The sequence below is a fragment of the Bidens hawaiensis genome, unplaced genomic scaffold (assembly GCF_021521415.1).
Source record: "Bidens hawaiensis isolate Kalapana, Puna unplaced genomic scaffold, B.hawaiensis_p1.1 tig00028738_1, whole genome shotgun sequence".
Lineage (NCBI taxonomy): Eukaryota > Viridiplantae > Streptophyta > Magnoliopsida > Asterales > Asteraceae > Bidens > Bidens hawaiensis.
The window spans coordinates 203,915-272,058 of NW_027505129.1; the positions used below are offsets into that span (position 1 = coordinate 203,915).

At 35.5% G+C, this 68,144-nt stretch overlaps 3 protein-coding genes across 3 annotated transcripts; all 3 read right to left on the reverse strand.

The window, feature by feature from the left end:
• Positions 1-17,861: 17,861 nt before the first annotated feature.
• LOC143610918 (shikimate O-hydroxycinnamoyltransferase-like) lies at positions 17,862-19,224 on the reverse strand. The gene is made up of 2 exons (XM_077085266.1): positions 18,817-19,224; positions 17,862-18,746 (listed from the first exon to the last, which is right to left on the reverse strand). Exons 1-2 carry the CDS (start codon positions 19,222-19,224, stop codon positions 17,862-17,864), a joined length of 1,293 nt encoding a protein of 430 aa, XP_076941381.1.
• Positions 19,225-40,520: 21,296 nt separating this feature from the next.
• On the reverse strand, positions 40,521-41,748 carry LOC143610921 (shikimate O-hydroxycinnamoyltransferase-like). The gene is made up of 2 exons (XM_077085268.1): positions 41,491-41,748; positions 40,521-41,415 (listed from the first exon to the last, which is right to left on the reverse strand). Exons 1-2 carry the CDS (start codon positions 41,731-41,733, stop codon positions 40,546-40,548), a joined length of 1,113 nt encoding a protein of 370 aa, XP_076941383.1. The 5' UTR covers positions 41,734-41,748; the 3' UTR covers positions 40,521-40,545.
• Positions 41,749-44,664: 2,916 nt separating this feature from the next.
• Positions 44,665-46,027, reverse strand: LOC143610919 (shikimate O-hydroxycinnamoyltransferase-like). Its single transcript, XM_077085267.1, has 2 exons — positions 45,620-46,027; positions 44,665-45,549 (listed from the first exon to the last, which is right to left on the reverse strand). The coding sequence occupies exons 1-2, from the start codon at positions 46,025-46,027 to the stop codon at positions 44,665-44,667; spliced, it is 1,293 nt and encodes a 430-aa protein (XP_076941382.1).
• Between the last annotated feature and the right edge of the window lie 22,117 nt (positions 46,028-68,144).

Here is a 68,144-nt window from a genome sequence, read left to right on the forward strand (position 1 = left end):
GAAATTTCTAAAATAATATTTAATATATTATTTGCGTCAGGTGAAATAATTGAGTTAGTGAAATAATAATAATAATAATAATAATAATAATAATAATAATAATAATAATAATAAAATATGAAAGGATAAGTAGGCTTTTTATATGGAATTACTTATTGACTAAAAAGGAAAGATGGGCCTTAGGTCAATGGACATAAGGGAGTATAAATGCCCACTTAAACCCTAATCCTTTCCATTTTTCATCCATCTTATTCTCTACACGCTCAAAACACACACACACACACCTACATCTTGCGGCCAAGAGAGAGAGAGAGAGGAGAGAGAGAGGTTCAAGAGCAAACCGAACTATGATTCTTGATATATCTTTTATATGCAAGCTAAATACAATATTCAAGGTTCATAACCAAGCTAATCGAGACCAAACGAACACATAAAGGTATGTTCTTTATATCAAAGTTTACGTTTTTATGAACGGTTGGTCTTGAAACTTAAAACTAGAGTAGATCGGGTATAAACGAACCATAAAGTAGCAAACTTGATGTTAAAATGGATGGCAAACCTACGGTTAAGGACAGCTCATTAAAGAAACCCTAGATCTAGTTTTGAACATTTTAAGCTTAAAGGTCCAAACTTTATGAACTTTCGGGTCAAGTTTTGGCAAAAAAAAATGTAAACGGGAACGTTTATGGATTAGTACCGGGCCAGAACGAGGTGTTAGGGTTAAAATGAGTGGATAAAACAATGATACTGGGCCAAGCCGTGACCTAATACTTAAATTAAGCACAGCTCGTTCGCTTACAATCATGAAAATCCCTTACAATGTGAAACTCGCTTACACTCTTAAAAGCCGCTTACAATATGTTCGATTACTTTGGACTCGCATACAAGTTATACTCGCTTACATTGTGTGAAATCGATTACATGGGTTAAACCTGAATACAAACCCATGACTCGCATACATTATGTTCGATTACAATACAAGATTTAGAGTACAATGCTTCTAGTCGATAACAATCTTAAAAAAATCGATTACATTGATTAATTCGTTTACAAATGAATAGATCGATTTCATTGTCTAATGGACAAATCGATTACACATTAAAGTCGCTTACATTAAGGCCAAACGAATGCATATGAAACTCGCATACAGTCACATGACTCGCTTACAATTATAAGAGTCAATTAAATGGCCCATTTGATTATCTTAAGCATAACTCGAATACAATCATGAAAGTCGATTACATTGTGGATCGATTACATAGCCAGTCTATTACAATCAAGAAACCCGATTACATGTAACACTCGAACACCATAGTATGTTCGATCACATTAGCCGGGGTCGAATACATGTAAAACCGATCACAGTGGGACGAGTACACTCACTTAGTTCGGATACAAGTGGGTTATTCGGTTACTCATTAAACTTACATGCGCCAAGGGTTACTCGAACATGGTATGTGGCTAGCATGCGAAGGGGTGATCAAACATAAGGAAAGGAGTGTATAAATTCTAAGTAAATGTGATCTAATACAAAGAAAGGAAAGAAAAGAAATATTAAAGTAATTGAAAATAATCTAAGTAAAAGTAATCTAATACAAGGCCATTAGATTAGACCAGACTTAGCCATTTTTTGCTAAAATACAATTAGGACAAATATTGATATGTATAACTTATATACAGTTAGCAGAGCTAAGTTAAGGAAGGGATTAACGATAAACGGAGAACGAAACAGGATCAAGGTGAGTTTCTAGCCCCATTCCTTGTTATGCTTTCGGGGCTGTGTGCATACTCGATGTGATTAGTTAATACACTTACCTTAAGTGTTAAGTGTATGCCTTATATGATATATGAGATAGATAGGAATGATTGCTTGTCGGTACGTGAACGATCTTCGGATATTGCGCGTACTGTCAGGTTATAAATAAAGATATGAGTGTTATATGTATTGTATGGATGATGTATGAACGTTATGAATGAATGCTTGTCGGGGTGTGAACGATCTTCGAATATTGCACGTATCGAAAAGGAGTATGATTGTTAAATGAATGATGTGAAGAACGCCTAGAGTGTTCTTATGCTACGATGTAATTATTGTATATGCAAAGTAAGTGTATGTAGGTACATGAATGGTAAATGAGTTCTAAGTCTGACGTGGTAAGTTAGATGGAAAATTCCTCTAACTTATGTTGGACATAGACTTGGCGTGTGATAGCGTAGTTAAGGACTATGGGACTTATACATACTTCGGATAGGAGCCAGCATAGGAAAGGACTGCGGACCTTATACGTGCTGTAATTGTGTTGTGGTAGCATAGGGGAGGAATGCGGACCTCGTACGTGCTATGAACTAGGTTACAACATAGGGAAGGAATGTGGACCTTGTACGTGTTGTGATTGTAGGATGGTATAGGGAATGACTGCGGACCTTTTACGTGTTCACGACATTGAGTATAGGTATAGATGGTGGACTATACACATACTCTTGGTGGACTAAGATATGTATTAGTATGTATGTATGTATGTATGACAGAAAGGTAACTGGTTAAGTATTTATATGTATCTTCGAATATGTAAGTATGTATGATATGTGTACGTATTTTATGTTGCATGATTAACTAGAACTCACTCAGCGTAGCTGACTTTTAGTATGCACGCAGGTGAGTAGACTGAGGTAGCTAGCTTGAGCGGGCACATGGTAGACGAATAATAAACTGGCATCCGAAGACTCAAGATGTTTTAATGTTATTAACGTTTATTTTGAAAGATAAGAATGTTGTTAAGACATGTTGATGAAGCATTATATAATATTTAATGAAAGGTTATATTAATCGAAAGTTTTAATTAACTCTGATTTGTAAGAAATGTGTTTATGAGTAAATCCGACGCAAAAGTAGGGCTACCGGTAACGGGGCCTTACATGAAATTTCACGAATGTTACAATAACATTGAGCTTTAACAACCTATAAAAGTTGTTTTAAATATGTTAATCTTTTATCAGGTTTTACCAACAACACTCGTGTTTTACCAACACTGACTTTACAGACTGAATAAAAGTCCTTTCAATTATTTTAACTTCTTCCAATAATTGGTGACCTGCGGAGTGAGCTACTTTTGCTTCAATAATGTATGGCTATTGCTAAAATTGTCTTCGGTTTGAGAAAATGCCAACCTGTACACATCATGGAGGCATCATTATTCTTTAATAATGGATTAAGTGAGGGAATTGAGGACATTATAGTTTGTGGAGGTCCTTTCTTCAGAGACATCCAGTGGTAACTTACTTCCTTACCCATTAAGAATCGGGGTTTGGGGTTGTATTCGACAATAGAGGCTTCCTTCTATACCTTTGTGGCATCGAGAGCTCAATCGTGGGTGCTTTAGAATCACATCTTGCGAGACAGTGGTATGTGTGGGATGGATTCTAATTATTCTTGTGCTTTGGTTTGTCTTGGTGATATGATTCCAACCATCTATTTTAGCAGTTTTCCTAACAAAGAGCTGCCCCTCCTAATGCCCAACATGCATTGGCGAGTGCTCTTTTTAGTAAAATTGTTCACGACATGAAGTCACACTTTGACATGACAAGTATACAAAAATCCATTTTTAAGTGTCTACAAGCACCACATGCTCAAGATTTTCTATTTGTTATCTCTATTGTAACACCCCGGCTTTAAGCGGAATACGCCCAGGTGCAACATACAGATCACTCACAAGCTTGTAACATTATTAGTAATGACAATATATTTATTTTATTCCATAATTTTGTAAGTACATAAATAGTTCGATATTGAGGCAAATAACATTACATCGAAAAGAAACAATTATAATTCATTTAAATAAATCCTTAGGTTGGTCTAGTTTTCTTGTCCTTACACTTATCGTGTCAACCTGCAGTACGTTTAAATAATAACATTTGTCAACAAGGTATGTTGGTGAGCTTTCATAACTTTTTGCGTATGTATGTATATAAAAGTGCGCGATTAAATGATCTTCATGTAATAAATATTCCGAAATAAAGGAAATGATATCAAATAGTGTCGTCCTCCCGTTCCTTTAGCCGAAGCCATAGTAATAAGGGAAATAAGAACCACCATATGAGACAACCGAAGTCGTAACGTTAGACGACACATGTACATCCCGTTGGACCCTCCCACAATTTGTTGCGTTTCCATGACTTCCATCATAAAAATAGTAAACGTGTTTCACATAATTCACATATAATCATAAACAAGATGTGAGAAGAATATTAACACAAACAATAATGTGAATCGGTTTGTAAACAAGCATATAGCTAACGAGATAAAATTCGTGACATGCTACACTCCAAAAGTGTTGTAAAGCGTTAAAAAATGGGTTATGAAAAACTCACTTCTTAATGTAAGCAAGTTAAAGTGACCAAAACATTTAAGTGAGCTAAACCAGACAAGTTGGTTTCGATGAGCGGTCCTAGAAAATAAATTTTAGATTCAAAATAATAGACAAGAAATAAAATATCAAAGATGGAGATGGTTTTGTTCAAAGTTTGGAGGTTTAGAGTTTATAGCAAAAATATATATTTTCCTCTATGATTGGTTTAGTTATATTTTTTTTGTGTAAAAAAAAACCCAAGTTAGTAAAATTTATTAAGAATTTGGGTTGCGATATTTGTTAATCAATTTATATGAGTTCGGTCGTTCAAGAAAGTTACACGGGCCTAAAAATATGAAAACAATTTGAGTAGTTCGTTTTTAGTCGGACCCGAACCCTGTTCTTATTTCGGGTTCATTTCTGCCATGATATTAATGTTATTCTTTAGTTAGAATTTTTAGTAGTTTATGTTTCAAAAGTTATATGTTGAAAAATAACCACCTATGAATTTCTTGACTGACCCGTTGAAGGGACGATCATCTCTTCATCCGACTGATATTATGGTGGTTGGATAGATAGGAGACAAACATGTGTGTGTGGATTTAACATGGGTTACCCACTAGTAAGCTTAGGAAGTGGTGGTCTCACAGTCGGTCAAGCTATTTTGAAAGTTGTTTCATTCAATGTGGCTAAACATGAAAAGACGTGTCTTGACAACCAACATGTATTTATTCCTTTTTTATTTAACACTTTCGTTTTCATTGTGCCTGAAGATGCATAGTAATGTTATGACTCCAAGATTAGCCAAAATAGTTTTTAAAAGATTGGGTTTTGCAATTCAAAAAGAGGCAGCGGCACAACTTCTTGCCTTCTTGCCTTATGTTTCTATGTAATCACTACTTTTCAGTTTAAAATAAATTGTTTACTTAATTAGATTTGACGAATTCGTTTTTTGGCTTCAACTATGGCACTTTAACGAACATAACGGATACTGACTGAGTTCGTCTCGAATCGTTATCGCAACACTCGGGGTTTACTAACATCCGTGGTTCTTCAAACAGAATAATCGTAATTTCAAAAATGTAATTTTTTTATATAATTAGATATACGAATGGCGCTGCAACCTTTTTTTTAATATGTGCTGGCAAACTTATTTTTAAGTTTAGTTCCGATATCTTAACGAACGTAACCAATACCGACTGAATACACATTGATTTGTCGCTGCAACGCGCCGATTTAACCGATTAAATTCGGCACGCCACGCGCACCGAGAAATCGCTACTATATACATATGACTAAAACTGAAATGTAGGTGCCACATAATTTTTATTATTACTATTTTATAAGTTTTTTATGGAAAAATATGCATCTTTTTTGTAATCATTTTTAATGTTAATATCGTAACAAACATAACGGATATTGATCGAACTCGCGTTGACTCACCAATGTAACTCTTAGGTTTTACCAACACCCGGATTTTACCAAACTCACCTATTAGAATATCCGTAATGGGGCGAAAAATGCCCAAAAATTGGGTATTTTCTGTCTGAATACCCCCCCCCCCCCCGACCGGGCGATAGGGGGAGGGGCGATTTTTGTCGCCGGATCTTTTGAAGAATATTATTATTATATTGTGTTGTGTGTGTGTGTGTGTGTATATATATGGGAGTGTTACCCTAAAAATAAGTAGTTTCCTAGGAAGATTAGGAATAAAACAAAGCCATTGGATCATGTTACTCAATGGTTGAGAATTGAAATTACCAATAACCGACATAGTTTCTTAGAATTACTCTTTCATCACTATAACCGGCGTAGTTTTCTAGAGTTGTTCTTTCACCATAATTTGTAATGACAAATGTCAAAAATTTGTTGGTTCTTACAATTCTTATGAAACTCCTTATTCTTATTTGAACCGTTATATATATATATATATATATATAGGGAGAGGATCATGAGAGAACTCCATTTTATATAGAGAACTAGAGAACTAATAATAAAGTATTTTTAATTTAATTAAAAAAAAAATTTTAAAATTTTTTTTTTCTTTCATCCTTCTTATATGTTGTTATTCTTCAACACAAAAAAATATAAAAACAAAAAAATAATAAAATAAAAAAAATTAACGAGTAATGCATATATGCAATACACCGACTTTTTTTATAATGCATATGTGCATTAGTGTGCATTTTGATATTTGAAATAGTGTTTAATAGCATATATATATATAGTTGTTTGTATTGTATATTCGCAATAGTGTTATATTATATACAAAAATAAAAAAAAATCGATATAGTGCATATGTGCATTAGTGTTGTATTACATATATGCGATAATGTGTTTTGCATACAATTATTAGTGTCGTATTTGCATATATTCAATAGTGTGTATTGGATAATGCAATTATGCTGTATTATATGCAATAAAACACTATTGTATATATGAAATAGGCATTAGTGCACATATGCACACAGTACTACACCGACAAGTTTTTTTTTTTAGTATCAATATCATCTTATTAGAAGGAGGAAAGAAAAAAAATCACAAAATATTTTTTTTTAAATAGTTAAAAATAATTCTTTAGAAGTTCTCTAGTTCTCTCTTTAAGAGCAGTTCTCTCTAGATCTCACCCCTATATATATATATATATATACACACACACACACATTGGGCTACAACACCATTACACCCACAAAACAAAAACTCACTCTTTGCTGACCGGTAGAAAACACTCTATTTTGTAGCTCCTCCACTACACATACCCTTAGTGGGTCTACAGCAAAGGCCCAGGCTATTCCAATGGACGCTATTGTTGTACTCCAATCAGATTTACCAGTGAAGCCTACAAACCCACACATGACACAAAATAAGGATAGTTCTTTGCTTGCTTTTGATTTGGATAATTCTTTTAACTATAGAGGAAAATTGCTTCACGGGAGTATGATTAAGGATAGTGAAACACGATTAGTTTTTCAACCTCCAAAGTTAGATGAGAATAGGGAACCGGTGATCAAATTAATGGTCATTTTATGTCAAAAAAATATTTAAACTCATGGCGGATACTTTGTGGGTGCAAACTTGTCATTTTTTTGTTGTAAAAAAACCTCATAACACAAAATATGTATTAAAATCAATAAATAGAAATCGAGGGGGTTTTGTTTTTTTTTTAAATTTCATACGGAAGAAGGGTAAATGCAAGTGCTAGAAAATAACCCATGGGTTGTTGAATATGTTCCTTTGGTGCTACAAATATATGAACCGAACACACTCGTGGCCAAACCAAATCCAAAATCTATTCCTGTTTGAGTTGCAATTAAGACATGCCTCTGGCCTGTGGAACGAGTGAAACATTAGCCAAATTGCTAGCTGTGTAGAACCCCCAACTCCCCCTCCTCCTTTTTCCCTATGCTTGACCAAACTACTTATGATCTTGCACGGTTTTATTTCTAGATTTCATCGATTATATATGTTATTAAGTTAGTTGATCATTGATTAGGTTGATATATTTGTGTTAATGAAATCCCCATTTTGCAATAAAGGAGAGGGAAATACATGAGAATTTCATCTTTAGAAGGCCTATCAGTTATCAAATGTACTTTTTTGTTTAAGATGACGATTAGTTTGATAACTCAGTCACTTGTTCTCACGTATAAATGTCATAAGACTTAACTGCATCTAATTTAAAACAAAAGAGAAATTAAAAAAAATCCCAAAACTATTAAAGTAAGCACCAATTATTCTTTGGGTTCCTTCTATACCTTTGTGGTTGTATTCGACAATAGAGACTTCTTTCTATACCTTTGTGGCCTCGAGAGCTCAATCGTGGGTGCTTTATGATCACATCTTGCGAGACAGTGGTATGTGTGGGATGGATTCTAATTGTTCTTGTGCTTTGGTTTGGCTTGGTGATATGATTCCAACAATCTATTTTAGCAGTTTTCCTAACAAAGAAACTGCCCCTCCTAATGCCCGACATGCATTAGTGCTCCTTTTAGTAAAATTGTTCCCGACATGAAGTCACTTTGAAATGACAAGTACACAAAAATCCATTTTTGAGTGTTTACAAGCACCACATGCTCAAGATTTTCTTTTTGTTATCCTTATTGTAACACCCGCCTTTAAGCGGAATACGCCCGGGTGCAACATACAAATCACTCACAAGCTCGTAACACTATTGGTAATGACAATATATATATTTTATTCCATAATTTTGTAAGTACACAAATAGTTTGATATTGAGACAAATAACATTACATCGAAAAGAAACAATTTTAATTCATTTAAATAAATCCTAAGGTCGGTCTATTTTTCTTGTCCTTATACTTCATCGTGTCAACCTGCAGTACGTTTAAATAATAACATTTGTCAACAAGATATGTAGGTGAGCTTTCATAAGTTTTTACGTATGTATATATATAAAAGTGTGCGATTAAATGATCTTCACGTAATAAATATTCTGACATAAAGGAAATGATATCAAATAGTGTCGTTCTCCCGTTCTTTTAGTCAAAGCGGTTGGACCCTCCCACTACGTATTGCGTTTCCGTAACTTCCATCATAAAAATAGTAAACGTGTTGCACATAATTCACGTATAATCATAAACAAGATGTGAGAATAATATTAACACAAATGATAATGTGATTCGGCTTGTAAACACGCGCATAACTAAGTAGATAAAATCCGTGACATGCTACACTCCAAAAGTGTTGTCAAGCGTTAAAAAATGGGTTATGAAAACTCACGTCTTAAAGTAAGCAAGTGAAAGCAACCATAACGTTTTAGTGAGCTAAACCGGACAAGTTGGTTTCGATGAGCGGTCCTAGAAAATAAATTTTAGATTCAAAATAACATACACGAAATAAAATATCAAAGATGGCGATGGTTTTGTTCAAAGTTTGGAGGTTTAGAGTTTATAGCAAAAATATATAGTTTCCTCTTTGATTGGTTTAGTTATATTTTTTATGTAAAAAAACCCAAGTTATTAAAATTTATTAAGAATTTGGGTTGCGATATTTGTTAATCACTTTATATGAGTTCGATCGTTCAAGAAAGTTAAACGGGCCTAAAAGTAAGAAAACAGTTTAAGTGAGTGGTTCATTTTTAGTCGGACCCGAACCCTGTTCTTATTTCGGGTTCGTTTCCGCCATGATATTAATGTTATTGTTTGGTTAGAATTTTTAATAGTTTAGGTTTCAAAAGTTATATGTAGAAAAATAACCACCTATGAATTTTTTGACTGGCCCGTTGAATGGAAGATCATCTCTTCATCCGGCTAATATTATGGTGGTTGGATTGTTAGGTGACAAACATGTGTGTGTGGATTTAACATGGGTTACCCACTAGTAGGCTTAGGAAATAGTGGTCTCACAGTCGGTCAAGCTGTTTCATTCAATGTGGCTAAACATGAGAAGACGTGTCTTGACTACCAACATGTATTTATTCCTTTTTTATTTGACACTTTCGGTTTCGTTGCGCCTGAATATGCATAGTAATGTTATGACTCCAAGATTAACGAATGTATTTTTTAAAAGATTGGGTTTTGCAATTCAAAAAGAGGTAGCGGCACAACTTCTTGCTCTCTTGCCTTCTGTTTCGATGTAATCACTACTTTTCAGTTTAAAATAAATTGTTTACTTAATTAGATTTGACGAATTCGTTTTTTGGCTTCAACTATGGCACTTTAATGAACGTAACGGATACTGACTGAGTTCGTCTCGAATCGCTATCGCAACACTCGGGGTTTACTAACATCCGGGGTTCTTCAAACTGAACAAACGTCATTTTAAAAATGTTATTTTTTATATAATAAGATATACGAATGGCGCTGCTACGTTTTTTTTTAATATGCGTTGGCAAACTTATTTTTAAGTTTAGTTTCGATATGTTAATGAACGTAAACAATACCGACTGAATACATAGTGTCTCGTCGCTGCAACGCGCCGGTTTAACCGATCAAATTCGGCACACAACACGCACCGAGAAATCGCTACTATATACATATGATTAAAACTGAAATGTAGGTGCCACATAATTTTTATTATTACTATTTTATAGGTATTTTATGGCAAAATATGTATCTTTTTTGTAATCATTTTTCACGTTGCTAAGGTACACCTTCTATAGCATGTTAGATAGGGACAAAGTTGTCCATTAGAAAATATAAATGAAAAAAGTTACAACATTGTCCCTCTCATCTTTACTCAACTTTTGTAAATTTAAAAAATTATTACAACTTTAAACCTTCATCTTTACCTATGTATTCTTTTTTATTTTAATTGTAACCAACTTCCCACCAACGATTTTTCAACGGCCATAACTTTTTCATACGTTAATACATTTTTATAAAAATTACACCATAAAACGAGCATTTTATTGTCTTTAATTTGGATATGGTATATATTTTTTTCAATTAAAAAAATTAACATGTTACATATAGGCGTTCACAATTCAGTTTAACGGTTTCTAAGTTAAATAGTGAGCTAAACCGTTGGTTTGATTTTTTTTCATTGAAAACGAAAACTAAAGCGTCGAAAAATTAAACTGAATCGTTACTAATGGTTTGGTTTCACGCATTGAGTTTCAATAATAAGTTTACAGTCCTGTCCGGTTTTATATGGCCTATTTTCGGTATAAACCGTAAACCGAACTGTTTTCTATGGTTTGAACATTCAGAAACCAACTAATCAAAAGTGGCGATTGGTTTAAACGTTTTCAAGATTTCAAACGAACTTTGAACATCCGTAATTGTTACATGATTACTAGGATTATGGTTTCCCGCAGCATCGCGTCGTCTAGTATATATATATATATATATATATATAGGGGAGGGTTATCCTAAAAATAAGTAGTTTTCTAGGAAGACTAAGAAAAAATCATATTCATTGGATCATGTTAATCAATGGTTGAGAATTAAAATTACCAATAACGGACATAGTTTCCTAGAATTACTCTTTCGTTATTATAAATTATTTAAGAACTTGAAGGAACCCTTGAAAACTAACGTTTTTTATAAAAAAATTTTATGTTAACGTTCTTTGAGAGTAGTTTTATCATTTTCTATATCTATATCTACGATTACAATTTTGAAAGTTAGTTTTTATACATATTCATGTTTTGTTTTACACCTATGTAAATTTGTTAGTATATAAATTTTACACATATGTAAACTTGTGATTAATATAGGTAATCAAAATTTTATGTATAAAATATGATAATACTATTCTTAAACAATGTTAATATATAAAAAAAATTAAAAAAATATTTGGTTGTTTACAGTTCCTAAGAATTCTTAACTTTATTAGAGTTCTTAAATGATACCAACCCTATATATATATATATATATATATAGGGAGAGGATCATGAGAGAACTCCTTTTTTATGGAGAGAACTAGAGAACTAATAATGAAATATTTTTAATTTAATTAAAAAATATATTTTAAATTTTTTTTTTTCATCTTTCTTATATGTTGTTATTCTTCACCACAAAAAAATATAAAAATGAAAAAACAAATAAAAAAAATTAACGAGTAATGCATACATGCAATACACCGACTTTTTTTATAATGCATATGTGCAATAGTGTGCATTTTGATATTTTAAATAGTGTTGAATAGCATATATATATAGTTGTTTGTATTGTATATTTGCAATAGTGTTATATTATATACAAAAATTAAAAAAAATCGATATAGTGCATACGTGCATTAGTGTTGTATTACATATATGCGATAATGTGTTTTGCATCAATTATTAGTGTTGTATTTGCATATATTCAATAGTGTATATTGGATAATGCAATTGTGTTGTATTAAATGCAATAAAACACTATTGTATATATGCAATAGGCATTAGTGCACATATTCACTACAGTACTACACCGACAAGTTTTTTTTTAGAAACAATATCATCTTATTAGAAGGAGGAAAGAAAAAAAAATCACAAAATATTTTTTAAAAATAGTTAAAAATAATTCTTTACTAGTTCTCTAGTTCTCTCTTTAAAAGGAGTTCTCTCTAGATCCCACCCCTATATATATATATATATATAGGGCTACAACACCATTACACTCATGATGGATACTTTGTGGGTGCAAACTGACATTTTTTGTCGTAAAAAAACCTCGTAGCCCAAAATATGGATTAAAAATCGATAAATAGAAATCGAGGGGGTTTTTGTTTTTTAAAATTTCATACGGAAGAAGGGTTAATGCAAGTGCTAGAAAAGAAACCATGGGTTGTTGAATATGTTCCTCTGGTCCTACAAATATGGGAACCGAACACACTCCTGGCCAAACCAAATCCAAAATCTGTTCCGGTTTGGGTTTCAATTAAAGACATGCCTCTGGCCTATGGAATGAGTGAAACATTAGCCAGATTGCTAGCTATGTAGAACCCCCAACACCCCTCCTTTTCCCCTATGCTTGACCAAACTTCTTATGATCTTGCACGGTTTTATTACTAGATTTCATCGATTATATATGTTATTAAGTTAGTTGATCATTGATTAGGTTGATATATTTGTGTTAATGAAATCCCCATTTTGCAATAAAGGAGATGGAAATACATGAGAATTTCATCTTTAGGAGGCTTCTCAGTTTTAAGTGTACTTTTTTGTTTAAGATGACGATTAGTTTGATAACTCAGTCACTTGTTCTCACGTATAAATGTCATAAGACTTAACTGCATCTAATTTAAAACAAAAGAGAAATTAAAAAAAATCCCAATACTATTAAAAGTAAAATGGCTTGACATGTTGCAAACACACAGAAAGCATACACACACATGCATAGCTGCATATGAAAATAGACATTAATTTCAGATTGCATACAATAAGTTATCGTCGGCCACACCACCCGTCGGCCATCCATCCCCGATCACCGGAACATTCCCACAGATCTCCACATTTAACAAAGTCCACTTCTTCCGTTAAACCGTCGTACCACCTTCAAGGTCTCCGACCACCCCAGTCCTCCGGTCACCACTACCATCCAACCCTCGTCTGTCACCACCACTCCAGCGTTCGTCACTCACCACGGCTCCACCTTCTCCAGTCTTCCATCTCGATAGGATTCTTGTTGGTAAGCTTCCTGATCTGTCGTTATCTTGCAGTTACAGTGACCTAAATTGATAGACTTAAATTGACTTGGGACGAGAGGATTATGCATGATTTGATAGACCTAAACCTCTCCGAGGACATGGTTAAGGATAGGAATTCTTGGAGAAGTAGAATTAAAGTTAAGGTTTTTTAGGGAGAAAGAAATAGCTTAGGGCTCCTATTTTCCTTTATTTGTCAGACACCATAATGTTATTTTCTTCAAATATACATAGTATTTAGTATTATTATTATTACTATTATTAATATTCTTATATAACTGTTGAACTTTGATTTCCTTTGTACTGCTTCATACATATGTACTTTAGAGCTGAGGGTCTCTCTGGAAACCACCTCTCTATCCCTTTGGACAGAGGTACGGTGTGCCTACATCCCACCCTCCTAAGACCCTATGATAGAGATCGATTCGAGATGATCAATATCTCGATGTACTCGTAGAGTGGATTAGTCTCCAAGAACTAGAGAGAGGGAACAATAACTTTGAAACGATTTTCTTATAACTTTTCTTATCAAGCAATTACAATTTATAGGAAAAGAAAACATATAAAATAGGAAAAGATAAACAATAAGGAAACCTAATTATAATACAATAAGGAAACTAAATAAAAGATAAACTTAAATAATATTTATGATCATATCAATTCCTCGCCCCTTCAAAACGTTCTTGTCCTCAAGAACGGAAAACGTTGTCCATGGTGGTTGCCATTCAAGTCTGACTACCTCAAGCGGGCGGTCTCGACCGCTCGCCATGGTGGTCGCTACTCTCGTCTATCCACAAGATATGTGATCATAATTTTACTAGAATGAATTGGCTTTGTGAAGAAAGTAGATGTTGTAGGACTTGTTGTCAAAAACCTGGACAAATCCTTGGTAGAGATGCCTTCTTTAAGCATCTTAAAGTAAGTTTGTTGAAAACTTATGTAGGGCAGGGAGAAATATGCGTATGGGACACAAATTGGAGGTAGTGATGACCATGTGCTTTTCTTTTTTATAGCAAAAGAAGTCATAGCCATTGGTAACGGCATACTGGTGGTCTTGGGTCCATTGTATGGAATGAAAACAACGGGTTTGGCTAGTGATGTGGGTTTAGGGATTGGAGAGGCATCATAAGCTGTTAAAGGTGATGATGGTGACTGTGTTTTTTTTGGTTTTGGTGCTAGGATTATAGGTGGAATATCTTGTTTTGTGTTGGTTATCGGCGAGGAGGTGTCGGAAATTTTGGCGAAGGCGGCAGTAAGGTTTGCGGTGATTTGGTTCATGGTGGTAGTGAGAGAGTCAAAGTGGAACTTGGATTGGAAGGCGCTTGATTCTTGTTGCATCAATAGTCGATCGAGTTTGTCGATCATGTAAGGCCCCGATCCCGGTGCCCTACTTTGGTGTTAGATTTACTCATAAACACAGTTATAAATATCATAATTAATTAAAATCTTTCGTGGAATAATAAAATTAGTCAACCATTCATTAAAACATACGAAACTCATCCTTTGAAAACATAACTTAAATAATTTATTAAAAACATCATGACAATTCTTCAGATGCCAGCCTCGTCAAAACCTGCCATGTGTTCTCCTCAGGCTAGGTGCTTCAGTCTATTAACATGCGTGCATACTAAATGTCAGCTATGCTGAGTAAGTTCTAGTTAATCACATATCATACAATACATACACTTACCTTCAATTATGCATCCGAAGATGCATAATAATTACTTTACTAATTTACTTCCATTACATAATTTCATGCATACGTTCATACTTTATTACTTTCATACTATATGATTACTGCTCTTTCTATCTCAGATATTATTAGGGTCTGATCCATCTTTCCTTTTTCTATCTCAGATATTATTAGGGTTTGATCCCTTCCTTGTCTATCTCATATATTATTAGGGTTTGATCCCTCTTTCCTTTGTCTATCTTAGATATTATTAGGATCTGATCCCTTTCTTGTCTATCTCAGATATTATTAGGATCTGATCTCTTTTTACTTCTCTATCTCAGATATTATTTGGGTCTGATCCATTTCTTCTCTATCTCGGATATTATTAGGGTCTGATCCCTCTTTCTTCATCTTCATGCATACTATCTTTACATACCCATAACATGCATATACTTTCTTTAATCATTCATCCATATTCATATACATATATCTATCATACACATTCAACTATCATATACATACCTCCCTTGTTAATACGTGCAATATCCGAAGATCGTTCACGTACCGACAAGCTTTCATTCACATCCAAGATATACATATATAACATATAAATCATACATGACATACACTTACCAATGAAGGTAAGGGTATTAACTATCACATCGAGTATGCATACAGCCCCGAAAACATAACAAGGAAAATGGGGCTAGAAACTCACCTGGATCCGGTTACCCTCAGAGCAAATAGTAATCCCTTTCTTTAATTGTGCACGGCTAACTGTTAAATATATATTTGTTAATTAACCTTATAATTAATTAAGTCGGTATTTTAGTTAACCAACGTATTTTTCTAGGTTGGGTTTGTTTGTTTAGTTCATGATGATGAGCTTGTTTTGTTTTAACTTAGGATATGGGCTTAGCATCTTGTGGACTTAGTTAAGTCAGGCCCAACTGTCCATTTAGGCATCTGGGCCCTGGGTTCAAGCCCAAAGCCATACAGAAAACTGAGTGACCGAAAACCCATGGCAGAGAACCCTTGGAACCGAGAACCCACACTGACCGAGAACCCGTATTTGATGCTCCGAGTTCCTATTTTTCTATCTTTCCATTTCTTTCCTAGCTCAGTTAACCGTGAACGGTCCATATCATGACTTTTAACCACCTTTTGCCACTTTCCTTAACCATTTTACACCTAATATTATTACATTATCAAGATCTAACCCATTTTAGGTATAAAGTTTAAACCTTTATCGATCGTAAACCCGTTTTAGTTAGGTCTTTAACCAACAAGTTGATTTAGACCATTTTTATCATCAAGTTCACATTTTTATCACATAATAAAGTTCGGTTTACTTCCCTACCAAGTTTCATGCAAAACCGACTTCGTTTACTCTTCCTTTTCGCAAACCGAACACTACTCGTTTTACCCGAAATGAGCCAACTAACCCGTTTACTATCAATTTCATTACTTTATCAATAATCATGACCCGATCTATCATCCTATCAATTTTCATGTAAATCTGTACACGAAAAGTAAACCTTTTTAACAAAAACGTACCTTTGATGTTTTTGTTCGAATCACTCGAATAGACCAAAACCATATCAAACGAACTCGGATTTAAGTGATTCAAGCGGCCAAGGAACCGTCTCACCCCTATCTACAAACCCATCAGCTCACCTTCGCCGGAAACGGCCGCTACAATCGCCGGAACAGCTGAACAGTCGCCGAAATCTTCATTTTTGAGATGCTACGGTTTTGCTAATAAAAACCGGACTTTCCGACATCTGATCGAAGATCTGTTCAGTGGAAATCTTCATTTGTATGTCATGAACACTCAGTTAAAATTTGAGATCGATTCGACAGTTAGATCTTCAGGAATCTTTGTGTCTTTGTGGTTGGTTTTCTCAAAAACGGGAATTGAAGAAGTGTGTGTTTTTGATGGTGTAGGCTATGGTGTAGAGATGGATGAAAGTGGAAAGGATTAGGGTTTAAAGGGGGTATTTATACTCCCTTAAGCCCATGGACCTTAGGCCCATATTTCCTTTTTGGTCCATAATTAATTACATCTAATTAGCCTACTTATCATTCCATCTTTATTATTTTATTATTTCTCTATTAACTCAAGTAAACTTTCCATCATAAATAAATAATATATTAATTATTTATTCTTCGAAATTTCGGGATGTTACAGATCAGGGTCATGATACTGTCTTCACGCGACGAAGGAGGCATGAGGACGATGAATGAAAGCACCAAATTAATAAAGACCAATTCGAGATGGTCAATCTCTCAATAGACCCGTAGAGTGGGTTAGGCTCCAAGAATTAAGAGAGAAACAAGACTTTGGAATAATTATCTTATTTTTTTCTTCTTCTTTTTCTCAAACTACGATTACAATTTATAGGAAAATCAAAGACATAAAAATAGGAAACGATAAACAATAAGGAAACACAATCAAATTGATAGAGACCGATTCGAGATGATCAATCTCCCAATAGACCCGTAGAGTGGGTTAGGCTCCAAGAATTAAGAGAGAAGCTAGAGAAAGAAACAAGGCTTTGGAATAATTTTTCTTATTTTTTTCTTCTTCTTTTTCTCAAGCTACGATTACAATTTATAGGAAAATCAAAGACATTAAAATAGGAAACGATAAACAATAAGGAAACACAATTAGAGTATAATAAGGAAACAAAATAAAATATAATATAGGATCGTCTCACACTACTTATAGCTTTGATGTTGGTGGAACTTCACTGGGTATGATTGATTGATTGATACAATAAGTTACCGAAAAGCTTCATTTGTTCAACTTCTAGTCCAATGATGATTGACAAGCTTCCATCGTTTGTTGAGCTTGGCAACACATAACATTTACCTCCTGTTGGGATCCCTGTACGGCCCATGAAGATGGGCCGCCCCCATCCAAAGTTCGCATCATGAATCGGGAGCCTAAGCCAACTAACAATAGCAAAATCTGTGTACTTATTGTAAGCATCAAGCTTTTGACAATGATATTTTTCTAGATAATCAACTGCTGATTTTAGATAGTCGCTATTCATCCTCGCTAAAGATTCATGGATTTTGCTTGCAGCATACCACAAAGGTTTGGATTTAATATCACCTACCGTCGCTATAGTAGTGCCATTGAAGATGACACTCCCGAAAAAACCTGGTGGAAGTGGTGGTTGAAAGCGGGCCCGCCCATCAACTGGGTAGCCGAGCTTGGTTTTCACATCGTTCGGCAGCCCACGGGCTTCACACGCACACTTCCAAATTTGGCCTGCGAGAATTTCAAAAGTGCTATAGTTGATCGTGTTGCCATCTTCCTTTGCTTTTGCTTTGAGCATATCGAGTTGGTTTCTTGTTAACTTAAACATTGAGAAGGTGGTTTTGGTTTCATCAAAGGTGACTTGGCGTGGCGTTGGATCCGGGTGGTATTCGATGTGCTCAAACACCGGTCGTGGTGGGTCCTGTGCACGGAGGAGGGTCCGGTCTAGGAAGGGTGGGAGAGTGATGTCTTGGCCACGAGCCATATCGGACCACGTGTTTATTAAGTGCAAACCAGACATCCCATCCACGACAAGATGGTGCGCCCCAACTCCTAGCGAAACTCCACCACATTTGAAGTAAGTTACCTGCTTAATTGAGATAATTATTTAGTTTTAAAGAAGATAATTTATTTTAACATCTGTAATAGACATATACCTGCAAGACCAGAAGAGGAAATGATTCAATACCTAGCGAGTAATCAACCACTGGAACGAGTTTAGCGTACTCCAATGAGGGTGCAAAGTCACCGAAATGATCAAGAACGCCATCAGACTCGGCTTCTAAAAACAAAGCCCCTTGGCCTTGACAGCTGACCACAAGCCGGCCATCTTCGCCTTGTTTAAGCCGCCCTGCCATCGGGTAAAATGGAACTAAAACCCTGCTCAAACTGTCCTTCATGACTTTACTTTCAAAAAAGTTCTGAGCATCGTTGGGCCGATAAAAGTACACCGTTTGTGTGTGATATCTGGAAGAAGTAAGATCGAGGCTAGACAACCAAAGATTTGTCGTCGGTGTCGTCTTCTCGGGCTTCACAATCGTTGATTCTCTTACCACCACCTTCATCTCGATCTAGCTTCACTGAAAAAAAGTAAATAAGAATAATTAAGAATATGCTCATATTTTAAAAGCATTATCATTATCTACGAAGCTTAAAAACCTGCTATATTTTGTACAGGTGATCTTCTAAAACTCACTGCTGCCTTTGATATAACTTATATGGAGGCCAAGTCAATTGAGTAGGTACGTGGGGGTGGCAAATTTTTAGTTTTTTCTTTTATTTTTATTTTTATTTTATATTTATTTCTTTATGTTCATTTATTATAATTTGTTATATTTTTCATTTGTTATAATTTAGATATTATTTTGTGAAACTTTTAATTTAAGTAAATTTAAAAGAAAAAAGAATCATATAACTAAATTCACAATGACATATTGAATTAGGGTTTTATTACGAGGTTTGTTTTACATTTTACGTTTATAATATCTATATAAATTTTGTATTTTAATTTTATTTATTGTAAGGAAATTAATAATACGTATACGGTTTTATGATAAAAGAGTTTCACAAATAAATTAGATGTTATAACTCGTTTAAAAGCTATCTGGGTTTGATGAGACTCATGACCCGCTATTTCATAATCATAAATAGTATCTTTTTTTTAATATGATTATTAATTTTTAGTGTATCCCTGTTTTATAAGATTTTCATATCTAATATTTGATGAGATTAATTTTTAATATAATGAGATGTTATAACCCGTTTAACGGCTATATGGTTTTGGTGAGACCCATACCCGTGAATTCCGGTTAAATGCATGAGTAATCACCACTTTCAAATAAAACAATCAGGTGCTTGAGAGAAAATAGGAAGCTTTCGTGTATATATATATATTTAAGATAAGATAGATATAGAGAGTATTTTGAGAACTCCTACGAGTTGTGAGAGCTGAAAGAAACTCCATTTAACAATTTTTTTGTTATATCTATTATATATAAGGTATTTAAATTACTAGAAACTTTTGTTATATCTATTATATATAAGGTATTTAAATTACTAGAAACTTTTTTTAAACGAGTCGACTATTAAAACGTGTGTGACAAGCAGTTACTTCATGTATTTGCGCTAGAATGTAGCAACTCGTTCCATATGTTTAAATAGTCAACTCGTAGTTATTGTCACTTTCTATTATAGGTTCAAGTTTATTTTTGCGTGATAGTTTTCAGGTTCGTTATTTTAATATATTTTATTTTTAAATGTAAGCAATATAACAACGTTTTATTAAACTATTAAGCTAATAGGATTCAAAATAACTTTTAGAATTAATTATGATGCTATCTGATTCCAAAATATGACCAGACTTGTGACCAAATAAGATGGTCGTTCACTCGTTCTGTGTCCATACTGTTTTTTTTTCCTAATCATGATCATAATCATTATTCATACTCAGTAAAATCCTACAAGTAGTAAAGTTATCAATATGGTTTGGGATAGTGAGATGCAGACAAACCGTATCTATTTCTATACTAAAAGATAAAGAGGTTGTTTCCAGTTAGACCATCAGCTTTAAGCAAAACCCGCATGAAAAGCGTAGTACTAATAATGTATTACTGATATTGTACAAACGATCGATTTGAGGCACGGATTGCGTAATTATCTTAAATATATATTTGTTAAAATAATATATTATTTTAATTTAGTTTGAAATTATTTGTTTATAAAAAATTATACCAGAAGGACGGAGAAGTATCCAAGCATGTGCCTCGTAATAACATAAAAATTAAATTAAGTATCCAAGCATGTGCCTCGTAATAACATAAAAATTAAATTAAAATCAGTAACTTTTATAAACATGATCAAACGAGTATATAATTAAATAAGGAGGTAAGAGTATTCTTATCCCATTCCTTATAATTATGTGAGGGAAGTTAGCAAATTATAGGGTGGGGTGATGAGTGGTTGTGAGTGTAAATTATAGGATAGAGATAGAAATGTAGTGATTTTTTGTAAATTTGGGGAAACATTGTTTTCCCTATTTATTTTTTAATATTTATTGGATTGGTTCTGAGTAGAGGAGAGAGAAAACTGTAATGATGAAGGTATAGAAATATTATTTAATTGAACAAGAGAGAGAAGTGTAGTATTTTTTAGTGTAATTATAGGGATAGAGATGAAGAATAGGTTGAGAATGCTCTAAGATAGGTATGTAGCAGTTTAACAAACTTGATAATACGAGTATATATAATTAGATGAGAAAGTTGCTTATTTTTTTAAGATATTGTTAAGCCAATATAATATTTTGGTAAGATGATCATACAAGATTAGGAATGAGATCGATATCATATCAGTATTGTACCGGTACCAATACAGAAAATATCTATACCGAATTTGAGAAAAATTAGATACTGAATATCATAGCGGTATTGGTACTGGTATTTTAGGAATTTACCGCTTCAATACTGCTTTAGCGTTTTATCTTTTTTTTTCCTATCATTTAACTCATCAGTTTATCACTTTATGGTGTAACCAGTAACGTGCATAAAATCAAACAAATGATGTAACCAATCATTTCAAACTCTAAAATCAACAGCATAAACTAACCCATTAATTGTTTAAATTTATCTTAATTTTAAAATAAATAACTCAAATAATCATACAAACTTACCTTGATAGAATCATTCTTTTGTAATGGCGAATTGATTGTGATGATAAATATTCCATGTAATGGTGATTAAGATGCAATATATATATATATATATATATATATATATATATATATAGGACGGTTACTGTACATTAATCCCTTATCGTATAAAGCGTGCGCGACGACATCAAACATCCGATCTAAAATTTTAAAATGTGTGCCTCTATTCTTCAAAAAGGGTAAGACCGTGAATTAGTCTCCATTAATCTCCCTAAAATCACTCGCAATAATCAGCCTATACTCAAATAATCCCGCCGACGAAGCGTAATACATTCAATCGTAACGAAGATGGATAAAACGAAAACCCTAACTCATCTGCTTCGACGAAGAAACGAAGATCAAAGCATAAACAAGATAAACATCATATTACTGATAAATCAGGTGTTTGTTTATTATTCATGTAATCGTTTAGGTTTTAGAAAGGTTTTAACAGTTGTTTTCGTAATGTGTAATCGTTTTAAGTTTTAATTGGTTATTACGTTATCAATTATTATGTGATTTGAAGCGTTTGACAAGCGTTTGGATGATTACAACATGTGAATCTGTCCAATTAAACTGAATCTAGTCCTGTGCGTTTGATGAGCGTTTACGGTTTATGTGACATTCGTCAAAATCGGGTCCCGTTTGTATTCGTTTGTATTTGTTTATGATCCGTTTATCATGAAAACCGACCCGCTTTGTAAACCGAAACTTATGATATAATCAAAATGATGGTTTTATGTTACAATATTGTTTTACACTTGTTGGGTCTTGAAAACATCATTTACGGGCCTTAAAACACGTTAAAATCACTTAAAACGCCAAACTATCACTTTTGAAACTTTGTAAAGTATCACTAGACCAAAATGTTCCTTATGTTCCCTTATGTCTCCTTGTTGATTTTATTGTCCAACGAATCCGAGTTTTAACCCTTAAATCACTTGTTTAACCAAATTTAACTCGTCCTATAAATACAAGGTCATCTCTAACATAAATCCTTGCTCACAAACTCTTTCCTCACTCAAATTCAAGAATCATTCAAGGTTATATTCATGTTTATGTCGGGTTTGACTTTCAAAGTCAAATTCATGTAGTTTTTACATTTTAACTAACTTACTAACTCTTATTAATACTTGAAGTATATGGCACAACATATATATAATACACACCCCTTGTTACCTTTGGTAGTTGCTTCACTGACTCCGGTTGGTTAAGCTTCGGACTTCGTAAGGCAAGGCTTCATGTAGGACTTTCGTGGTCCTTGATATATATACACTTATATAACTTGTTGCACATATTAATCTTGTTTAACTTATACTCTTTTTAGTTTGTTTGTCATATTTATGAAGTTCCATGGTGGAGGTTTGTAGAGACTAACATCGGTTTAACCGTAAATTGTCCAAACCGTGAACCGAACTTTTGCTTACTAGTTTTGTTAAAGTAGTTGTTTAAACATGTTTAATGTTAGATTTGAGTTTCAAAAATCATTTTACAAGTTCTTTGATATTAAGCATGTGGAATCCATCTATGAACTCGTTGGGAGATGGAAACCGAACCAAACCGAAACTTTTGCTTAAAGACTTGTTGTTAACTTTTTAGTTGTAAAACTCAAAAATTTTTCATTTATAAATTATTATACAAGATCTATGATATTTGGGTATGTAGAAACCATCAAGGAACATATTGTGAGATGGAAAACGAACCAACCCGATTTTTACCCGCTTAAGACACACAAGTGTGTTTTTAGCTATCAAGATTGTATATTTCTTTAAAATTAGTTTACAAACTGATTTTAATTATTTTCTTAAGTACTTGGAATTGTTGGATCCAACTTGATCTCATAACATAGTTTGGACCGACAAAACCGAACACTCTCTTAATGTGCGTTGTTAGTTCTAAAACAATAGAACTACAAACTTGGTTAAGTCTTATTAAGTTTTATTGAGTTATCTCATAACATTCATTATTTTGGAAAGTTGACTTTGGGTTTGACCAATTATCAAGACCCGAACCAACAACCCGAACACTCGTTACAGACCCGTTTTAGTATCTTTGTCCCAAAGGAACTTGTTTTAGCATTTTTCCCACCTTATTACTTATCATAGGTTAAGTAAATAGTAAGGTTAGATACTTTAACCCGATTTCGAGCAAACTTATATTTTTAAAGGGTTATTATAATAAATTCTTAAATAGTTACATTTTAAATCTTGAACTTTAATTATTTACTTTTTGCAACAATTATTTTATTTAAATATCTTCAAGACAACCCTTCTAAATCCAAGTCTTTCTTTTATTTAGGCTTCATACGTTAAACCCGTCGTTCCGGCAAATCTTCAAATTACCAACTTTTCAAGTTTATTACTTGAACGTGAGTAACTTCATACCCCGTTTTCTATCTTTTGTTTTGGGGTAACATTTCATACTTATTCAAATCAAATGCTTTATACTTGAGTCTTGAACCACAAACGTTATTGTATACTTTACTTAAATAAATGCTCGATTTGGTGTTCTATGCTTACATGATTATATGATTATTTGTTTACCGCTTTTGGAATGTTGATTCATAAATCCGTGAACTATCTGGTATTCTCTTTAATGTATTCTTATTAACGACCTCATGAAATCCGAATCTATTTGGTATTCTCTTATAGACGGTGCCGCTAATGTATTCTTATTAGCGACCTCATATTATCCAAATTATTGCTATTTATTTGTTGTTTCGTATACAAGATTGTGGCTTTTCTATTATATACATATATGCTCAAAGACTATGAATTGCTTACCAACCTTTGTGTTGAAAAACTTTATTTTATGAAATGTTCCAGGTTTGCATCTAGGTTGATTTTGGAGTTCGGTGAAGAAAACGTCACAAATACCGTTAGGATATTAGCAAAAATGAACAATATTTGATTTGCTATATTTTGTTGTATTTGACTTATGATTATTGTTATGTGACATTTTCGATGTTGTGAAATGAAATGAGTTTGTTAAATATCGTCGCTTTAAATAGTTTCATGCGCTTATGGGCAACCGTTACACCTCGGCATGTTCCGCCGCCTTTGGTCGGGGTGTGACAGTTTAGGATTTAGGGTTAGGGGTTTAGGGATGATTGCAACATATGAATATACTACCATTCTATGATTATGGCCTTCAACAAAATCATGTACTTCAAAATTTACACCGTCAACAAATTTTAACTATAGATGTGCTCTACAACTACATCTAATTGTCGGCCTCTTCCTCTTTTTATAATATGGCTTGCTTGATTCATTACAATCACCTTTTGAATCATACATTTTGGCTGGCATGTGACCTTCTTTACAACAAGTAAAATAATTGGTCTTTAGTACACCATCATGCAAGTAAGATCCACCTTTACGAACCCCAAATCCAGCTTTTTTTAGCATATGCACTATAAAAATGAAATACTTGATCAATTAACGAAAACATCATTCCTTTAACAGGTCTGTAAGAAGAAGCAACTTCAGGAATGATATCAGCCCCCTGACCTTCAACCAAAACACTTGAATCATCTACACAAACATCAAATCAAACGTGTTAACACCAAAATAACATCATAAAAGTAATTCAAACAAGCTCAAAACACGCTCATATTAAATAATCAAACCATTTTATAATCCTAATATTAGCATGCTCATATTCTATAATATTATTATGAACACGTTCATGATACACTCATAGTGTAAACACCAAAAATCAACCATGTTAAACACTCCTAATATGAACACGCTCGTAACATGCTCGCAAACTAAACTAATCAATTATCATGTGATTCTCATAGAAACTAACAAACACGTTACTGGCACGATTATCAAGCGTCTACTGTTGACTAGTTCAAACAAAGCAAAAAGCTTACATTCACGATCATCTTCCATTTCAAAACCCTAAATCACAAAATCGATTGAAAAACTGGTTCGTGTACTCAAGAGAGCTCGATTTCGTAAATAAGAAATTGTTTCCTAAATAAGAAATTGATTTTGATTAAGCTAAAAATAAGGATCGTAACCGTATATATGCAAAATACCAAATTTAGATTACAAATCAAAAAGACAATCCTACCCTTCTCGCTTAAAATACACGGGATCTTCTCAACCGCTCTCAACTAAATGGAAGGTGTAGATTGACGCTCCAATATGTCGCGTAAAGTTTTGTAGGATAAGCATTTGTGTATTCCATCTTTTCTCATATATATATATATGTGTATATATATGAATGAGATCGTGTAAAAACCACTTGGAAATTGAGAATTTTAAGAACCATTTCCGACCACAAAAAAAACAATTCAAAAAATTTTTAAAAAATTATAAAACCAAAAAAAATGTGAAAATAAAAAAATTAAAAAGACTAGAACGTTTATCTAGCATCCCGGTTTCATAAAAAAACAATTATCGGTTTTGCTAAATTATACATATTCGTATAATACTTATAAACACGTATATACATATACATATATATATATGGTATTGGATCATTTCAGAAGTTTTTTTACAACGAGAAGTGCGAGAAATGAATGTGTAACTCAATTAATCCCTAATTTCACTCCCTTTCTTATGTGTAGGTGTGTTGTGTAGGTGCATATGTATGTGTGTAGGCACGTATGTTTGTATACGTGTATGTATGTTTGTATGTGTGTAGGTACATACGTTTGAATGTGGCTCGGTACATTTATATGTTTGTAGGTAGCTTTGAATGTGTAATTAAGACATAAATACAACCAACCTACATATATGTATGTAACATCGTATGAAAGGGAGTGAAATTAGGGATTAATGGAGTTATACCTTCACTTCTCGTACTTCTCGCTGTAATATCACTTCTCGCAAGATCCATCCCCTATATGTATAGGTATTGGATCATTATATATATATATATGCATGTTATTTTTATGCACATGTACAGTTATAATGCATGATAATGTACATATGTGTCGATAATGTAACCGGAGATTAAATGATAATATACATATATGTATAATTTAAGAAATCCGAGATTTTTATTTATGAAACCGGGATGCTAGAAAAACATTTTTGTTTTTTTTTTTACTTATAAATTTTTTTTTGATAAATTTTTGAAGGGTAGTTTGTGGGTTAAAATGATTCTCAACGTTCTCAATTTCATAAAGTTCTCTTAGGGTACGTGCAAATACTTGTCAATTACGCGTGTCAAGAAATGCTTGTCAAGAACATGTGTCAGAATGCTTGTCATAAATGGGTGATAGATGACACAAATACGTGTCATCTTCATTAACGATAGGGTCTTCCTTGACACGCTTTGGCGTGTTATCTTCCCTTTTATGACACACATTGCATGTCATTGAAAGACTATTTTCTAGAAGTGCTTGGTTTATTTTTTAACGTAGCTTTGTTTGATTTAATATGTGTATATTAGTTTGCTATGTTCATTATATTTCTTATCGTTTAGGCTCTTTCAATTAAGATGTCTAGGTTTCTTTATATTTTTAGAGAACGAACACGAACATGCATATTAAATTTAAAAAAACAAACATGAACACAACTATTTGTCTTACACAAAAGGGGCGGTTAATGCAGACGACTATGCTAGTTGATGCATGAGGGGGAGGTTGACGATGGTGGGTGGTAATCAAAAGTTAACCGGTGATAGAGAGGATAGACCCATGACCCGTGAAAACTATTGGTTCATTATGAAAGGGTTTCACAAATCAATGAGATGTTATAACGTATTTAAGGACTATCCGAGTTTGGTGAAACCTATACCCTCGAATTCGGGTTAAACGTAAGAGAAATCTCAAATCACAAACCAAGAAATTTGTTGGCTTGAGAGGGGTGGGGAGCAACCAAAGAGTGACATAAGATTTTTTTTTTATAAGCAAATATACAGATAGATTTTTGCCAAAACTTCAAAATATAAAACCTTTTATTGTTAATTTATAGGAGTACAGATTATTCTATAAATGTGGACAAAAATAAGGACACAAAAGAAAACCAACAAATATAATGAAAACTTAATAAAAAAATCGTAACTCAAAATTAATAAAAAAAGTGTAAACAAAAAAATGATTCCACCGTTTTCCTCGTTCTAAAAAAAGGACACAATTTTGAGGAAAAAAATATTATTGTTTCGTTTTATTTATCATTCTGTTTTTTGTTAATTTCATTATTGATTATGTATTTTTTTATTGACATTGTGTCTTTTTATTTTCTATTGTGTTATATTACTTAACATTGTGTTATATTTTGTTTGACATTTTAATATATTTTGCGCTTTATTGTGTCACCTTTTATTTATCATTGTGTGTTTTTGTTTATTTTCGTCACTGTGTCTTTTTCCTCGGCTTTGTGTCTTTTCTTCGTTTTCTTGGAACGGGAATGATGGGGGAATCATTTTAGGTTTTTGTTTTTTGTTTCGTTTTTATTTATATTTTGAGTTATGATATGTATAATTATTTTGTTTGAATTTTTTTAAAGGGTTTTTCTTTTATGGTCATAAATCCTTCTTACACTTCTTATTTTTGTCTCTTTTTACCTTTTTATCTTTTCCCATTTATAGGATAGATGTTATAATTGTTAATATGTTTGATGTATTATTTTAATTTCGATCTGATCATATGAGTTGATCGTGTTGTTGATGTGTTTGCAGGATAGAATATGACAAAAACACTTATTCCATGGAACTCTTCATGGATGCCAATTTGGTTTTAAGTATGTGACCATTAACACATTGTTTTTTCATATTTGTAGCAATGAAGATTCAAAAAACAAAGACGATTGCTTACTGCAAAACCAAAGTTGAGTCAGAGTTGATTACCACTGAAAAGGAAGATGGAACTGCTGAATTTGATGTCAAAAGGGTATTCAAACGTAACAGGTATAACTGCTCTAGATGTTTTTTATTTGCCTTGGAAAATCAGTTAATGTTTGGTGATCTGCTGGTATTTGAAAACTAAATTTTTTTAATTCAACTTAAACTTAAAATCCAACGGTCATTTATAAATTAAAATTGAACATAAAGTTTGACTTTTTATTATTAGTATTATTATTTTTATTTTCCGTTATTAAGTTTTTTGCCTTGCCACTTAATAGAATTAAATTGTTTACTCCGTGTAGTATATATGTACCTAAAATAAGATATCTGAAGAAACACGGATCTAATTCCTTTGACGGGTCCTAGATCCAATGAGTCCACAGGGTAGGATACAGATAACAACCACAACGATATGAGCTCAATCTCCCAAAGTCCAGTGACGAAAACCTGCAAAACAGACACCGTGAGCTCGTTTGGGAATGACAAGAGGGGGGTTTCTTCCTGTAACCACCCTCCGGCGTGGGAATAAGTACCGTTCTGATAGAGAGAAAGTACTTAAGTATTTAAAGTAGATAGTTGGGAGTGAGTGAATACCTCAAAGAGAATGTGAAGGTATTTATAGCCGAAGGATGAAGGGATGTGATTGGGCCAGCTGTCCCTTTCTAGAAGATTCTTTCGTAACAACTTGGGACACGTGCCCTTGTGTAATAGGTTAAGCTATACGTCCCATGTGCATGGTTATAACAACCTGGACGCGCGTCTTCCTGTGATAGGATGAGATAATATTGGCTATGTGCACACGGTTATAACAACCTGGCCACGTGTACTCTGTTCATTGGTTGAAGAGTCACGTATTCTCCAAGAAAGGATCCTGGTAATTCTTTTAGAATATAATTAGTTAATTACAATTTTCCTGTAACATTGCCTTCTAGCTATCCAGGCGGAGTAAGAGTACTTCCCTGCGGATGACTTTTGAGGGTGTCTGGATGCTTCCGCGCAAGGTGTATGGTTGTTCTTCCTTTATTAAGTTGTGCGGGTGATCCGTATGTCCCGCGGGTATCTTATGAGGGATATTCCTCTGATCCGCGGGTGGTACTTAAGGGTATTTGGGTCTTTTTGGTACCCTACCTCCATAATATCAATAAGAAAAATACATATAGACCATTCAACTAATAAATAAACTAATACATGTTAGAGGTATATGTTATTTGGGTGTCTTGTGATCAAATATATAAACAATAAAATCAAGGTTGTATGAAAAGCAATCTACTATATCGTTGATTTAAAAATAAACTAATACTTATTAGAGGTATATGTTATTTGCGTGTATCTTGTGATAAAATAAATAAACAATAAAATCAAGGTTGTATGAAAAGCAATCTACTATATCGTTGATTTACAAATAAACTAATACTTATTAGAGGTATATGTTATTTGCGTGTATCTTGTGATAAAATAAATAAACAATAAAATCAAGGTTGTATGAAAAGCAATCTACTATATCGTTGATTTACAAATAAACTAATACATATTAGAGGTATATGTTATTTGCGTGTATCTTGTGATAAAATAAATAAACAATAAAATCAAGGTTGTATGAAAAGCAATCTACTATATCATTGATTTACAAATAAACTAATACATATTAGGGTATATGTTATTTGCGTGTATCCTGTAATAAAATAAATAAACAATAAAATCAAGGTTCTATTGAAAGCAGTCTACGATATCGCTCATTTACAAATCCTTAACAAGATTAAAACATTCCTTAACAAGCCCTAATGAGATAGAAATCGCCGTTTAACATTTTAATTTGCACGCCAAATCAGGATCTTGAAATCGGTATATGTTTTCAAACCCGTGTATGTTTATATTGTTTTCATGCCCCAAAATTATATATTCATACCCCAAATCCCTATTCCATTATGTATTTTTGCAAATTTCATACCCCAAATTCTATTCCAACATGTTATCAAATCTTTATTTCCCCCAAATCCCTATTCTGATTATATAAAAACACTAATAATACCCCAAACATGTATTTTCTGATTGAAGCATAGAATAACAACCGATTAATTATTCGATTAACGCCTCCATATGTTAATTGATTGCACGTTTCAATTACGTTATCCAGTTTTTTTCCTCTTTGCATCCATTTATTGATGACTTTTTAAAACACTTATTGGAATAGGGCGCATGATTCTTTTCATTTCTTTATTAAGCAGCATAAATTAGTTTGTGTTTACTTCAATTACTACATCGATTGGTTCTATTTACTAGATCGTCAAATACTTGAATGATGAAATATATTTCAATATTACTATCATATGCAGATACACGTTTTTTATCGATCAACAGGGCCAAGTTTCTTCAGAGGTGTTCTCCATCCACACATAAATTATCTGGTAAACATCTTTCTTTTTAAATATTATTTATTTTAGACAATTTCTTAATATTAATGAAAAACTTAGATTATTAATACTTATTTACATTTCTTAGTTTTGGTGTTACGAACTAGATATGCACATTTATCTAATCAACATAAAAATCTTTCAAAATAATGTTGTTCTATTTGTTTATCAATTAACAACTTCCAATTGAATGTTGATAGAAGTTTTCCAATTATGAATCCTGAGAAGATTTGATAGAAGAAAGTTCATGGCTTCATTAGTTCTATATTTTTTTGACAATAAAATTCTTGACAAAAAAAGGTTTTGATTTTTATTGAGTGATTCATATTCATATAATCAACGATAGTAATGGGGGGTGTGCTTATGTTTTGTTTTCTTGAATTACTAAGTCAGTATTATATTTGTAAAGTACACGATTATAGAAAATATCTCGAAGTTTGATGTTGATGAATCAGACTAATAAGTTATTTGTTGCAGTGTGAACTAAGTTTTTAATTATATGGAGTTATTTTGCATAAGCGCGATTATGAGTAGCACTTTCAAGTCAATTTCTCAAAGCATCCTACTTTCTTTTGTGGAGTAAATGAGTAATTTTATTTTCCACACATAATACTTAGCTATGTTTATACAAAGAAAAAAGTTGTAATATTATATGATTGGTTTGATGTATATTTGTAAGGGAAAACTGAATTATATTGCCTATGTTGTATCGGAGCATTGACTCATCTGGGTATTGCTTTTGATTAATTCAATTATTGCTTATGAAACTAAGTTGACCATTTGTAATCATCTTGATATTTTTATCGCATTGTATGTTTCATAGTTAACGGGTCACTACAAGTCGAGTATGTTTGATTGAACAAGTGATGTATTTATTTATAAAGTCAAAATAAGTTGAGTATGTTTTGTTTGAACAACTAATGTATCTATAAAGCTAATTAATTTATTTATTATATATGTAAATTGTGGTACGAAAGTAGGATCTACCTCAGGTGTTACAGTGAATTGGTAAATTGTCATTAGGTTTGTTTTAGGCAAATGAAATGCCACTCAAAAAGTACCAATATTACTTTTTTTAACTTATGTTGTTATTGTATATTTGAGTAGGAACATATCAGGTTTCTTAAATATATTTCATGTTTTTATTAACATTATCAACCTTCATAGCTGATGAGAAACCAAAATCTATTATGTATCGGAGATTATTTTAAAAGAAAAGAAAAAAACGAGAACTGGGCAATTAGAATAGTAACAATAGGAACAACGGGTTAAGAAGTCAAAAAGTGATACTTTTGTTTTTAAGAACCCTAAACAATATATGAATTTTAGCATTTTAATTTTCCAACCCGTGTAACACACGGATTTTTAAACTAGTCTTACATATATATAAATGTAACTTCCCTAAATTCTCTCAAGACGCAAGATTGATTTTTATTTGTAAATGAAGGTTTCTCATGCATTTGACTCGAATTCACAAGTATGAGTCTCACCAAACCCAGATAGCCCTTAAACGGCTTATAAAATCTCATTATATTAAAAAGTAATCTTATAAAATATTTGATATGAAAATCCTATAACATATGGATATACTAAAAATTAATATCCTTTTAAAAAGATATTATTCATAGTTAAAAAATAATTTTATAGTAAAAAAAGCGGTTAATGGGTCTCACCAAACCCAGATAGCTTTTAAATCAGGTTATAACATCTCAATTATTTGTGAAAACTTTTCATTATCAAATCTTAAGTATATTAACTTCCTTATAATAAATAAAATTAAATTACTAAACATATATAAATATTGATTGACAAATAATTTAAAACAACCTCGTAACACTGTGGTGGTAAATGCTAGTATGAGTATATAATTAGATGAGGAAGTTGCTTATTTTTCTTATTCTTAAGTTATTTAGAAACTTGATAATACGATCATATAATTAGACAAGGAAATTGTGTAACATCCTACTTTAGATAATAATAAATAAAAAGAAATTCCGTTCACTTAAGGGTGTGTTATTATTTAATTAATTTTAAATAAATATTAAAGTGTGGGCTTGGACAATAAAAGTTGGAGTAAGGGATGGTGATGGGCCTTAGGTCCATGAACTTAAGGGTATATAAACTCCCTAAAACCCTAAAACCCTCATTCCCATCTTCTAGCCTCCATGCACACTAAAAACACACACAAAAACACTCTCATCCATTACGAACCAGATTTAGATCCGAACCAAGAAGGGTTTTTGTTAAATATTTCTTATACAATCAAGGAAAACGTCCTTAGTCACGTGTTGAAGCTGAACCGTAGCTAGAAGAGAGCTAAAAAGGTACGTTTTAGATTAAAGGCCACGTTTTTAAGGTCGGTTTGACCTAAAATTTGATACTAAGACAAATCGGGCGTTTTTATGCAAGAAAAAAATGAACTTTGATGTAAACGATGTGTTTTAGAATGAAACAGGTTAAATGGTTAACATTTGGACCGTGTTATATAAAGAAAACGATGTCATTATAGACCAAAGCTCGTTTCATATGAAAAATGGGAAAAACAATTCGAAAGGGAAGGCTGGAAAGTGATAAGAATGAAACCCTATATGAATCGTGTAAGGCCCCGGTCCCGGTGCCCTACTTTAGTGTTGGATTTACTCATAAACACAATTCTAGATATTATAGTTAATTTAAACTTTTCACGGAATATAAAAGCATCAAACATTCATTACAAAATATTAAAATCATAACTTTTAAATTTCAAATTATCTTAACATAAAGCATCATAACTTTTCTTCACTAGATGCCAGCCAGCTCAGTCCATGCTATGTGACCCCTCAAGCCAGCTCCTTCATTTCATTTGCTTGCGTGCATACTAAAAGTCAGCTACGTTGAGTGAGTTCTAGTTAATCAGGCAACATACATTACATTCATATATATGTATATGTATGTATGTATACGTATCCGTAGATACATATTACATACTTTACCTTCTTCTTTAATTCATACATACATTCATACTTTTATATTTTCATACTTGAATACTTTCATACTTTCTACATACATAATTATCTCTACGTTTTAAAGAGTCTTTCGCCTTATAACCTCATAGATATTATTAGGGTCTGCTCCATACATTCGCAGATATAATAAGGGTCTGCTGCTCCCTACATTCGCAGATATTATTAGGGCCGGTTTCCTACATTCGTGTCACACCCCAACCTACGGCGGAAATGCCGGGTGTGAACTGATTGCTCACAGCTTTTCAAAGGTACTATCATGCAATATTAAATGTGACAATATCTATTAGCTTTAATTAAATAAACATTTACATCAAATTAACCAAAGTACATAAATTAAAATTAAATCAAATAAAAATTTAATATTCTAATTCTTGTGTCTTCTTCTCTAGTATGCAACCTAAGTTTTCTTCAAATACAAGCTTGAGAATCATATCACACGATAACCTGCATATGCATTAAAAATAAAATAGGTTTTGTCAACACAATGTTGAGTGAGTATAACACCAGATTTGAAACACTATATAATAAGTAAAAGTGCAAATTTTTCCTGTGAGATATACAGATAAGTCATAGCACATAATAGTCAAACAACTATAAAGATAGCAAACCATAAATAAAGGGCTCAACCAATCTATATAATTGGACATTGGCTACCAAGCAAGGACTAAACCGTTGCCATAAAAATGGACATCGGTCGCCGAAGTAACTAAATAGCGTTCAAATAAAGCAAGTAAACAATTAGCAAGTTAGGCAGACTGATAAACACACAAGGATAAACAATTGTGTTTGAGTACTATATAATAGAAAATACTTACAAACGCATATGTCCCCAAAACAGTTGAAAATAAGTAAAAGAAGGGGAGTGAAATACTCACTGTCACACCCCGACCAAAGGCGGTGGAACATGCCGAGGTGTAACGATTGCCCATAAGCGCATGACACTATTTAAAGCGACAATATTTAACAAACACATTTCATTTCACAACATCGAAAATGTCACATAACCAAGTATTCATAAGTCAAATACAACAAAATATAGCAAAATATAGCAAATCAAATATTGTTCATTTTTGCTAATATCCTAACGGTATTTGTGTCATTTTCTTCACCGAACTCCATAATCAACCTAGATGCAAATCTGTAACATTTCATAAAATAAAGTTTTCAACACAAAGGTTGGTGAGCAATTCATAAGTTTTAACAATAGATATATAGTATGAAAAGCCACAAAACTAGTATACAAAACCATAAATAATAGCTATAAACTTGGATAAATTGACAATCGCTAATAGAATTACGTTAGCGCCACCTAGCTACAAGGGATTGCCAAGTAGTCTAGGATTTAATAGAATATCGTTAATTGCATTACGTTAACGACACCTTGCTACAAGGGGATGCCAAGTAGTCTAGGATTTATAGATTCCACCAACCGAAAGCGATAAACACATAGGCATATAAATATAGAACACCAAATCGAGCAATTATTCAAGTAAAGTATACAACAACGTTTGTGGTTTAAGACTCAAGTATAAAGCATTTGATTTGAATAAGTCTGAAATGTCACCCCAAAACAAAAGATAGAAAACGGGGTATGAAGTTACTCACATTCAAGTATAAAACTCGATCGGTAAAAGATGAATAACCGGATGGATGAAGTTTAACGAGCAAGGCCTAAATGACAATAAAATCTTGGATTTAGAATGGTTGTCTTGAAGATCTTTAAATAAACTAATTGTTGCAAAAAGTAAACAATTAAAGTTCAAGATTTAAAATGTAACTATTTAAGAATTTATAATAACAATACTTTAAAAATATAAGTTTGCTTGAAACCGGGTTAAAGTATCTAACCTTAATATTTACTTAACCAATGTTAAGTAATAAGGTGGGAAAAATGCTAAAATGCAAGTTTCTTTGGGACAAAGATACTAAAACGGGTCTTTAACGAGTGTTCGGGTTGTCGGTTCGGGTCACAAATGGTCAAACCCAAAGTCAACTTTCCAACATATTAATTTTTATGAGATAACTCATTAAAATATACTAACACTTAACCAAGTATGTAGATCTATTGTTTAGAACTAACAACGCACGTTAAGCGAGTGTTCGGTTTTGTCGGTCCAAACTACGTGATGAGATCAAGTTGGATCCAACAAATCCAAGTACTTAAGAAAATAATTAAAATCAGTTTGTAAACTATTTTTAAAGAAATAAACAAGTCTTGATAGCTAAAAACACACTTGTGTGTCTTAAGCGAGTAAAAGTCGGTATAGTTTGGTTTGGTTCGGTCTCCATCTCACAAATAGTTCATAGATGGTTTCTACATGCCCAAATATCATAGAACTTGTATATTGGTTTATAAATGAAGAAAACTTAAATTTTACAACTAAAAAGTTAACTACAAGTCTTTTAAGCAAAAGTTTCGCTTTAGTTCGGTTTCCATCTCCCAACGAGTTCATAGATGGATTCCATATGCTTAATATCAAAGACCTTGTAAAAATGATTTTTGAAACTCAAATATAGCAATAAACATGTTTAAACAACTATTTTAACAAAACTAGTAAACAAAAGTTCGGTTTCCGGTTTGGACTAGTTTCGGTTAAACCGAGGTTAGTCTTATACAAACCCACACCATGGAACTTGTAAATAAGATGAACAAACTAAAAAGGGTTAGAAGTTAGTCATAAGTGATATGTATAATAATTTATATGTGTGTAAATATATATCAAGAACACGAAGTCCTCCATGAAGCCTTGCCTTATGACATTCGAAACTTAACCAACCGGAGTCGGTGAAGTAACAAATAAAGGAAACAAGGGGTGTGTATTATATATATGTTGTACCACCATATTCAAGTGTTAGTAATATTAGATGAACAAGTTAAAATGAAAGACTATAGTTAGTTGACCTTAAGAAATCAAAGTAACAAAATGTTGAAGATGAATACTTGGATTTGAGAGAGATTTTGGAGAAGATGAACAACCAAAATGGTGTATGGAGCCTTGCTTTTATAATGGTAAGAGTATGGTTCATACAAATAGGGTAAAGATGCATGTGATGGTTGAAATGGTCAAACAAGTTTTTGGTAAATGGCAATAATAGTCCCCAAAGTTTGGTTTAAGTCATTTTAAGGAGTTTTAAAGACCAAAAAGAATGTTTTCAAGACCCAACAAGTGTAAAACAATATTGTAACATAAAATCCATCATTTTGATTATATCATAAGCTTTGGTTTACAAAATGGGTCGGTTTACATGATAAACGAATACAAAAACGAATACAAACGAGACCCGAAATTGACGAATGTCACAGTATCCCCTACTTTAGGAAATTTCGTCCCGAAATTAAGATGACGATCATGATGCGAAAAAGTGTGGATACTTCTCCTTCATTGTGTCTTCTCGTTCCCAAGTGAACTCCGCGCCACGCCGTGATTCCCATCGAACTTTGACTAACCGAATACGACTACGCTTGGTTTTCTTCTCGCTGCGATCCATGATTTCAACGGGTCGTTCAACCATGATCATCGACTCATCGACATGTACTTCGTCGAGAGGTATATGGAGATTACCCTCGGCTAAGCACTTCTTAAGATTTGATACATGAAAAGTCGGATGAACACCGGCAAGTTCTTCCGGTAGTTCGAGTCGATAAGCCACCTTCCCAACACGTTCAAGGATTTTAAAAGGACCAACGAAATGAGGAGCTAGTTTACCCTTCTTTCCAAAACGGACTACCCCCTTCCAAGGAGAAACTTTTAAAAGGACAATATCGTCAACATTAAATTCGATAGGTTTTCACCATATATCGGCGTAATTCTTTTGACGATTTATAGCGGCTAGGAGATTCTTACGGATTTGATTAATGACATCGGTGGCTTCTTGGACCATCTCGGGTCCCGTGATTTGAGCTTCACCGATTTCGTTCCAACTAATCGGGGAACGACATTTACGACCGTAAAGAGCTTGAAAATGAGCCACATCAATGCTAGAGTGGTAGCTATTGTTGTAGGAGAACTCGATGAACGGAAGATGAGAATCCCAATACGCCGTCCGAATAGACTTGACCGAATCTAATGTCATGATCGAAAAGACACATTTGTTTATTGGCTGCGAACTTATCTGAGTAAACATATCCGATAAAGGGGGTATAGACATTGGTGGCCTTAAAGGCATCCGCCTAGCTCTTCTTTAAAAATGGAGATAACATTTTGTTAATCAACCTAATGATCTTTGGGTTAAAGTGATAAAAGTGTGTCACGGGAATATGGGAAGAGTTATTGATGGGACTGAGATTGGATCGGGTAATAAAGTTTGGCACTGAATTGTCAAGTCTAGTCGAGTCCTTCATGAAAAATATATTATTACTTGTAACACGCTTAAAAAGAAGATGGGACACCGAGAGGATACTAGATTTTGGGAGGATTTGTGGTCAAGCGATTCTCCATTTTAATCTAAGTATAATAGATTGTATCGCCTGGAAACTGATAAGAGATGCTTCATTGCTACTAAACATGGAATGGTCGTTTGGAGCTGGTCTTGACGGAGACCAATTAGGGAAGGTGTGGAAAATGAGCAATTTGATCTTTTATTGGCAACGCTTTCTCAGATTGAGTTAATTAATCATTCAGATTCGTAGTTTTAATATTTGATGTAAACAACATGTTTTCAGTCAAAACCATTAGAAAGCATATTGATGGTACGACATTGCCTTATTGGGGATCTATTACGTGGAGGAATAGATTGATTCATATAAAAGTAAACATTTTGGGTTATCGCATGTATCATCATTGGATGCCTTTACGATATCGGAGGATTATTCCCATCTTCTATTTATTATATGGGAGGAGTTATAGATGTCCCTTCAGTTCTTTGTCCTTTCTATTTCATCTCGGAGGAGTATTTAGATCATATTTTTGGTGCGTGTGAGGTAGCGACTAGAGTACGAAACCCCATATGTAAGTGGCCTGATTTGCCTTCGATACAAGACTTTTTTTTGTTGGGGTATCTTGATTTGGCTCGACATGCTTTTAGTTTCTAGTAAAAAGCGGAAATTAATTCATGATATTGTTTTCTCTGCGTGATGGGTCATCTGGCGGGTTCGGAGTGAAGTTGTTTTTCAAACGGAAGTTAGTAGAAAAGATCTCATATTCGACTCTCTTCGTATTTACTCGTTTTCATAGATTACAAATAGAGATAATAAAATTATTATTAGTTGGACCGAGTGACATAAAAATCCACTTCTTCTTGTAATGTAATTGTTTTCTTTTATTGCTACTTTAATTTGGTTCAATAAAAGTTGTTTGAAAAACAAATATCTTTCTATATTCTAGAAAAATATTTTAGTAAAAATTTAAATTTTAATTCATAAGAAAAGAAGTGTAAAAAATCCAAAGGAGGATTTGCAAAATAAATTTACTTCATTCATGCACCGTTTAATTTTCTAACTAAAATTGTTCGAAAAAAATTGAGGAAGTGGGAAATATGATTTCTTGCAAAATCTAAATGTAGTTGCATTGACAATTCAACCAAACTCACCTATTAGTGGGCCTATAACAACGTCTACGTACATTGAAGCAACAATGGCCCAATCAGATTTATCAATGAAGCCTACAAACCCATAAATGACATAACTATGTCACACCCAACACAAATAAGGTTAGTTCTTTGTTTGCTTTTGATCTGAATAATTCTTTTAACTATGGAGGAAAATTGCTTCATGGGAGTATGATTGAGGATGGTGAAACACAATTAGTTTTCAACCTCCAAACTTAGATGAGAATGGGGAACCGATTATCAAAATTAATGGTCATTTTATGTCAAAAAGAATTTAAGCTCATGACAGATACTGGGTTCAAGCTTGTCATTTTTTGTTGTCAAAGAAAACCTCGTGGCACAAATATGGATTAAAATCAATAAATAGAAATCGAGGGGGTTTCTGTTTTTTCAAATTTGATACGGAAGAAGGGTTAATGTAAGTGCTAGAAAGGAACCTATGGCTTGTTAAATATGTTCCTTTGGTGCTACAAATATGGGAACCGGACACTCATGACCAAATCAAATCCAAAATTTGTTCCGGTTTGGGTTTCAATTAAAGACTTGCTTCTTGCCTATGGAACAGGTGAAGATTTGCGAAACACTGTGTAAACACCCCCCCCCCCCCTCTTGACCAAACTACTTATGATCTTGCACAATTTTAATTGTCGATATCATCGATTATATATGTTATTATGTTACTTGATCATTGATTAGGTTGATTAGTTTGATAACTCAGTCACTTGTTCTCACACATAAAAGTCTCAGACTTACGTGCATCCAATTTAAAACAAAGGACAAATAATAATAATAATAAAAATCACAAAATTATTAATGTAACATGGCTTGACATGTTTGTCATTGTATGTTGCAAACAAATATACTTACATACAACCATACTCTCACCAATAAAAAAACATGCATACATATAGTTTCATATGAAAATATACATTAATTTCAGATTGCATACAATAAGTTACCGAAAAGCTTCATTTGTTCAACTTCTAGGCCAATGATGATTGACAAGCTTCCATCGTTTGTTAAGCTTGGCAACACATAACACTTACCTGCTGTCGGGATCCCTGTACGGCCCATGAAGATGGGCCGCCCCCATCCAAAGTCCGCATCGTGAATTGGGAGCCTGACCCAACTAATCATTCCAGAATTTGTGTACTTATAACAACTATCAAACTTTGGACAACGATGTTGTTCCAGATAATCAACTGCTGATTTTAAATAGTCGCTATTCATCCTCGCTAAAGATTCGTGGATTTTACTTGCAGCGTACCACAAAGGTTTGGATTTAATATCACCTGCCGTCACTATAGTAGTGCCTTCGAAGATAACATTCCCAAAAAAACCCGGTGGAAGTGGTGGTTGAAAGCGGGCCCGCCCATCAACTGGGTAGATGAGCTTGGTTTCCACATCATTCGGCAGCCCACGGGCTTTACACACACACTTCCAAATATGGCCTGAGAGAATTTCAAAAGTGCTATAACGGATCGTGTTGCCATCTGCCTTTGCTTTTGCTTTGAGCATATCGAGTTGGTTTCTTGTTAACTTAAACATTGAGAAGGTGGTTTCGGTTTCATCTAAGGGGACTTTGAGTGGCGTTGGATCCGGGTGGTATTCTATGTGCTCAAAAACCGGCTGTGGTGGATCTTGTGCACGGAGGAGGGTCCGGTCTAGGAAGGTTGGGAGAGTGATGTCTTGGCCACGAGCCATATCGGACCACGTGTTTATTAAGTGCAAACCAGACATCCCATCCATAACGTGATGGTGCGCCCCAACTCCTAGCAAAACTCCACCACATTTGAAGTAAGTTACCTGCTTAATTAAGATAATTATTTAGTTTTAAAGAAGATAATATATTTTTAACATTTGTAATAGACATATATATACCTGCAAGACCAGAAGAGGAAATGATTCAATTCCTAGCGAGTAATCAACCACTGGAACGAGTTTAGCGTACTCCAATGAGGGTGCAAAGTCACCGAAATGATCAAGAACGCCATCAGACTCGGCTTCTAAAAACAAAGCCCCTTGGCCTTGACAGCTGACCACAAGCCGGCCATCTTCGCCTTGTTTAAGCCGCCCTGCCATCGGGTAAAATGGAACTAAAACCCTGCTCAAACTGTCCTTCATGACTTTACTTTCAAAAAAGTTCTGAGCATCGTTGGGCCGATAAAAGTACACCGTTTGTGTGTGATATCTGGAAGAAGTAAGATCGAGGCTTGGTGCTTCAGTCTATTAACATGCGTGCATACTAAATGTCAGCTATGCTGAGTGAGTTCTAGTTAATCACATATCATACAATACATACACTTACCTTCAATTATGCATCCGAAGATGCATAATAATTACTTTACTAATTTACTTCCATTACATAATTTCATGCATACGTTCATACTTTATTACTTTCATACTATATGATTACTGCTCTTTCTATCTCAGATATTATTAGGGTCTGATTCATCTTTCCTTTGTCTATCTCAGATATTATTAGGGTTTGATCCCTTCCTTGTCTATCTCATATATTATTAGGGTTTGATCCCTCTTTCCTTTGTCTATCTTAGATATTATTAGGGTCTGATCCCTTTCTTGTCTATCTCAGATATTATTAGGATCTGATCTCTTTTTACTTCTCTATCTCAGATATTATTTGGGTCTGATCCATTTCTTCTCTATCTCGGATATTATTAGGGTCTGATCCCTCTTTCTTCATCTTCATGCATACTATCTTTACATACCCATAACATGCATATACTTTCTTTAATCATTCATCCATATTCATATACATATATCTATCATACACATTCAACTATCATATACATACCTCCCTTGTTAATACGTGCAATATCCGAAGATCGTTCACGTACCGACAAGCTTTCATTCACATCCAAGATATACATATATAACATATAAATCATACATGACATACACTTACCAATGAAGGTAAGGGTATTAACTATCACATCGAGTATGCATACAGCCCCGAAAACATAACAAGGAAAATGGGGCTAGAAACTCACCTGGATCCGGTTACCCTCAGAGCAAATAGTAATCCCTTTCTTTAATTGTGCACGGCTAACTGTTAAATATATATTTGTTAATTAACCTTATAATTAATTAAGTCGGTATTTTAGTTAACCAACGTATTTTTCTAGGTTGGGCTTGTTTGTTTAGTTCATGATGATGAGCTTGTTTTGTTTTAACTTAGGATATGGGCTTAGCATCTTGTGGACTTAGTTAAGTCAGGCCCAACTGTCCATTTAGGCATCTGGGCCCTGGGTTCAAGCCCAAAGCCATACAGAAAACTGAGTGACCGAAAACCCATGGCAGAGAACCCTTGGAACCGAGAACCCACACTGACCGAGAACCCGTATTTGATGCTCCGAGTTCCTATTTTTCTATCTTTCCATTTCTTTCCTAGCTCAGTTAACCGTGAACGGTCCATATCATGACTTTTAACCACCTTTTGCCACTTTCCTTAACCGTTTTACACCTAATATTATTACATTATCAAGATCTAACCCATTTTAGGTATAAAGTTTAAACCTTTATTGATCGTAAACCCGTTTTAGTTAGGTCTTTAACCAACAAGTTGATTTAGACCATTTTTATCATCAAGTTCACATTTTTATCACATAATAAAGTTCGGTTTACTTCCCTACCAAGTTTCATGCAAAACCGACTTCGTTTACTCGTCCTTTTCGCAAACCGAACACTACTCGTTTTACCCGAAATGAGCCAACTAATCCGTTTACTATCAATTTCATTACTTTATCAATAATCATGACCCGATCTATCATCCTATCAATTTTCATGTAAATCTGTACACGAAAAGTAAACACTTTTAACAAAAACGTACCTTTGATGTTTTTGTTCGAATCACTCGAATAGACCAAAACCATATCAAACGAACTCGGATTTAAGTGATTCAAGCGGCCAAGGAACCGTCTCACCCCTATCTACAAACCCATCAGCTCACCTTCGCCGGAAACGGCCGCTACAATCGCCGGAACAGCTGAACAGTCGCCGAAATCTTCATTTTTGAGATGCTAAGGTTTTGCTAATAAAAACCGGACTTTCCGACATCTGATCGAAGATCTGTTCAGTGGAAATCTTCATTTGTATGTCATGAACACTCAGTTAAAATTTGAGATCGATTCGACGGTTAGATCTTCAGGAATCTTTGTGTCTTTGTGGTTGGTTTTCTCAAAAACGGGAATTGAAGAAGTGTGTGTTTTTGATGGTGTAGGCTATGGTGTAGAGATGGATGAAAGTGGAAAGGATTAGGGTTTAAAGGGGGTATTTATACTCCCTTAAGCCCATGGACCTTAGGCCATATTTCCTTTTTGGTCCATAATTAATTACATCTAATTAGCCTACTTATCATTCCATCTTTATTATTTTATTATTTCTCTATTAACTCAAGTAAACTTTCCATCATAAATAAATAATATATTAATTATTTATTCTTCGAAATTTCGGGATGTTACAGATCAGGGTCATGATACTGTCTTCACGCGACGAAGGAGGCATGAGGACGATGAATGAAAGCACCAAATTAATAAAGACCAATTCGAGATGGTCAATCTCTCAATAGACCCGTAGAGTGGGTTAGGCTCCAAGAATTAAGAGAGAAGCTAGAGAGAGAAACAAGACTTTGGAGTAATTATCTTATTTTTTTCTTCTTCTTTTTCTCAAACTACGATTACAATTTATAGGAAAATCAAAGACATAAAAATAGGAAACGATAAACAATAAGGAAACACAATCAAATTGATAGAGACCGATTCGAGATGATCAATCTCCCAATAGACCCGTAGAGTGGGTTAGGCTCCAAGAATTAAGAGAGAAGCTAGAGAAAGAAACAAGGCTTTGGAATAATTTTTCTTATTTTTTTCTTCTTCTTTTTCTCAAGCTACGATTACAATTTATAGGAAAATCAAAGACATTAAAATAGGAAACGATAAACAATAAGGAAACACAATTAGAGTATAATAAGGAAACAAAATAAAATATAATATAGGATCGTCTCACACTACTTATAGCTTTGATGTTGGTGGAACTTCACTGTGTATGATTGATTGATTGATACAATAAGTTACCGAAAAGCTTCATTTGTTCAACTTCTAGTCCAATGATGATTGACAAGCTTCCATCGTTTGTTGAGCTTGGCAACACATAACATTTACCTCCTGTTGGGATCCCTGTACGGCCCATGAAGATGGGCCGCCCCCATCCAAAGTTCGCATCATGAATCGGGAGCCTAAGCCAACTAACAATAGCAAAATCTGTGTACTTATTGTAAGCATCAAGCTTTTGACAATGATATTTTTCTAGATAATCAACTGCTGATTTTAGATAGTCGCTATTCATCCTCGCTAAAGATTCATGGATTTTGCTTGCAGCATACCACAAAGGTTTGGATTTAATATCACCTACCGTCGCTATAGTAGTGCCATTGAAGATGACACTCCCGAAAAAACCTGGTGGAAGTGGTGGTTGAAAGCGGGCCCGCCCATCAACTGGGTAGCCGAGCTTGGTTTTCACATCGTTCGGCAGCCCACGGGCTTCACACGCACACTTCCAAATTTGGCCTGCGAGAATTTCAAAAGTGCTATAGTTGATCGTGTTGCCATCTTCCTTTGCTTTTGCTTTGAGCATATCGAGTTGGTTTCTTGTTAACTTAAACATTGAGAAGGTGGTTTTGGTTTCATCAAAGGTGACTTGGCGTGGCGTTGGATCCGGGTGGTATTCGATGTGCTCAAACACCGGTCGTGGTGGGTCCTGTGCACGGAGGAGGGTCCGGTCTAGGAAGGGTGGGAGAGTGATGTCTTGGCCACGAGCCATATCGGACCACGTGTTTATTAAGTGCAAACCAGACATCCCATCCACGACAAGATGGTGCGCCCCAACTCCTAGCGAAACTCCACCACATTTGAAGTAAGTTACCTGCTTAATTGAGATAATTATTTAGTTTTAAAGAAGATAATTTATTTTAACATCTGTAATAGACATATACCTGCAAGACCAGAAGAGGAAATGATTCAATACCTAGCGAGTAATCAACCACTGGAACGAGTTTAGCGTACTCCAATGAGGGTGCAAAGTCACCGAAATGATCAAGAACGCCATCAGACTCGGCTTCTAAAAACAAAGCCCCTTGGCCTTGACAGCTGACCACAAGCCGGCCATCTTCGCCTTGTTTAAGCCGCCCTGCCATCGGGTAAAATGGAACTAAAACCCTGCTCAAACTGTCCTTCATGACTTTACTTTCAAAAAAGTTCTGAGCATCGTTGGGCCGATAAAAGTACACCGTTTGTGTGTGATATCTGGAAGAAGTAAGATCGAGGCTAGACAACCAAAGATTTGTCGTCGGTGTCGTCTTCTCGGGCTTCACAATCGTTGATTCTCTTACCACCACCTTCATCTCGATCTAGCTTCACTGAAAAAAAGTAAATAAGAATAATTAAGAATATGCTCATATTTTAAAAGCATTATCATTATCTACGAAGCTTAAAAACCTGCTATATTTTGTACAGGTGATCTTCTAAAACTCACTGCTGCCTTTGATATAACTTATATGGAGGCCAAGTCAATTGAGTAGGTACGTGGGGGTGGCAAATTTTTAGTTTTTTCTTTTATTTTTATTTTTATTTTATATTTATTTCTTTATGTTCATTTATTATAATTTGTTATATTTTTCATTTGTTATAATTTAGATATTATTTTGTGAAACTTTTAATTTAAGTAAATTTAAAAGAAAAAAGAATCATATAACTAAATTCACAATGACAAATTGAATTAGGGTTTTATTACGAGGTTTGTTTTACATTTTACGTTTATAATATCTATATAAATTTTGTATTTTAATTTTATTTATTGTAAGGAAATTAATAATACGTATACGGTTTTATGATAAAAGAGTTTCACAAATAAATTAGATGTTATAACTCGTTTAAAAGCTATCTGGGTTTGATGAGACCCATTACCCGCTATTTCATAATCATAAATAGTATCTTTTTTTTAATATGATTATTAATTTTTAGTGTATCTCTGTTTTATAAGATTTTCATATCTAATATTTGATTAAATTAATTTTTAATATGATGAGATGTTATAACCCGTTTAACGGCTATATGGTTTTGGTGAGACCCATACCCGTGAATTCCGGTTAAATGCATGAGTAATCACCACTTTCAAATAAAACAATCAGGTGCTTGAGAGAAAATAGGAAGCTTTCGTGTATATATATATTTAAGATAAGATAGATATAGAGAGTATTTTGAGAACTCCTACGAGTTGTGAGAGCTGAAAGAAACTCCATTTAACAATTTTTTTGTTATATCTATTATATATAAGGTATTTAAATTACTAGAAACTTTTGTTATATCTATTATATATAAGGTATTTAAATTACTAGAAACTTTTTTTAAACGAGTCGACTATTAAACGTGTGTGACAAGCAATTACTTCATGTATTTGCGCTAGAATGTAGCAACTCGTTCCATATGTTTAAATAGTCAACTCGTAGTTATTGTCACTTTCTATTATAGGTTCAAGTTTATTTTTGCGTGATAGTTTTCAGGTTCGTTATTTTAATATATTTTATTTTTAAATGTAAGCAATATAACAACGTTTTATTAAACTATTAAGCTAATAGGATTCAAAATAACTTTTAGAATTAATTATGACGCTATCTGATTCCAAAATATGACCAGACTTGTGACCAAATAAGATGGTCGTTCACTCGTTCTGTGTCCATACTGTTTTTTTTTTCCTAATCATGATAATAATCATTATTCATACTCAGTAAAATCCTACAAGTAGTAAAGTTATCAATATGGTTTGGGATGGTGAGATGCAGACAAACCGTATCTATTTCTATACTAAAAGATAAAGAGGTTGTTTCCAGTTAGACCATCGGCTTTAAGCAAAACCCGCATGAAAAGCGTAGTACTAATAATGTATTACTGATATTGTACAAACGATCGATTTGAGGCACGGATTGCGTAATTATCTTAAATATATATTTGTTAAAATAATATATTATTTTAATTTAGTTTGAAATTATTTGTTTATAAAAAATTATACCAGAAGGACGGAGAAGTATCCAAGCATGTGCCTCGTAATTTTTTTTTTCTTTTTTTTTTTTAGTTCTTAAATATATAATTTACTATAAAACGATTACAATAAAGTGGCAGGCAAACGGGCAACAAGCTGCGCCGCAACCCCCTTTTGAACAGCAAAGCCAATCCTGCTAAAAACGAAGCTTTGGGACCTAGAAGCTGAAGAGGTTCCGTGTACGACGCGCTGAACCCTACTCAAAAATTTCACAGCCTCTGGAGCCAGAAAACCAAATGTATCAAAGGCAAATGGTAGAAAGACATGTTGATTATCTAAACAAGCTTTCTCGTGTTTAACAACTTTGCTCGATTCAGCCTTCAACGCAGCCTGACCCACAACAAACCCACGGTCCCTGAGCCCAACAAGAGGAGACACTCCTGTAAGATCCACACAGGCGTGTTCCCCCCTGCCCACCCGAACACAAGAATATCAGCTGGTCGTAAAGTAGACCTCCCTTCAATAGGATCCGTGAGAAAGTTAACAGGGGCCTCCTTTTTAGCAGAAATCCCTGCCCGTTTAAGAACATCACACAGAACATCCCTAACCAGATCATGTCTGTATTTAAAGCCAGGCAATTCTTTGCAATGCACCGCATGGTCACCAAAAGAATCCAAACAGACCTTGCGACAAATTGGGCAAGGTTCATCTGTCGGGAACATAGGGATCATTAACCGGTACTTAAGGATAGCCCGATACTCCAAACCCGACATACGTTGGCCTAATCCTTCAATGGGGATAGCCGTTAGAAAATCCTGAGCCCGAGGAGCCCGAAGGCATTCAAACACCGCCTTTTGGCGAGGGGATAGATCAAACTTCACTTCTAAACTCTTGACAATTCCACTAAATAAGGCACTCGCCACAACATGTTGGGCTTTAGGGGGGGCGGTGTCCTTATTAGAGAACCCGCTAAGATCAAAATCTGGAAGTGAAGTACGTAAACGATCCATCGTACACCCATAATCAGAGTCCAACCCATGAATATCACAACCCCGAAGAATATGGTCTTGCAAACACCACGACTGTGCTCTCGAAGCCACAAAAGCATATGTAGATACATCCTCGGCCGAACAGAGACCCAACCCCTCATAACGGATCGGAAGTGACGCCAACCTCCATTGGAGATCCCCAAAGAACGGACCTCCACAAACCACGATGTCCTCAATCGCCCTTCGACGACCATTGTCAAATATAGAAACAGCTTCCCCCACATACATAGGTTGGCATGTTCTCAAACCGAACAAAAGCTTGGCGACTCCCATACATGAGCGAAGCAAAAGAAGCTCACATTGAGGACCCCGAAGTCTTGGGAGACAGCTCATCAGTTCCACAGCGCTAGATGCCCTTTTCATAGCCAAACTGCTGATAAACCCCGCATCCTGGCTTACAGCACCACCAAGGAGTTTCACGCCAAGCACCGGCCTTCCAATCCCGCAAGGGAACAACCCCTCCTGTGCCTTCACCCCATTGCAAGTTGGCCAAAATAACTCAGTTTTCTTAACGTTTAATTCAAGACCCAAACGAGGCCCCTGTTGGTACATAGATGTCAGTAGTTCATATGTATAAAGTCTGTAATCGAGTCTGTAATATTGTTTATGTAATTGTTTGTGTAACAGCGAAGTTGTTGACAAGTTCGCTTAGGCGAACTTGTTAACCAAGCGAAGTTGTTGACAAGTTCGCCTTGGCGAACTTGTTCAACGAGCGAAGTTATTGACAACTTCGCCTGAGGCGAAGTTGTCGTGTATATAAGTAACCTACGGGTTACTGTTTAGTGTGCGGTTTTTCTGTGAGTTTGTTTGATAGCTGTGATCATTTCACGTGTCAGTGTCTGTAATAGACGTGGTTCGAGTTATAATATAACGTGGTTTCGTTTGTACCGTGTGTTCGTGTGTTAACTATTCTACGCTCGTATCTACCCACGCAGGGATTCCGCACCTGCGTAGATAGCGATATCCCGTGTACGATCCGTCCAGGAACCTACAATTGGTATCAGAGCCATCGGCTCGATTGTGAGGTTCGGGATTTCACGCGGGTGTAGAAAACGTCTCGTTTGACCTATTCGCGGGACACGTTTTTGTTGGGATTGTGTTATTCTCACCTTATACAGTCTTATTCAAGCCATTACACCGACCGGAAACTGCTAAATCGACGAAAACAGATCTGAATATTTTCAGTGTTCTTCGGGCGAAGTTGCTGTTCTTCAGGCGAAGTTGCCGTCACTGGAAGTAGGGTTTCGGCGAAGATATAAGGCTAAGCGAAGTTATCCACAACTTCGCCTACCTCATAAGTTCGCCTAAGCGAAGTTATCCTCAACTTCGCTTACCTCCTAAGTTCGCTTACCTTAAGCGAAGTTATTCTCAACTTCGCCAAGTCACGCGAATTTAAGAATTTTCCAGCGAAGTTAACACTTAAGCGAAGTTAGCCTTAACTTCGCCTATAGTACTGTTTTGAAGAATTTTTTGAATTTTCGGGTTTTTCTTGTTTTCGTGAAGATGTCGTCAATTAACATCTCTGAATTAGTCAAAATGGAAGTAGAAGCGGGGTCGGCTACTAAGGCCCCAAGGTTGATGAAAGGAACAGACTTCGTAGCTTGGAAAGATAGATTCATTCAGTATATTAAATACCAGGATGCAAAGATGTGGGTTTGCATCCAGGATGGATATATCCCACCGACAATGGAGTACGAAGGTCGTGATGTGGTTAAGAAGTACAGCAAGATGGAGGAAGAAGAGAAGAAAATGTATGAGGCCGAGAGCAAGGCCCATGCTGCAATTACTATGGCTCTTCCTCAAGAGGTTCTCCATACATTCCGGAAGTACACTTCTGCACGAGAGCTTTGGGATGCTCTTGAGAATAGATTCGAAGGGAACGTGGGTATTCGTGCCTCGAAGATTAAGCTGTTAAAGACCCAGTTCTCTGTTTTCAAGTATTTGAAGAACGAATCGCTCGATGATATTATCACCCGATACTATCATCTCATGACAAAGCTGAACAACTATTCAATTGCGTACAGAGAGGAGGAAATAGTTGAGAAGCTTCTCGATGCTCTCCCACCGAAGTGGGAAATGTACACTGTTCTAATGAGGGAAGACAGAGACTTTCCTAATTGTGATTTGGAGACAGCAGTAAATAAGCTCAGAACCTTTGAGCTTAATATGGTTCGTAAAGAGACACCAACAGATCAGATTCAAGACCCTGGTATGTATGGTGCCAAATTTAACTCAGGCTCAAGTTCGAAGTCTGAATCTGCTGCTTACTACTCCAAAGGAGAGTCTGGTTCTAACTCTTCTCATGAAGGAAATGTGTCAGTAAACATGAACGGTGATGTTTGCTTTGTTGCTGGAGGATCAAGTGCTTCGAAACCTCAAGCATCCACAAGTAGTTTCTCTCCAATTGCTTCAAGCAATAACTATTCCAAGATGCCAATGAGTGTCAAATCTGCTGAAGAGCAATTTGCAGTCTATGCATCTTTTATTGCTTCTTACGAGAACTACATACAAGGGAAGATTGTGGACCCTGCTGTTTTGGAAGAAGACTATGACCAGATCGATCCTGATGATCTGGAGGAGATGGATCTGCAGTGGCAGATGGCGATGATAGTCAGAAGAGTGAAGCGTTTCATGAAGAAGACTGGCAGAAAGTTCGTTGGTGGAAAGCCAGGATTTGACAAGTCAAGGGTGAGGTGTTACAATTGCCAACAAAATGGACACTTTGCAAAGGAGTGCACTAATGCACGGGTTGAACGTAGTCAGGGGAGGACTACACAGCAAAGTGGGAATAACAATGGGAATAATGCCATGATGTCTGATGCTGGTGAATACAATTGGAACAAGTTCTCTGGAGAACTCTTTGAGAAGGCACACATGGCGAAGGTTGCAGCTGAGGAATGTTTGAAAGCTGCTGAAAATGAAGAAGCATTCATGGCTGATGATCAGAACACTGAGGTATGTACTAAACCTATCTGTACTAAGTGTGAAAACTTGTCTGAACAGCTTGCAACAATTACTGATCAGTATGTTAAATTGGATGCCGAATTTAAAACCTTGAAAGAAGATCATCATTTTACAAAGACAAGAGAAAATAATTATAATATAAAGATTAAAGCTTGTGAAAAAGACGTGAAAAGTTTAAAAACAAAATTAGCTGAAAAAATTGATGTGATCGATCTAAGCTACGAGGTTTTAGAAGAGAAAACCAAATTAATCGCTGAAAAGGAAAAACAGATTGCTGACCACCAGGTAAAAGTGGTGGAACTAAATAGGAAACTGGAGCAATTCCGGAATTCCTCTGCTATTCTTGATCACCTCGTTAGTGATCAAGGTTCCTCACCTAAAAGGGGAGGAATTGGTTACCATGAGGTTCCACCACCATATAACCATAATTATACTTTCAATCCTAGTGTTCATGAATCTGTTAATTTTGTAGCTGATCAGACAGGTACTGCTAAGGAAACTGGTAAAGTACCGGAAGTTAGTCAAGGCGAAACAAGTTCGCCCGTCTAAAAATTAAAATTTCAAGTCCAGTCTCATCTGATTCGGATAAGTCATCCGAGTCGGGTAAGACAAAAGAGAAGGAAGTATTACCCACTAATGGAGAAAAGGTTAAATCAACTCAAAAGAGTACTCCACTCAACCCATATGTCCCACCCTATGTGAGACGTACGGGTGGTAATACTCCCTCAACATCTAAAACATCTGTTGAAAAGAAAGCTGAATATAGATGTTGTTTTAGATGTAATCAAACAGGGCACCTTGTTGCTGATTGCCCTCTGAAGCAGCGTTTCAGAGAGGTGAGGCCCTCGAAAACTGAGACTAAGGTTTTTAGTAATCGTTTAAATGTTAAAAATGAAAACCATTCAAATTTGAGATAAAATACCGGTTTTCAAAGAAACACATCTCGTTTTCACACTACTAATAACCAAACCAACTGCTATAATTCTTTTAATTCTCTTAATGTTCGTCGGTTTGGTTGGCCTCACTATCAGTCTCCAAGGAGGTATCCCGTTAGGACTTGTGGAAAATTTTCAAATGCTAACTTTGGTCAGTCAAGGTGTGTGAGTTCTGATAAGAAGGTTAGTCGACCCAAGACCAAGAGGTCTTGGGTCCCCAAATTTTAATAATCTTTTTGTTTGTGCAGGAACAGTTGAACAGGGCGTCTAAGAATCTTTGGGTTGTGGACAGCGGTTGTTCCCGGCACATGACTGGTAACAAGAATTTGTTACAAGATTTAAAACCTGTTCAAGGGGCAAGAGTCAGTTTTGCTGGTGAGAGTGGTGGCAGAATAACTGGAAGGGGTACGGTAACTAACGGGAAGATGACGTTAGAAAATGTGAACTTTGTCGAAGAACTTAAGCACAATCTGCTGAGTGTGTCGCAGATTTGTGATAAAGATTATACCGTACACTTCACGAAGACTGATGCGATTGTGTTGAAGCCTGGTTTTCAAATACCAGAGGAGTGGATAGTAATGAAGGCCCCACGTGATCGAAATACGTATATGATGGATTTAAGTTCAACTGAAATGTCAACGGAAGAATCGTGCCTTTTGACGAAAGCAAGCGAATAGGAATCTGAACTATGGCACAGGAGAATGGGACACATTCATCTTCGAAAGATGAACCATATTGTCAGACATGGGCTTGTGTTGGGTGTTCCCTTAAAAAGTTTCAATTTTGAAGACAAATGTCTTGCGTGCAAAAAGGGAAAGCAGCACAAGAAGTCCCATCTCACCAAGAAAGTAAACTCAATTGCTAGTACACTAGAGCTGCTTCACATGGATCTCTTCGGTCCTGTGAATGTAAGAAGTCTAGGTGGTACAACTTATTGCTTGGTGATTACTGATGACTACTCACGATACTCGTGGGTATACTTCCTGAAATCAAAGGACGAAACGGCTCAACTGGTGAAGAATCTGATTACCAAAGTTGAGAACATTATGGATAAACGAGTGAAGTTCATCAGAAGTGACAATGGTTCTGAGTTTAAAAATTTTGAAATGGAGATCTTCTGTCTGTCAAGAGGAATTGAACACCAATTCAGTGCTCCGTATACTCCGCAACAGAATGGAGTGGCTGAAAGGAAGAATAGAACTTTAATTGAAGGAGCCAGGACGATGCTGGCTGATTCGAAGCTTCCGGTGGTGTTCTGGGCTGAAGCTGTTTCTACAGCTTGCTATGTCCTGAATAGAGTGTTAACGGTAAAAAGACTTAATAAAACATGCTACGAGCTGATGCATGGAAGAAAGCCCAATTTGTGTGGACTTGAAGCTTTCGGGTCCCCGTGTTCAATTTTAAAGACACATTCAAAGTTTGGTGAAGCAGCCGATGAAGGAATCTTAGTCGGCTATGAAGTTGGGACTCCCAACAGGCGTGTCTTTAATACAACGAACGGCAAGGTTGAAGTGGTATGTAACACCGACATTACGAGTTACAGATCGCCAAGACCGAGCATCGGACCTCCTGGGATTTTCGACTATGATAGGCTCTTTAAGTCTTTTAATATACCTGATTTGGTTCGTACAGAAGAAGAAGAACGTGTTGCTACGAAGATGATTCTAGATGAGGAAGAAAATTTGGCACATAGACAGCTATTTGATGATTGTCAACCTTCCTCATCAAATTCTATCGGTTCCCCTGCTGTCTCTCCTGAAAATGAGTTTATCAATCCTTTTCACTCTCAGCCAGAAACAACCATTGATGAGCTCTCTACTAATTTAGAAGATAATTTGCATGTCGGTGCTGTGCCGACCACGAGAATTCACAAAGATCACCCTCTGGAGAATGTTATAGGTGATGTGTCCTCCAGTGTACAAACCAGAAGTAGCTTGAATGAACACACCTGTGTTTATACAAGCATTAAGGAAACGGGTATAATGAACGAATGTTTGTACTCATGCTTTATTAGCCAGATTGAACCGAAAAATTATCAAATGGCACTTAAGGACAGCTCGTGGGTCGAGGCGATGCAAGAAGAGTTGGCTCAATTTAAGAAGATGGAAGTTTGGACTTTGGTTGAAAAACCAAGGAATGTGCATGCGATAGGCACAAAGTGGGTGTTTAAGTGCAAGAGAGATGAAAAGGGGATTATAATAAGAAACAAGGCGAGACTGGTCGTCAAAGGATTTAATCAGCAAGAGGGGATAGACTATAATGAAGTGTTCGCTCCGGTGGCCAGGTTGGAAGCGATAAGATTGTTTTTGGCGTTTGCTGCTTTCAAGAAGATGAAAGTGTTTCAGTTGGACGTGAAGAGTGCGTTCCTCAATGGGAAAGTTGATGAGGTTGTGTATGTTGAGCAACCTCCGGGTTTTCCTGACCCAGACTTTCCTGATCACGTATACAAGTTGAGCAAGGCGCTGTATGGATTACATCAGGCACCTCGTGCCTGGTATTCAACGTTATCGGACTACTTGCTAGAGAATGGTTTTGAAAGGGGTTTGATCGACAGTACTTTGTTTGTGAAGAGAGATGGAAGTGACTTCCTGCTAGTTCAAGTCTACGTGGATGACATCATATTTGCTGCATCAAGAGTCTCCATGTGTCAGGATTTTGAGGCCGTTATGAAGAAAAGATTCGAGATGAGTGCCATGGGTGAACTAACGTTCTTTTTAGGTTTGCAGGTTGATCAAAAGAAGGATGGGATGTTCATTCATCAAACAAAATATGTTCATGATGTCCTCAAGCGTTTCAAGATGGAGGACTCTTCTCCATATGACACTCCAATTTGCGTCAACCACAAGTTGGGAGCTGAAGTAGACGGTGACGCAGATGTGGACCCAACTCTGTATCGGGCTATAATAGGTTCTTTGATGTATTTAACTGCTTCTAGGCCTGATATAATGTTTTCTGTTTGTCTTTGTGCTCGTTTTCAGGCAAACTCAAAGGAATCTCACATGAAGGGTGTGAAGAGGATTTTGCGGTATCTCAAAGGCAAGCCGAAGCTAGGGTTGTGGTACCCGAAGGGAGGAGACGTGGAACTGGTTGCGTATACGGATTCTGATTATGGAGGGTGCAATCAGAGTCGGAAGTCGACTACAGGAGGATGTCAGTTTCTCGGTGGAAGATTAGTTTCCTGGCAGTGCAAGAAACAGACGTCAGTCGCAATCTCAACGTGCGAAGCTGAATATATGGCAGCATCCAACTGCTGTTCTCAGGTTTTGTGGATTCAGCAACAATTGCGCGACTATGGTCTGAATTTCTTACTCACTCCTATTTTAATTGATAACACTGCTGCCATCTCAGTAATTAACAATCCCGTGAAACATAGTAAAACTAAACATATTGACATTCGTCATCATTTCATACGGGATTGTGCTGAGAAGAAACTGATCAAGGTCGATACGCTAGAAAATTTCACTGATTTATTTACAAAAGCGTTTGATAAATCCAGATTTCAAAACCTAATTGAGCTGAACGGGATGATCAATCCCGAGTAACCATGTTTTTATAGTGTTTATTTAAAAAAAAAAAAAAAAAAAAAAAAACATCACTATTGCTTAAAATTAGTCGGTTACCTCAGTTTGATGGACATATCCTCGAATATGTTTTGGTCCTCGTTTCGACTTAGAGAATGAGGGTCGCCATTAACCAGACGACTGAAATAGACCGGGGCGGTTATGATGTGTTTTCTTTCTGTCGCTGAAAATTAGTCGGTCATACTTAGTTAGAAGGACACATACTTGTATGTGGTCGGTCCAGTTGATCCATTGGATCTTCAGGATTGCCGTTTACCTGAAGGCTTTGACGTGATCGGGGCGATTGAAGTCAAAATTTTTCAGGGGAAATGAAATTACTTTTCAAGTCTGTTACTTCGTAAGAAGTTCGTTATCTATGTTAAACGGAAAATTGATCTAACCTTGGAAAATGATATATATACTGATTGTGTGTGCTTAACTAGTGAAGTTATTAGGCTTAAAAGGCTTTAGGACAATCATTGTATGTCATGGTAACTTTTTATGGTGCGTAAAAGTAGATGTGATACAAACTAATTTTACTTGATTTTACGTGGAAACTCCTTAAGAGTTTTGCGTGTCTTCATATATATCTTTTCGAATGATAGGCAGAAAAGCGATTACCCAGTCATACACGAGCCCATGTGTGTTCTGATTCCCGTGAAGAAAGCGTTTCAAGACACTGCAGTGATCCAGATTCGGGACTTGCAGTTAATTTCTACTTTGAAGTCTATGTTGTTTAAAAAAAAAAAAAAAAAAAAAAAAAAAAAAAAAAAAAAGTTTGGAGTTTTTGTAACATATTAGTGATCATAAAATCAAGACTTCTCTATCTTAGAGCAAGAAGAAGAACGGGAAACAGAAGGAGAATACATACAAGTTAATCAGACACTACGGGTCGAAGTCAACTCGGGGTGACTTGGGGAAAGCCAAATACGCTTTGAGGATAGATAGGAGGCATCAATATTTGGCAGTTGTTGCCCACTTAAATTTTAAGGATTAATTGAACCTAACTCGTATCACAGAAACGATGAAAACCATCTTAAGTACATTACCTGCTTACAACCTGTCTCTATATGTCATAATACAGCTAAACACGGATCTATGTGACAGTCACGTAGTTAGTATGATTCCTGTTAGGATCTTTTCTAAAACATAGCAGTCCCTGACTAGACTGAAATTTGATCCCTTATTCGTAAAATTTTTATAAGTTTTTCCTATTTTTTTGTAGTTGTATTATTTTATAACTGGTTACTTAGACATGATCATTTTTGTTTAACTCTTTTTGGAAGTTTCAAATGTTAATTGCAAAATGTTCAAACTTAAAGGTGTGATTTTGAAATTATAGGCGAAGTTGTTGAATCAGGCGAACTTGTGCTTAACTTCGCCTAAACTACACTGACCCTATATAAGGTTTTTCAAACAGTAAATTTCATTATTTTCAAAATTATCAGCGAACTTAAGATCCGAGTTTTCCGGCGAACTTAAGAATTATCCGGCGAACTTGATTCCTATTCGTTTTAGATCTTCTTTTCTCAGTTTCTATTATCGGTTGAGGGTACGTGTTGTCGATATACCTCACAAACATGTTCTTTTCATGGTCGTTTTTACCCGGAAAGACCTCGGGTCGTCGGACCTTCAAAACCAAGTTTTTCAAACTTGTGTTACGTGTTCATGGACGAACTTTTCGTCTTAATAACATTAATATGTTGTGTTCTTCTCTCCTGGATCGTCAAATCGTGCGAAATCATCGGATTTTTGGCCGTTTGAATCTGAACAGTCGCCGATTCAGATGTAGGCGAAGTTAGGGTTTAGGCGAAGTTATCCGCAACGAGTTGAAGAAGGGGATAATCTGAGGCGAAGAAGGGGATAATCTGTTGGATTTATGATGAACAGATCAAGTTATTTGTGGTAAAACGCTATGATGGCATTCAATACTTCAGGAGAATGTTGAGATCTCTCAACACGTTGCCAGAATGCGAGGTGAAAGATTTGGGAAGATTAGGCCTGATAAACAGAAGTGACAACAATATGGCAAGAATGATTGAGAAGATTGTGTGGAAAGAAGGCGTAAAAGATAAAAAGTTTGAACTTCTGAAGCCTCAGAAAGGGAAGTTAGTGGAAGATAAAGAGAGGGGATTGAGAGCAGATGGCAAGCCATAGATGGTGATGAAGTACAAGCCGATCCGATGCATCAAGGAGGTTCCAATGAAGAATATGCCTCAAGATGTGTTGACGAATCTAAAATGGTGGTACGTTGATTGCCAGACTGCTGAAGCCGTGATGGAAGACGAAGATGAACAAGAAGTGCTGAGGGTGTACGACCCGATGCATCTTGTAAACTTATCGAAAGCTGATCTGAAGATGCTCAACGAGAAGAAGATATTCTATATTCCTGCTTGGAAGGATGAAGCAAGGAAATATCAGCGAGTAGTCACGGTGTGTGTGAGAGAAGGGGTGCACGCATGAAGATACAGGATTACAAGAAAAGAGCTGAAAGATCAAGATATGAAGCTACTGCCAAGAAGGAGTCTGTTGGTACATAGATGTCAGTAGTTCATATGTATAAAGTCTGTAATCGAGTCTGTAATATTGTTTATGTAATTGTTTGTGTAACAGCGAAGTTGTTGACAAGTTCGCTTAGGCGAACTTGTTAACCAAGCGAAGTTGTTGACAAGTTCGCCTTGGCGAACTTGTTCAACGAGCGAAGTTATTGACAACTTCGCCTGAGGCGAAGTTGTCGTGTATATAAGTAACCTACGGGTTACTGTTTAGTGTGCGGTTTTTCTGTGAGTTTGTTTGATAGCTGTGATCATTTCACGTGTCAGTGTCTGTAATAGACGTGGTTCGAGTTATAATATAACGTGGTTTCGTTTGTACCGTGTGTTCGTGTGTTAACTATTCTACGCTCGTATCTACCCACGCAGGGATTCCGCACCTGCGTAGATAGCGATATCCCGTGTACGATCCGTCCAGGAACCTACAGCCCCTCAGACCTGATAATATCTAATGCTTTGGCTACCTCTCTAGTATCCCCGATAATCGTGCCATCATCCAAGTACCAAACATGAAAGAGAAGCTTGCACCGATCTCTGATTTGGTGAACAAGTGGGTGCAAAGCTAAGGCAAAAAGGAGAGGCCCAAGAGGGTCCCCCTGTTGAACCCCAGTGGTGGATTTAGTGAAAGTATCACCCACATATAACCTAGCCGACTGCCCATATAAAAAATCCACCCAAAGAGAAATGGAAGGACATCGACTCCGAACCTCATGTAGAAGGGTCGTCCTATCTACTAAGTTGAAGGCATTGGAGAAATCAACAGTAAGCATAGCCAATGACCAATCCGAATGAAACTGATTTAGAAACCTGTTCGCGCTATGAAGCACGGCCTCGGCCCCACTGGGGACTCCCACCCCAAATTGAAAGTCACCGAGGTATTTAACCATCTCCTTCCCGACACCCCTCATAGCCACCTTAGAGACCAACCGCCTCCAAATAGCCCCAACGGCAATAGGTCTAATCCCATTGTCCGGTTTAAGCAACGGCGTAAGTGGGGCAGACGCAACAAACTCTGCCAACACCTTAGGACACCTTCCCCCCAAAAATAAATTAACCACCGCAGAGATAGCCTTGAGCAAACCATCCGCAATCGGAGACCCCTCTCCGCACAACGCATCTAAAATGTGTTGGGCTCGCAAACCGTCCCGCCCACACGAAGTCCCTTTAGGGAAAGACTTAATGCACCCAAGCACACTATCAACGTCCACGACAAGGGGAGACTCAGAAAGCAAGGAAGCAGGCATAATCGGAGGTGCCATGATGGGATGCTTAGACAACAAAGCGTTCAAAGTATCCTTACCGAAAGGTGCAACCCCTGAAGAGCATAATACCTTGACCGCAGCAGTGAAATGCTCGTCCGCAACTTTTCGCAAACATTGTTTAACATTGGCACCCAACCCGGCGTTGTCAGACTCGGGTACAAACGCATCACCACCCGGGGCATCTCCTAGGGGTTGGTTAAAAAGCGATATAAGGAGCTCAAAGAAACCGTCACGGTCACCCCAAGCGGATAGCGACCGTTGAATAATTCGGCATTGCTCAGACTTTCTATTGCCAGACCTGCGTTGCTGACGATTAGAAGGTCTGAAAACTCGTAAGGTGCAACGTGGTAACAACAACAGTTTCACCCACGCCTCAACAGACTCTGGCATAGCCGCCACCTTACCCAGAGCACCCACTAAGGCTTGGGAAAAAGCCATACGACAACTATGAGGAATGTTTTTAACAGTCGTAATAGGAAGAGTGAAGACACGCTCAAGGAGAGCTACATCCACCTCCACCCTTCCCACCGCGACAACTTCCCTCCCAACATGTGGCTTCGCAATCCCCACTATATATTCCTCCACATCTCCCGTGACACACTTGTACCAGACCGACCCGTCATCATGATGGCACCCCCGACGGAGAGCATGTGACTCCATACACGCTCCACACATCCACCTACGCGAGACCTTTAAAGCCTCACCAACCGAAATAAACAAATCCAAATTTGTCGAGATCGCCTCCCGTAAGGTCTCTTTCTTGTCATCCGATGACAAATGAAGCCGCTTAATATGTGCGGCCAATCGAACCCCCTTGGACCCCGGTAATCCATCCGGGCAACAGTGGAAGCCTCTAAACGGACACGGCCAAACAACCTCCTCAATAGCCCCGGTCATACCACCCCCGACCCACAAAACACCCCGGTAGCCAAGTACCACACCAAGAAAAATAATAATAAAATAAAACTCGAGTTGAGTTTGAGGAATGAACACCCGAACCAAAGAGGAAGGAGGAGAGCAACCACCCGTTGCCCTCCCCTCCTCAAAACACCAAAAACAAATATTATTTCATTGAGGCGTTTTGTCAAACACCTGGCGGGCAAACTATTTTCTTCAAAATTTTAGTTGATGATGATTCTTTTTTAAATGTACAAAGTGAAAATGGGATTTGATGAAGTTTTGTGTAGAGTTTTTGAGGTAAGATGATGGGATATGAGCACTTCTCATTTCTAGTATAACTATACGGTAGCAAAGTCAAGTCATAATATTGAATGGTCTTACATGTAAAGGAGCTGTAGAACCCAAAAGGATTTCAAATTCATCAAGAAGTGCTCTTTCGTGTAATGACATAAAAATTAAATTAAGTATCCAAGCATGTGCCTCGTAATAACATAAAAATTAAATTAAAATCAGTAACTTTTATAAACATGATCAAACGAGTATATAATTAAAATAAGGAGGTAAGAGTATTCTTATCCCATTCCTTATAATTATGTGAGGGAAGTTAGCAAATTATAGGGTGGGGTAATGAGTGGTTGTGAGTGTAAATTATAGGATAGAGATAGAAATGTAGTGATTTTTTGTAAATTTGGGGAAACATTGTTTTCCCTATTTATTTTTTAATATTTGTTGGATTGGTTCTGAGTAGAGGAGAGAGAAAACTGTAATGATAAAGGTATAGAAATATTATTTAATTGAACAAGAGAGAGAAATGTAGTGTTTTTTAGTGTAATTATAGGGACAGAGATGGAGAATAGGTTGAGAATGCTCTAAGATAGGTATGTAGCAGTTTAACAAACTTGATAATACGAGTATATATAATTAGATGAGAAAGTTGCTTATTTTTTTAAGATATTGTTAAGCCAATATAATATTTTGGTAAGATGATCATACAAGATTAGGAATGAGATCGATATCATATCAGTATTGTACCGGTACCAATACAGAAAATATCTATACCGAATTTGAGAAAAATTAGATACTGAATATCGTAGCGGTATTGGTACTGGTATTTTAGGAATTTACCGCTTCAATACTGCTTTAGCGTTTTATCTTTTTTTTTTCCTATCATTTAACTCATCAGTTTATCACTTTATGGTGTAACCAGTAACGTGCATAAAATCAAACAAATGATGTAACCAATCATTTCAAACTCTAAAATCAACAGCATAAACTAACCCATTAATTGTTTAAATTTATCTTAATTTTAAAATAAATAACTCAAATAATCATACAAACTTACCTTGATAGAATCATTCTTTTGTAATGGCGAATTGGTGGTGATGATAAATATTCCATGTAATGGTGATTAAGATGCAATATATATATATATATAGGACGGTTGCTGTACAAATCCCTTATCGTACAAAGCGTGCGCGACGACATCAAACATCCGATCTAAAATTTTAAAATGTGTGCCTCTATTCTTCAAAAAGGGTAAGACCGTGAATTAGTCTCCATTAATCTCCCTAAAATCACTCGCAATAATCAGCCTATACTCAAATAATTCCGCCGACGAAGCGTAATACATTCAATCGTAACGAAGATGGATAAAACGAATAACCCTAACTCATCTGCTTCGACGAAGAAACGAAGATCAAAGCATAAACAAGATAAACATCATATTACTGATAAATCAGGTGTTTGTTTATTATTCATGTAATCGTTTAGGTTTTAGAAAGGTTTTAACAGTTGTTTTCGTAATGTGTAATCGTTTTAATTGGTTATTACGTTATCAATTATTATGTGATTTGAAGCGTTTGACAAGCATTTGGGTGATTGCAGCATGTGAATCTGTCCAATTAAACTGAATCTAGTCCTGTACGTTTGATGAGCGTTTACGGTTTATGTGACATTCGTCAAAATCGGGTCCCGTTTGTATTCGTTTGTATTTGTTTATGATCCGTTTATCATGAAAACCGACCCGCTTTGTAAACCGAAACTTATGATATAATCAAAATGATGGTTTTTATGTTACAATATTGTTTTACACTTGTTGGGTCTTGAAAACATCCTTTACGGGCCTTAAAACACGTTAAAATCACTTAAAACGCCAAACTATCATTTTTGAAACTTTGTAAAGTATCACTAGACCAAAATGTTCCTTATGTTCCCTTATGTCTCCTTGTTGGTTTTATTGTCCAACGAATCCGAGTTTTAACCCTTAAATCACTTGTTTAACCAAATTTAACTCTTCCTATAAATACAAGGTCATCTCTAACATAAATCCTTGCTCATAAACTCTTTCCTCACTCAAATTCAAGAATCATTCAAAGTTATATTCATGTTTATGTCGGGTTTGACTTTCAAAGTCAAATTCATGTAGTTTTTACATTTTAACTAACTTACTAACTCTTATTAATACTTGAAGTATATGGCACAACATATATATAATACACACCCCTTGTTACCTTTGGTAGTTGCTTCACTGACTCCGGTTGGTTAAGCTTCGGATTTCGTAAAGCAAGGCTTCATGTAGGACTTTCGTGGTACTTGATATATATACACTTATATAACTTGTTGCACATATTAATCTTGTTTAACTTATACTCTTTTTAGTTTGTTTGTCATATTTATGAAGTTCCATGGTGGAGGTTTGTAGAGACTAACATCGGTTTAACCGTAAATTGTCCAAACCGTGAACCGAACTTTTGCTTACTAGTTTTGTTAAAGTAGTTGTTTAAACATGTTTAATGTTAGATTTGAGTTTCAAAAATCATTTTACAAGTTCTTTGATATTAAGCATGTGGAATCCATCTATGAACTCGTTGGGAGATGGAAACCGAACCAAACCGAAACTTTTGCTTAAAGACTTGTTGTTAACTTTTTAGTTGTAAAACTCAAAAATTTTTCATTTATAAATTATTATACAAGATCTATGATATTTGGGTATGTAGAAACCATCAAGGAACATATTGTGAGATGGAAAACGAACCAACCCGATTTTTACCCGCTTAAGACACACAAGTGTGTTTTTAGCTATCAAGATTGTATATTTCTTTAAAAATAGTTTTCAAACTGATTTTAATTATTTTCTTAAGTACTTGGAATTGTTGGATCCAACTTGATCTCATAACATAGTTTGGACTGACAAAACCGAACACTCTCTTAACGTGCGTTGTTAGTTCTAAAACAATAGAACTACAAACCTGTTAAGTCTTATTAAGTTTTATTGAGTTATCTCATAACATTCATTATTTTGGAAAGTTGACTTTGGGTTTGATCAATTAGCAAGACCCGAACCAACAACCCGAACACTCGTTACAGACCCGTTTTAGTATCTTTGTCCCAAAGGAACTTGTTTTAGCATTTTTCCCACCTTATTACTTAACATAGGTTAAGTAAATAGTAAGGTTAGATACTTTAACCCGGTTTCGAGCAAACTTATATTTTTAAAGGGTTATTATAATAAATTCTTAAATAGTTACATTTTAAATCTTGAACTTTAATTATTTACTTTTTGCAACAATTATTTTATTTAAAGATCTTCAAGACAACCCTTCTAAATCCAAGTCTTTCTTTTATTTAGGCTTCATACGTTAAACCCGTCGTTCCGGCAAATCTTCAAATTACCAACTTTTCAAGTTTATTACTTGAACGTGAGTAACTTCATACCCCGTTTTCTATCTTTTGTTTTGGGGTAACATTTCATACTTATTCAAATCAAATGCTTTATACTTGAGTCTTGAACCACAAACGTTATTGTATACTTTACTTAAATAAATGCTCGATTTGGTGTTCTATGCTTACATGATTATATGATTATTTGTTTACCGCTTTTGGAATGTTGATTCATAAATCCGTGAACTATCTGGTATTCTCTTTAATGTATTCTTATTAACGACCTCATGAAATCCGAATCTATTTGGTATTCTCTTATAGACGGTGCCGCTAATGTATTCTTATTAGCGACCTCATATTATCCAAATTATTGCTATTTATTTGTTGTTTCGTATACAAGATTGTGGCTTTTCTATTATATACATATATGCTCAAAGACTATGAATTGCTTACCAACCTTTGTGTTGAAAAACTTTATTTTATGAAATGTTCCAGGTTTGCATCTAGGTTGATTTTGGAGTTCGGTGAAGAAAACGTCACAAATACCGTTAGGATATTAGCAAAAATGAACAATATTTGATTTGCTATATTTTGTTGTATTTGACTTATGATTATTGTTATGTGACATTTTCGATGTTGTGAAATGAAATGAGTTTGTTATATATCGTCGCTTTAAATAGTGTCATGCGCTTATGGGCAACCGTTACACCTCGGCATGTTCCGCCGCCTTTGGTCGGGGTGTGACAGTTTAGGATTTAGGGTTAGGGGTTTAGGGATGATTGCAACATATGAATATGCTACCATTCTATGATTATGGCCTTCAACAAAATCATGTACTTCAAAATTTACACCGTCAACAAATTTTAACTATAGATGTGCTCTACAACTACATCTAATTGTCGGCCTCTTCCTCTTTTTATAATATGGCTTGCTTGATTCATTACAATCACCTTTTGAATCATACATTTTGGCTGGCATGTGACCTTCTTTACAACAAGTAAAATAATTGGTCTTTAGTACACCATCATGCAAGTAAGATCCACCTTTACGAACCCCAAATCCAGCTTTTTTTAGCATATGCACTATAAAAATGAAATACTTGATCAATTAACGAAAACATCATTCCTTTAACAGGTCTGTAAGAAGAAGCAACTTCAGGAATGATATCAACCCCCTGACCTTCAACCAAAACACTTGAATCATCTACACAAACATCAAATCAAACGTGTTAACACCAAAATAACATCATAAAAGTAATTCAAACAAGCTCAAAACACGCTCATATTAAATAATCAAACCATTTTATAATCCTAATATTAGCATGCTCATATTCTATAATATTATTATGAACACATTCATGATACACTCATAGTGTAAACACCAAAAATCAACCATGTTAAACACTCCTAATATGAACACGCTCGTAACATGCTCGCAAACTAAACTAATCAATTATCATGTGATTCTCATAGAAACTAACAAACACGTTACTGGCACGATTATCAAGCGTCTACTGTTGACTAGTTCAAACAAAGCAAAAAGCTTACATTCACGATCATCTTCCATTTCAAAACCCTAAATCACAAAATCGATTGAAAAACTGGTTCGTGTACTCAAGAGAGCTCGATTTCGTAAATAAGAAATTGTTTCGTAAATAAGAAATTGATATTGATTAAGCTAAAAATAAGGATCGTAACCGTATATATGCAAAATACCAAATTTAGATTACAAATCAAAAAGACAATCCTACCCTTCTCGCTTAAAATACACGGGATCTTCTCAACCGCTCTCAACTAAATGGAAGGTGTAGATTGACGCTCCAATATGTCGCGTACAGTTTTGTAGGATAAGCATTTGCGTATTCCATCTTTACTCATATATATATATATATATATATATATATATGTATATGTATGAATGAGATCGTGTAAAAACCACTTGGAAATTGAGAATTTTAAGAACCATTTCCGACCACAAAAAAAACAATTCAAAAATTTTTAAAAAATTATAAAACAAAAAAAAATGTGAAAATAAAAAAATTAAAAAGACTAGAACGTTTATCTAGCATCCCGGTTTCATAAAAAAACAATTATCGGTTTTGCTAAATTATACATATTCGTATAATACTTATAAACACGTATATACATATACATATATATATGGTATTGGATCATTTCAGAAGTTTTTTTACAACGAGAAGTGCGAGAAATGAATGTGTAACTCAATTAATCCCTAATATGAGAGAGAGAGAGAGAGAGAGAGAGAGAGAGAGAGATTGAAGATAAAAAAAACTATGAAAATCCATGGTTACGGTTGTGTGTGTGAGAGAAAATTATGGTAGAAAGAGAAAGTAAAATTAAAAGAATGAGAGAGTGTTTGGGTTAGTGGCTTCTTCTATGTTATGAATCTTATGAGCCCAAGCCATCAGCACGTACAAGCAGCCCATATTAAATGGCCCAAACAAGTTAAACGCTTCAAGTTATATGCAAAGTCATAAAGAAGTACAGGTTATGAATGAACTTATGGTGTGAATTGGTTCTAGTCTCCCATCTCCTTCTCTCTGTTTTCTCATCTTCTTTCTATTAGATCTTTGCTTCTTGTATTTTTCTATTTGTAGTTGAATGATTAATAGATTTGAGTGTTATCAATTGAATTATTTGGTTAATTGCACTATACATTGAGAAGTAGTCACTTCATTGGTTCTTTCATTGGTCCTCCATAAACAATGGCTTTGGGGGATGCTTCATTCAGTTTACCCACTTCTGAGATTCAAAATCGTGACCTACAACTCGCTATGCTTCAGGAGATCTACTATCAACTGGCGCAGTTTCCGATTCCACCTCCAATTGAGCTTAGCGATCTACCAGATGATGTGTTACTGCTTTCGGGATTAGGTACGTACGATCCAGCACCACCCTTTCCTCTTTTCACTGGTTTGGATCCGGATAAATGGCTCATTTATGCTGAACGACATTTTGATTACTATGCAATACATGGTCTAGATCGACTTCCTTATGTGGCCGATTATTTTGTTGGTGAAGAGGTAGGTCCCAGCAGAGCCCAGTTGGACCCGCAGGACTCACCTTGAAGAGAGACGTCTGCGCAGAAACCAACTGGATCCGCAGGACCCACCATGCTCAGAGACGTGACGTCCTTACGCGCAGTATGCAAGCTGTTCCCGCAGGAAATGCCTCCCAATGGTGAAGTACTCCGCCTGTTCCCGCAGCTACGGATACAAGCCATCAGGGAAGGCCACCCGCGCAGCAAGGCTACACGCACAAGGCACTTAGCTCTCAATAACTCAGTAGTCACCTGAAGGAATGAGCAAAGCCGAGAACAATCCCGCACCAAGGCGGGAGGGGGAATACTCCCGCCCAAATGAGCCAGTCCGTACGATACGGGAAGATCTTTTGTACTGTACCTGACGAGGTATGGGCAAAAGATCTGACCAGAGCTACGACAGCTCATTGACAACAGTATGGCGAGCAGCATGCTCTTGTACTGTATGTCACTATTAGCCGCTGCCTACTCACCAACTCCTGTCATACCACGTGCATAGCCGGCAGTTGGTGGAAAAGGAATAGTACCCAGCAGGCCTGGT

Bases quoted from the DNA above. Each gene is read 5' to 3' on its own strand.
- LOC143610918 (XM_077085266.1), bottom strand. From the start codon at position 19,224: ATGAAGGTGGTGGTAAGAGAATCAACGATTGTGAAGCCCGAGAAGACG. The intron at 18,747-18,816 runs GTATATGTCTAT...TCAATTAAGCAG, and splicing joins TTCCTCTTCTGGTCTTGCAG to GTAACTTACTTCAAATGTGG.
- LOC143610919 (XM_077085267.1), bottom strand. From the start codon at position 46,027: ATGAAGGTGGTGGTAAGAGAATCAACGATTGTGAAGCCCGAGAAGACG. The intron at 45,550-45,619 runs GTATATGTCTAT...TCAATTAAGCAG, and splicing joins TTCCTCTTCTGGTCTTGCAG to GTAACTTACTTCAAATGTGG.
- LOC143610921 (XM_077085268.1), bottom strand. From the start codon at position 41,733: ATGAAGGACAGTTTGAGCAGGGTTTTAGTTCCATTTTACCCGATGGCA. The intron at 41,416-41,490 runs GTATATATATGT...TTAATTAAGCAG, and splicing joins TTCCTCTTCTGGTCTTGCAG to GTAACTTACTTCAAATGTGG.